General features: G+C 54.2%; 2 protein-coding genes across 2 annotated transcripts; both read left to right on the top strand.

The window, feature by feature from the left end:
* The first annotated feature begins 10,904 nt into the window (after positions 1–10,904).
* On the top strand, positions 10,905–41,671 carry LOC131562319 (diacylglycerol kinase beta-like). The gene is made up of 25 exons (XM_058811945.1): positions 10,905–11,122; positions 16,827–17,078; positions 19,367–19,443; positions 20,797–20,962; positions 22,654–22,884; positions 24,018–24,188; positions 24,900–24,949; positions 25,485–25,559; positions 25,664–25,783; positions 26,897–27,014; positions 27,289–27,377; positions 27,691–27,807; positions 27,920–28,018; positions 28,364–28,477; positions 28,562–28,635; positions 29,305–29,379; positions 29,963–30,048; positions 30,900–30,989; positions 32,073–32,233; positions 33,495–33,559; positions 35,033–35,123; positions 38,536–38,737; positions 39,255–39,375; positions 39,484–39,544; positions 40,622–41,671. The coding sequence occupies exons 2-25, from the start codon at positions 17,012–17,014 to the stop codon at positions 40,718–40,720; spliced, it is 2,619 nt and encodes an 872-aa protein (XP_058667928.1). The 5' UTR covers positions 10,905–11,122; positions 16,827–17,011; the 3' UTR covers positions 40,721–41,671.
* Positions 41,672–45,758: 4,087 nt separating this feature from the next.
* On the top strand, positions 45,759–57,361 carry ETV5 (ETS variant transcription factor 5). The gene is made up of 12 exons (XM_058812227.1): positions 45,759–45,907; positions 46,081–46,168; positions 46,277–46,324; positions 46,429–46,479; positions 51,238–51,367; positions 51,461–51,724; positions 53,150–53,409; positions 54,020–54,079; positions 54,469–54,537; positions 54,897–55,066; positions 55,693–55,794; positions 55,929–57,361. Exons 1-12 carry the CDS (start codon positions 45,863–45,865, stop codon positions 56,148–56,150), a joined length of 1,509 nt encoding a protein of 502 aa, XP_058668210.1. The 5' UTR covers positions 45,759–45,862; the 3' UTR covers positions 56,151–57,361.
* Positions 57,362–66,413: the final 9,052 nt, after the last annotated feature.

Below are 66,413 nucleotides of genomic sequence, written 5' to 3'. Positions count from 1 at the left end.
TTATTAGCCCTACCTCCCCCGTGTCACCGACCTTCCCAGCACCATTGTTTAGGAACAGGAATTTTACAGAGCCAGACTTCTTCCTCCTGGCAGCTCCTCTGCTGGAGTGGGATCCCACCTCAGCCACTTTCCTGCCTTTTTATATCAGTTCAAACCTTTTTTTTTCCTTTCGGGCAACTGATTATTTGATACTAAGACATCCTATGTTTTGTAGGGCCACCCTCATTTAAGGCCTGTCTCAAACATCTGCTTAATTTTTATCCCTATCAGCTGTTCTGGGAGCTGTGGACCTGTAAATAAATTCCTGCTTGGAATGCAAATGTATTGGGCAGCCGTTAGTGGATACTGTACAAGCCAACATGCATGTAGGGGCTTGTCTCACCTCCTTTCTGTCATCAAGACTATTAATATTTTCTCATATTATATTTTATAGATGTGTGAATGACTTACAGCTTTCTGGGAGTTTTCTCCTCCAACCCTTGAAAGAGCCTCCAGCATCCCACTGCCTCAAGCACACGTGGCCAGCTCATGAGGATGAGTTCCCTCCAGTCCTTCTCCAATGCTTTTTCCCAGCACTCCATGCTGGGTGTGAGGAGCACATCCAACACCTCCCTTCCCATTTCAGATCTTTAGGCTTTGTTGCTTTCTCTATGGGCTTTTGCAAAAGTATTTCACTTACTGCACCGGGAGCAGCTGCATCCCAAAGCCACTGAGATCCCTTGCTCCATCCTCATGCTGGACTTGGATTTTTTTGCTTCACTTGCCAGTAGTTCTGTGGCTGAGTAATCCAGCCCACATCTCCAGGAGGTGTGAGCAGCTCAGAAAATCCACACTGCCTTTTCCAAGTGCAAGCAGCATCTCCTTGCTGAGTTTTTCTCAGCTTTCCATCCCAGCAGCAGGACTGGCTCTTCTGCAGCCACCCAGCAAAGCTTCTCCTTGCTGAGCTGTGTGTGACTGAGTCTCCACAGGTGCCACCCACTTGTTGTGGCCCACATTTTTGGGCTCCCTGCAGTGTTTTTTAGGCTGTCAGACCTTTCTGGGCAGGGTGTGAGAAGAGGACAACTCTCCTGGTTCCTGCCCAAGGGTTGGAGACAGCCTGAGAGCTCAGCACCCACATCTGCTCCACCCTCAGCACCATTCAAGGATGTGCAGGAGGAAGGGTGATGTTCCCATCATCCCACCATGGCCTTGGGTTTGTAACTGTGTTTGTAAACATGCCTCTACCTGCCCCCTCAGCAGGGCACAAAAAAAAAATCCTCAACAAGCTATTTTAAGTGAACTCAAACAAAAAAAAAAAAAAAAAAAAAGGAAGAAAAAAAAAAGAAGTCAACTCTGAGGCTGTCATGTCTATATTTAGTTGGAACTTTTCTGTCCAGGATTCAGACTCTATTTGGAAACCCTGTGCCTTGGCATGCAGCCAAGCATCTCAGTTTTATACAGTAATCCCTCAGCATATGGCATTTCTGTTCTCCTGGTGACTGCGGCAGCCTGGCACGGAGGGCTTTCAGCTGAACCCAAGAGAAGCTGTCTGGCTCAGGATTCACATCACAGACCCAGAAAGTCTTTTTATAGCAACATCTTTTTGGGGAAAAATCACTCAGAGTGCCCCTACCCCAGGCCCCAGGGCCAGGAGGGCATTTTTGGGATGCAGGCCTTGGGGCATTGCTGCTGGCTGCTGCTCTGTGGTGATGGGGATGAGGATGTGGCACATGCCAGGTCACAACCCCAGGTATCCCTGGTTGGTTCAGCCATCAATCTGGGAAACAGCTTCTGGCTTATTTTGCCCCTCTCTCCACTGAAAATGTAATAAAAATTCTCATCCATTATTCTGAGATTTCACATGCCAGGACTTCTGGGATTGACACAAATATTGACCAGTGCATGATGTAGTTCCCAGTATGAGTTTTGTTCCAGATGCTACTTCAGTGTCAAAGTTTTGTCCTGACACCTGCAGGTGTCTGATGAATGTTTGTGGAAGCAGCATCCTTGTGAATCCTGCTCCTCTCCTCTCCTCTCTCCTCTCCTCTCCTCTCCTCTCCTCTCCTCTCCTCTCCTCTCCTCTCCTCTCCTCTCCTCTCCTCTCCTCTCCTCTCCTCTCCTCTCCTCTCCTCTCCTCTCCTCTCCTCTCCTCTCCTCTCCTCTCCTCTCCTCTCCTCTCCTCTCCTCTCCTCTCCTCCTCTTTAAGATTAAACAAGTCTTGTGACAGCCCCTCTCATGAAAACTCAAGAAACCTCTCATGAAGGTAGCTGAGAGTAAACTTGCAGATTCTGAGTGCCACACACACTTCCCACTCCGTGGCAGCTGTGGGATAGGGAGAGGCAGAAGCCAGATGAGGAAAGGTGATCACACAGTTATTTATACAGCCCTTCCAAATATTTGAGGCTCGTGACACGCGTGATGATGTATAACAAAAATATCTCCTTCAGAAACCTTCCAAGTTAAATCCCACATCCGTGTTTGAATCCAGGAGTTGAAGGGATTTAGGGAAGTGTAGACTTCCAGTGATTCTTATCACTGGCAGTGAGGAGCTCTCCAGCCAGTGCCCAGGGCTGGGAACAGAGCTAAAACCCTGCAACACGACTTTCCCCTCAATGGGGACAACAGGCTGGGCCACCTGTGGGAATAACACAAAGGGGAAGTGTTGGGGAAGATGAAACAGGAAAGCCTTATAAATATGATTGTCTGGCAAAAGATTTCGAGAATATGGAAACTATAAGCGAGATTGAAATGAAAGCAAGCTCTGAGATACCTCAGTTACTGAACAACAAGAAAACAATGGTGTGGCCAGCTGAAGGTAATTCTCTTTTGATGGAACAACACCCTCTGCTTGCAGACAGGCCCAAGGGTCAGAGCAGACCCTACAGCTTGGCAGAAGGGGCCCAAAGAGCAGTTTTTAGGGTTTAAAATGTAACACAGTCTGGTAATTTAATGATTCTTACAGGCTGTATTTAAATGCTATAGGATTTGTATATTGTACTAGATTGGTTAGCGAGAATCAGAATATTCAGCACAGAAGAAGATTTACTGTATTGTAATGGGAATCTTGTTCTCTTATCCCTTTACTCTCTTATGCTTTTGCTCTCTTATTTTCTCTTTACCACGCTCTTGCCTTCTCTCTCTTTCCCACTCTCTTTACTTCTCTCAGGCCTGCTCTGAGCTGTGTTTGGCAGCTCCCAGCAGGGCCCTGCACCCAGGCCCTTTGCAATAAACCCCAAATCCCAGCAGGGCCCTGCACCCAGGCCCTTTGCAATAAACCCCAAATCCCAGCAGGGCCCTGCACCCAGGCCCTTTGCAATAAACCCCAAATCCCAGCAGGGCCCTGCACCCAGGCCCTTTGCAATAAACCCCAAATCCCAGCAGGGCCCTGCACCCAGGCCCTTTGCAATGAACCCCAAATCCCAGCAGGGCCCTGCACCCAGGCCCTTTGCAATAAACCCCAAGTTCCTGACCTGGCTGCAGAGATGTCTCATCTCTGTCCATCCCAACCATCCTCCCCCCCTGGCTCCTACAGGGAAGGGTCTGTGGGGATGCTCAGGATCAATACCTTTGATCTGGGGACCCCCCTATCCCCAGCAGAGGGGAAACTCACAGTCCCCTGCAGCATGGTGCTCCACACTGCTCAACATAACAGGGTTTCTAGTGAAATTAGTTTAATTTTGCTCACTCGGGAAAGGCCAAATCATCTGAGGGAGCTCTGCAGGGCTCAGGAGCTGGAGGTGGCACCAGACCTTCCCTGGGCTGGCCAGTCATGGCAAAGCTCAGTTCACACCATGATGCCATGCTCCACCCTAAGGCACCCCTCTACAGGTCCCTTCCTGTCACCCTGATTTTTTAAGATTTTCTAAGCCTTCTGATGTTTACATTCTTGTAGCAAATTTTCTCACACACTTTCTGTAAATAACATTGTTTTGTGTAGGGGGACACAGCATGGGTAAATGAAGGTGGTATAGAATGTAATCTTATCCCCTAAAGAGTTGCAGCTGAGCCAATTACTAAAGATTAGGAGCAGGCCTGATGTTAACAGGTCACAGCTGTAGCAAATAAGAAGAGTGTTATAAAAGAGTGGATTGGTGGGACCTGGAGTCAGTTGGCTGCTGCAAGGACAAGGAAGAGTCAGTGCCCAGAGGAGCTGCCTACAAGAAACATCAAGGGGGTACAAAACTCTGGTAATATAATGACAACAGTTTTGCGTTCTTTTATGGAAGAGTAGAAATTTGATGGGCTGTTGGTTTGCCCAGTGTCATTAGAGAGGTGGCACTGTTACCCTCCAATCCACTGTCACTTTTAGAGAACTACAAATGTTAAAGTCAGAAAATAAACTTCCCTTTTTCTTCACCTCGAGAGCAGCAGTGTGCTCGTGTTTATAGTGACCCCTTCCCCTGCTTTGGGGACCCCAATGGACACTGCGGGGTTTGGCTCCCCTTGATCCCACAAGGCATCCCCAGCCCTGGTGGGAAAATCTTCAGAAGAGGCAGCAGAGCACGTTCCTGCCTGCCCAAATGTCTGCTGCAGCTGAGGCAAGCTTTCCAGAGCTTTGCACCACCCACCCGCGTGTTCGCTGCAGCCCGGTGATTCATCGATAGCCACTTGACTCAGCTCTACCCTTTCATCGTGCCTGAATGTGGCATTTCCCAAATCACATGAGCTTGTTCTGCTGCTGTTCCACACCTCCAGGCCCTCCTGCTCCAGGAGTGCCCTCTGCCCAGTGACACGTGCTGCCCTGAGATGACACAGGGCTTTGTCACTGCAGATTTTATCCCCACAGTCTCCCCACCATCCTTCTCCTCACAGACAGGGATTTCCTTCTCACAGTTATTGCTTCATGCAGCTGCCTGTGTCTCTTGGGACAAGGACAAGACAGGATGGAGATTCTGATAAAGGCTGCTGAAAACCTGTTCATTCTTTTGATTAAGGATCCATGTGCACATTCCCAGGTGAGAGGGGTGTCTGTGGCAGATAGTTACATCCTCAGAAAGTGACCCACAACTGGATCAACACATCCCAAAAGATGCCAGGAGTTTCCCAGGAGCTCTGTGCTGCAGGGAGGATTTTATTACACTCCTGATTTCCTCTCTTTCACGCTGGGGTGTTGGAGCTCGTGGTGCCAAATGCTGCCCCAGCCTGTTTATTAGTGCTGATTGTAAAACCCTGGCACCAGCACTCCCAATCAGGTCTGCAGAAATCCTGCTGGATCTGCTGCCTTCCAGACAGATGGGCCTTATTAAGAGGTGTCACAGCGCTAACAACATCTGACAGCTCCTGTGCTCCCTCCCCTGCTCTTCCCCTCACAATCTGCGAGCCAGGCAGCAGCCAGAGATGCAGGCAGGAGGCAGATCCCTCTGCTCCCACACCTGCCCCGAGGGCACAGAGCTGGGGCTCTCCTTTCCATGGATTCCTGCACTCTGAATTTGCTCCATGCTCTTCCCTTCTCCACCATGGAGGCACCCAGCTGCACCCATGGCTGTGCAGTGAGGTGTCACCCCCAGCACTGGATGCTTGAGGTTGCAGATGATACATCAAGATCTCTTACAAGAGGGAGTTTTCCATATATTTTGTGACATTTGGGATTTTTTCACTAGGTGCTCTGTGCCAATGGGTTCTGATGTCGTGATGCTGTGACATTATTGTGTTCTGAGCTGTTGCATTGTCACTGTGGCCATCTCAAGTCTAGAAGAGGCCACAAAGTTGGTTGGAGGGATGGAATCCCTGTCCTATAAGGAAATTGTGGGGATTGTTCAGTCTGAGGAAGAGAAGGCTCCAGGGGGGCCTTCTCAGTACCTAAAGGTACTCTTCCAAGAGAGCTGGAAAGGCACTTTGAACAAGGACAGGGCTAGGTGATAGGACAAGGCAGAATGGCTGTACACTGACAGAGGACAGGCTTAGACTGGATTTGGGGAGTAATTCTTCCCTGTGAGGATGGTGAGGCTTTGGCACAGATTGCCAAGAGAAGATATGGATCCTGCTCCTCCCCTCCCTGGAAGTGTTTCAGGCCAGTTTGGATGGGGCTTGGAGCAACCTGGGATAGTGCAAGGTTGTGACAGTGTTCACAGGGGTCTGAGGATGAGGGAAGAGACGAGGATCTGACTCCATGTTTCAGAAGGCTTGATTTATTATTTTATGATATATATTATATTAAAACTATACTAAAAGAATAGAAGAAAGGATTTCATCAGAAGGCTAGCTAAGAATAGAATAGAAAAGAATGATAACAAAGGCTTGTAGCTGGGACAGAGAGTCCAAACCAGCTGACTGAGATTGGCCATTAATTGGAAACAACTCTATGAGACCAATCACAGATGCACCTGTTGCATTCCACAGCAGCAGATAACCATTGTTTACATTTCATTTCTGAGGCCTCTCAGCTTCTCAGGAGGAAAAATCCTAAGGAAAGGATTTTTCATAAAAGATGTCTGTGACAGAAAGTGTCTCCACCTGTGGGGATGAGAGGTTGGAACTGGATGACCTTTTAGGTCTCTTCAAACCCAAACCATTCAGCAATTCTATAATTCTGTGGTCACCTTCTATCAGCTCTGGGTCACTCGAGGGGAAATGGGGCAGGGGTGAAACTGAAAGTACCCATGGGTGCCCTGACCACTCTCAGTCTCCCTGCTGGGTGTCCCCAGCCTGTGCTGAGCTTCTGGGCTCCGAGTTAGCCATGGCTCTTGAGGCTCCATGCTCCCAGCTCAGAGTCCTCCTCCAGCCTCAGGAAGAAGCTGCTTTGCCAAAATCCCTGACTCACACCATCTTTCCCTGACAGCAGGCTGGTTCTGCAATCGGAGCTGGGCTTGGGCACGAGCCACAGAGCCCTGGAGAGCTGCTGCTGGCACTGCTGTGGATGTTCCTTCTGGCTGTGCTGCTGCAACTCTCTCTTGCTTCCTGTCAGCCCCATGGTTTCCCAAATCAGAGTTATTTCACCCTCCAGAAAGCCATCCTGCCTAGAAGTCACCCATGCAGTTCTCCAGGTGCAGAGGCAGGGATGGAATCAGCTGGCAGGCAGGTTGTTGTTCCCTCTGTGATGCTCAGCACCCCAAGGCTTGGGAAAAGCCTGCTGGGGTGACACCAAGTGCTTTGGGAATACCCACAGTGGTGAAAGAGCAAGTGAGTGCCCTGCCCTGCCTCTGGCTCCTCTCAGTGCCTGCAGGAGCCCAGCACAGTGCCCAGGGACACCCAGATCACCATGGCTGGCTGCTGGGAAAGAGCCAATTTGGCCACGTTGGCATCTCCTGGCACTTCAGTCAGGTCCCTCTCAGGGGACATCCCATCCCTGCAGGGTTTTCTAATTTCCAACCTAATCTACCTCTCTCCAGGCTCACTGAGACTTAATATAACACTGGCAACCACCCATGAGCTCATCCTTCTCCCAGGGAGCAGATCTGTGCTGAGCCGAACAAAAAAATCATCCTGGAAATTTCTTCTGGTTTTATGGGGGTTTTATCACCTTTCCTGTGGTCACTGAGAAATAACTGGGCTGTGAAGTGCTTCCCAAGCAGCTGTTTGTCTTTGGAGCAAGAGCTGGGACTGGGGGAGCCTGGGCTCATTTTCATTTTATCTCGACTGCAATGCTCATTGCTCTGCAGTTCCCATTTGTAATCACACGTTCACTAAAATAATCAAGTTATAATTGCTTGGGATTCCTTCTCTCCTACGTCACAGAGCCCAGGAGGGGAAGCAGAGCTACAACTGAGTCAGCAGCCAGCCTTGGCATTGCCTTGGGCCAACATTTCAAGGGAAAATTAACCAGAGTTAAACCAAGAAGAGAGCTGATAAAAATCTCCCAAAATCTGCCCAGGTGACAAAAAGAGATTTTTAACCTCTCCTTTTCTTGTCATACTGAAAAAAAAGCATCTTCTTCTCTGTGAGTGCCCCCAAAATAAGGCTGGATCAGTGCCCATCCTTTGCAGGGCAATGCCCTGGGTGTGCCCAGGGTGTCAGGGAAGGTTCAGCCCCAGTCCCTGCTGGGTTTGGGCTCTGCCAGGGGCAACCAGGGAAAGAGAAGGAATCACTGAGCACAATTTCAGAGCAAGGAATCATGAGTGACTCAGGTTTAGGAAGAACAATTTTTTGCCAGGCAAAATGTAATGGCTTTTTTGGACAGGGATAGAAAACAGGGCTGCAGCTCTCATTAACCCATCAAATGCCTTAATCTGGGGAGTGAGGCTTGGACAGACCTGCCCTTGAGGCTGTTGTGCCAAGGGGCACCTGCAGACACACCTGAGGTTTGGTGGGTGGTGGGGCATCCCAATGGGATGAGCAGAGGGAATATTGGGAAACTGGCAGGGACCAGGGAGGCATCACAAATGCCCAGGGTGGCATCTCCATTCTGGCAGCTTGTCCTTCCTGCTTCTCCAAACTGGGCTTTTCCTCCTGCATGTGCAGAGACAGAGCTCAGAGGCTCCACAGCTCCTGCCAGCCCCCTGGCACATGGGTACTGCCACCCAGCAAAGGGATCCAGCAAAGGGATCCTGCTCCTCCTCATCCTCATGGGCACTGCCAGCCCAGCAAAGGGATCCAGCAAAGGGACCCATCCTGCTCATCCTCATCCTCACAGCTCCTGCCAGACCCCCTGGCCCCAGCAAAGACATCCTGCTCCTCATCCTCAGGTGTGCAGCATGGTCAGGGCTTTCAGACTCAGAGATCAGTGTAAAGCAGGTCTCCTCCTCCCAAATCTGACCCCAGAGTCCCACTAAGGGAATCAATCTTGGGGGGTGAATCTGCAGCTTCAGCCCTTTTAGGGACTGGGAGTGTGTCAGGACACAGACACATCATCACTGGGGCTTGTGCCTAACCATAATCATTTGGTTTTTCTGCCCTTTTAATTTACTAATTAATCCCTGGAAGGGATACTCACTGGGATGCAGGGAAAGAATGAAACTCTCTCATCTGGGAGTGCTGAGGATTTCACCAATAGCCCTGGCAGAGCAGTCCAGGATCTCAGTGGGCCAGCAGCTTCTCATGATTGAACTGGCCACACTGCCTGGAAAAAATATTCATTCCTCACTCCTGCAGGGCCATTCCCATGGCTGGAAAACCTGTGAGAGCTCCTGGCTGTCTGGAAAGCCCTGGGAGACTGCTGCTGGCTGGAAAGGAGGTAATAAAGCATCCTGAGCGTGTTGCTCCTGTGAGGGCTGGGATCAGCCCTGAGCTGGGAAAGGCATCATCTGCTGTGAGTTTTCTTTTGGGAAAAGGGCTCTGTGTCTACCAGCTGAGCCCTTGCAGGAGGAATTTCACCAGCCCTGGGCAGGTCTCTTCCTGCCCAGCCCAGAGACCATGAGCCCTGGCACCCTGGATGCAGACAGACACGGGTGTCTGGCCAGGAGACTGCTTCATCCTCATCCTCCTCCTCCTCCTCTCACCCGTGTGTTTGACAAACTGCTGTCTCCATGCTGTAGTTGCTAATGATAAAATTCATTTATTATTCATTTCCTACCCTGCCTCCCCCACAGGCTTTCCCTGCTTCCCACCCCAGCCCTGCACTGTGCCCTGAGGCCCCACTTCTCCACCCTCATCCTGGTCCCTAATTCCTGGCATGGAGAAATAAGCCAGAGAGGATGAGGACAGGGCTGGGACACTCAGGGGACAGGAGATGCCTCCTGCTTTAGCCCAGGGCTGACACAGGTTACAGCTCCTGAGGGACATGGCTGGCATGGATGGGAGCAGAGAGCTCAGGCTCCTTTCTCCTGCTCTGGAGTGTGACATTTCTCTGTGCTCTGGCACAGCCCACCATCAGAGACCAGTCAGCTCTTTGAAGGGATGCTCCTCTTTCCCAGGCACAGCTGACAAGTGCCACCATCAGAAGTTAAAGGTTTGACTCAGAGGTCTTTTCCCACCTAAATGATTCCAGGATCCTGTCTCCCCCAAAACTGGTGTGTCTCTGGGGACTCCATCATTCTCAGCATCCCAGCCAAGAGCCCCAACCCTTCTCTCTGGGGTCCCAGCCAGAAGAGAGGGAGGGAAGGTGGGGCTGGGGCTGGAGATATCCCCACATAGAGCAGGAACATCACCTAGGACTGGCACACAGTGAACAGCTGTGCCTGTGGAACCTGCTCCTGTTTCTCTCAAGAAAGTTCAGTCCCAGCTGTCAGTCTCCTTCTCCTGCTCTTTTTTTGAAGTTGGAGAGCTACGTGCACAGATCACGTCTCTAATTAATATAAATATAGCGAAACATAAATAATAGACATGCCTGAAATAGTGTCACTCCCAAGCAGGCAGGCAGACGCGTCATGGAAAGAAAATAAAAATGCTTTTTATCTGTTTTGGCATATTTTTTTTGTTTGTTTGTTTTCGGTGGTTTGTTCTGTTCCTGAGGAAAGAGCAACCTTTGCCATGGGTGAAACTGTCTGGAAGTGAGAGACCGAGGTGCAGGGGGAGGGAAGGCCCGCGGAGGAGTGAAATGGGGACTGCGATGGGGATGGGATGAAGATGTGGATGGGGACATAAAAGGGGATTGGGACATGAACGAGAATGAAGATGGGGACGTGTGAGGGGATGGGGACAGGCACGGGGAGCGTAAGGGCTGCGGGGCATGGGGAAGCGGGGAAAGCCCCGCCGCCGTGGGGAGGTGGGGATCCATCACCAATGAGTTTCATGGTGCAAAGCCGTCTGTCTCCCGCCGCCCCCGCACCGGCTGCTCCCGCCTCGCTGCTCCGGGCGCTGCCCCGGGCCCGCCGGGCTCTTCCCTCCAACTCCTCCTCCTCCTCCTCCTCCTCCTCGTCTTCCTCTCCCTCCCGGCCCGGCCGCCCGGTGCCGGCGGAGGCGGGCGGAGCGGAGCGGGGCGGGGCGGGCCGGGCCCGTTCGCATCCCCAGCCCCATCCCCATCCCCGCCCCGCCGCGGGAGCGCCGGGCTGAGCAGCGCTGCCAGACACCGCCAGTACCGGAACCGCGGGGCTGAGCCACCCTCCAGGCACCGCCAATCCCGGAACCACCGGGCTGAGCAGCTCTGCCTGGTACCGCCAGCTCCAGAGGCACCGGGCTGAGCGACCCTGCCCGGAACCACCGGGCTGAACAGCTCTGCCCGGCACCGTCAGCCCCGGAACCGCCGGGCTGAGCAGCTCTGCCGGTACCGCCAGCCCCGGAGCCGCCGCCGCCGCCGGTCCCGCCGATGGCACCGCGCTGCCGCCGCCAAGTAAGGGGACAGAGGCCGGGGGACGCGGGGCTGGGCGGGGGGATCCTGTGGGCTCACCCCTTTCAGTCGTGGGGAATCCCCCGGATCCGCTCGGGATTCCCCACCCCACGCGGGAGCGGCTCGGCAGCGCTCGTCGAGCCCCGTGTGCCGCCCTCGGAGCCCGCGACCCTCACCCGAGGCAGCCCCGACCCCTTCCCCGGCGTTTTGGGAGCGGGGCAGTGCTGGGGATGGGGAATTGGGATTCCCTGGTTTGTGGTTCCACTCCTGAGGAAAGCTTCCTGAAGGGTGCAGAGAGGACAGCGTAGCCTTGTCCGCAGGGAGAGGAGGATGGCAACCAGCCCCTAAACCCCCCTACACCACCCTAAACCCCCCTACACCACCCTAAACCACCGTCCCTGGTGTCTCAGCGTGTGTTGGTTCTCAGCCCGGCTATAAAACCACCACAGTGCTTTGGCTGGGCAGAAGAACAGCCCGATGCAGCTGCTCCCGTGTGTTGCCAGGCTGGAAAAGCTCGTTAGTGTCTTTCTTGTTAAGTAGGAATTGCCAGGGCTGTTGGCTTTGGGGGTTTTGGGAGGGCTGAGGCGGTGCTGGTGTGGCTGGCCCGTGGAAGTGGGATGGATGTGACTCGTTCTGCAGGTTGTGTTGGGGGATGAAAGGGGAGAATGATTTTCAAAGCCACCAGGAAGCAGCTTCATCCTGCACTAGTTGTGGTTATAACCCACGGGACTCATGACCACAGGATTTCTGCAGGGAGAGAGAGTCAGAGCTTCCATCTGACAGGTTTGGAGGGGTCCTGTAGTCCTGCGCTTACGTGTGCAAGGTGATGGAATTGGGTTCCTGGGGTGGATCCCAGTCCTTCCAAATGCTGCAGGCCCAGCATTTGCTGCCCTGTCTGGTGTAGGAAAGGGTTTTTCCATGAGACAAGATCTGTTTTGAGTGAAACCTGCAGGTCCAAGGGGAAGGATCTTGCACCAGAGATATCCTAGCTCAGATCCAGTCTGCTCTGAACTCAGCCAGCAAAATTATTCTCTAAAAATCCAGCAGTACTAAGTCAGGAAGTTGTTGGTGTCTCTGGGGGATGAGCTGAGCTGTCCTGGCCCTGGCAGTGGGTGAGTTCCAAGGAAGGCTGTGCTGCCACAGGGTTGAGCCAAGCTCTCCCAGCACCCAGCTGGGAGCTGGTGCAGCCACAGCCCAGCCCTGGGGCTGGAGGGCTGGCTGCAGACACCCACCTTTCCCTGTGTCACTGGTGCCTGGATGCTCTGGGCACCCCTGCCAGCACCTTTTATCACCCTGGTGCCATTAGGGTGTCCAAAGCAAAGCTGGCGTGAAGCACCTGGACAGCGTGCCTTGCTCTGTGTGGGTGTTGCTCAAAGGGTCAGGGCAATGTCTAGACAGCAACAGGTTTGGAGAATGGAAAAACCCCATCCTGAGTGTCCTCCTGAGCTGGCAAAATGCAGGAAAAGTGCCTTCTCCTGTGGCTGCAGAAAATAGTTTGAGCGTGACTTGGTTGGGGTTTGTTTGCTGCAGTGGGACAGGAGGGATTTATACTCCACCCACCGCCTCAGGGGCCTCTCCCCATCCAACACAAAAATAGGCTGATCTTTCCAAAAGATGGTGGGGGAGGCCTGGAAAATGCCATTCCTGCAGGGACCTGCCATGCTTGTGCCCCAGGAGATGTGGCACGTGACTGTGGCTTCTGCAAGCCCGGGCAGGGAGGCAGGGATGAGCCCAGCATCACTCCCTGCTGTATCCCACTGCTGCCAGGGAGCTCTGCATGTGTGTGTGAGCTCAGCCTCCTCCTGCCACCTCCTGCAGCTCAAGGAGCCCATGGTTTCCTTCCCAAAGGGCATCTGGAGCAGGAATCTCCTGTGGGGCAGGTGCTTCAGCCCCATCCACACGTTTCCTGTGGAGCTGATGGGAGGCTGGAGGCTCTGCCAGCACCTGGGAGCTGCCAGCCCAGCCCGTTGTCTGTGGTGCTGTGCCCTAACGTGGGCAGAGTTGGGTCCCCATTGGCAGGGAAGATGAAACAGGAAAGCCTTATAAATATGATTGATTGTCTGGCAAAATATTTTGAGAATATAGAAACTATAAGCGAGACTGAAATGAAAGCAAGCTTTGAGATCCTTTAGTTACTGAACAACTGGAAAACAATGGTGTGGCTGGCTGAAGGTAATCCCCTTTTGATGGAACAACACCCTCTGCTTGCAGACAGCTCCAAGGGTCAGAGCAGACCCTACAGCTTGGCAGAAGGGGCCCAAAGAGGAGTTTTTAGGGTTTAAAATGTAGCACAGTATGGTAATGTAGTGATTCTTATAGGCTGTATAGTATATGCTATGGGATGCTATAGGATTTATATATTGTACTAAATTAGTTAGTGAAAATCAGAATATTCAACACAAAAGATGATTTATTGTATGATAACGAGAACTTCGCTCTCTTAGCTCTTACCCTTTTTACTCTCTTATTCTTTTGCTCTCTTACCCTTTTACTCTCTTACCCCTTTACTCTCTTACCCCCTCATCCTCTCTACCCCTCTTTTCTCTCGGGCCTGCTCTGAGCTGTGTTTGGCAGCTCCCAGCAGGGCCCTGCACTCAGGCCCTTTGCAATAAACCCCAAATCCCAGCAGGGCCCTGCACCCAGGCCCTTTGCAATAAACCCCAAATCCCAGCAGGGCCCTGCACCCAGGCCCTTTGCAATAACCCCAAGTTCCTGACCTGGCTGCAGAGATCTCTGCTCTCTGTCTGTCCCGATCATGCTACCCCTGACGCTCTGACACCCATCAGTAGCTGTGGCCCTGGGGGACAGGTGGGTGGCAGTGGGACAAGGCTCCCAATGCCACGGTGATCCCAGAGCTCTGTGCTCTGCATGAGGAGCTGGATCTTCCATCCACAGAGCACCTGGAGCTGGGGAAGATGGCTTCCAGAGCTGGGAAAACAGCTCCTCTGCCATCCCACTGCTTCTGCTGCTGGGATTCCCCATCCATGAACACCAGAGGTGCCCAGGGGCAGCCCTTTCTGAGGGACATGGGCTGTGGCCTGGTCCTCTCTGGTGTCCAGGCTCCAGTCACCACTGTGGGCCGGCCATGGCTCACTCCAGCCTGGCATTTCATTTCTCTGTTGATGCATTTCAGGCCCTACATGGCTGCGCCCTGGCTCCCACAGAGCTGCACCCATCCCCGCTCCCAGCAACTCCTCTTCCATCCCTGCATCTGCCAGGATGTTCCAGCAGCTCCCCAAGTGCTCCAGCCCTGCTCATTCCCTCCCAGGAAGGTTTGGCAGGCCCCAGGGTCTCCCCTGTCCTGTCCATCCTCCCCCATTGTGAGTCAGGGCCCGCCGGTGAGCGCCTCCAGGCAGGGTAACCCGGTGTTATTTGTAACACTAGTAGGGAGCTATTTTTAGAGAGAGGCAAATTTGATTTAATAGAACATAATTTGCCGCTGACAATTCAGAGGGCGGCCAAACGAGGAGCAGCTGGATTCCTGAGGAGGCTTTTTCCTGCCCTTCCTGAAAGCCGAGGCTGACGTGCCACCAGTGGCATTTGTTATTCCAGCAATTGCTGGGGGAAAGCCCCTTGGGATGGCCCAATTAGCTCTGCTATGCTTTCCTTCTGGAGCTTTGTGCTACCCCATCACCCACCAGTAAAAGAAGCCAGGGATGTTTTTGCTGCCCTCAGTGCCCCCAGATTCCTCTGAGGAGCTGGAGCCAGCCAGGTCCCCCCCTTTGCCTTTTCTTCTGCACTCTCAGCCTCTCCTTGGATAAGTTTAGGATAAAAAAGAGGTTCTGATCAAATCAAACAGCTTGTGTGCCGGGAAAGTGGAGTCTGTGTGTGCTCCTGGGCATTTCTTACAGGCTGAGCTCTTCTGGACTAGCCTTGGAGGTGGTTTGGGACAAACACATCATCCAGCACAGGAGCTAACACCATATTCTTGCTTATGCTTTCAGCAAGATGAAACTCCCCACAAAACCAAAGACATTGGGTTGTTTTTCCCTAGCCATAGCCCTGCCGTGTCCAGCCTGTCCCCAGTTGGTGGCACGGGACAAGCTGGGGTAGTCACAGGCTGCAGGCAAGCTGCCATGGGGCTGCAGGGCCCCAGTGAGGGTGGGAAGGTAAAATTTTCCCCAGGATTTATGAATTATCCACCAGGAATAACATTCCAGTGAGGGCACTGCCCCCTGTCCTGGCACAGCCCTTCCTGGGCAGGAACAGCCCCTTGAGGGGTCCCCAGAGCCCTCCAGGCAGCTTCAGGGGCAGCCAAGAGGTGCCAGGCCATGGAGGGGTGGAACAAGAGCCCAGTGACTTTGTCCTCCAGGACTAAGGAGGATTGTGGCATTGAACTCTGGCAAACGTGTGGCCAGGCTTTGGTGGGCTCCTCTCTGTGTGCAGCTGGAAAAGCCCTTGGCAGCCACCCAGGCAGCCCTCAGGGGTCACCATCCTCCCCACAGCCCCAAAGAGGGTTTGCTCCCTCCTCTGCCAACACCAGGCTTTACCCATGGGGCCATCTCTTGCCCTGGAGCAGCTGAATGTAGAGCCACAATAGCATTAGTGCAGAAATGTGGGTAAAATCCCGAGGATGGGGACTGAAGTGACTGCTCCTGGTGCACCCCCATATGTGAATATCCCTGGGGACTCTCTGTGGGGTTGGTGTGGCTCCCCAAAATTACTTGTTCCTCTTAATCAAGGGTGTTTTTCTGTGATTGGAAAGGTGCAGCCAGCTGGGGGATGTGGGTGCTCCCCAAGCATCATCCTAAATCCTGGGATCCTTCCCACCTCATCCTTGCTCTGCTTTCTCCAGTCTGTCAGCTTAGGCTGGTGGAAACTGGGAGCCAACATTTAACAGGGAAACAGCCCTAAAATGGAGATCAAACTCCATGGAGAGCAACCACCTCCTCCAAATGCTGCCCTTTGCCTGATGACCAATTTGATTAAATGAAAAAGACTAAAAAATTTTGAAGCTTATAAATGGGTGGGCTGGAGAGAGCCCTTTGGTCAGGGTTTTTCTGTGGCACTGTAGATTTTCATTTACAATGATTCTCTGGAAGTAAACACCAGCTTCAAAGGTGCAGGAGCACGCTGTAAGTTTGTATTCCCTGCTTCCAGTTTTTGCATCTTCTTTAAATAATCGTGCCCTTCCTTCTGCTCCCCTTGCTGGGCTCCCCTGGGAAATGCTGGGGTGTCACAGGCATCTTTTATGGAAAATGCTTTCCTTAGGATTTTTCCTCCTGAGAAACAAAATGTAAAAGAAGATCTGACTCTATGTTTTAGAAGGTTTGATTTATTGTTTTATGATATATATTACATTAAAACTATACTAAAAGAACAGAAGAAAAGGTTTTATCAGAAGATCAGCTAAGAATAAAAAAGAAAGAATGATAACAAAAGTTTGTGGTTTGTGTTCTGTGTCTAAGCTAGCTGGGCTGTGATTGGCCATTAATTACAAACATCCTCATGAGACCAATCACAGATGCACCTGTTGCATTCCACAGCAGCAGATAACCATTGTTTACATTTTGTTCCTGAGGCCTCTCATCTTATCAGGAGGAAAAATCTTAAGGAAATGATTTTTTATGAAAGATGTCTGGACAGGGCAAAGCCCCCTGGCGCCCCATTTCCAAGCTCCCACCACTGAAGGTGACTGTTCCCAGGGACAGCAGGACCCTGTCTCTGCCTCCTGCTGACCCCTCCTCTCTCTCTGTGTCCCCTCCAGGCTGACCAGGTGCCCTGAAGCTCTGGGCTGGCTTCTCCCAGGCTCAGCAGGATGATTCCATCAGTGCCAGTGCCACCCCTGCCCCTCTCCCTGCCGATGTGACCGAGCTCTGCTGGCACCTGTGGCACTGAGGCTGGCACAGAGGCAGTGGCTGGTGGCCCCTGCAGTGTCCCTGCTGCCCAAAGATGAGTGATGGCACGTGGATCTCGCTCAGCCCCGCTGAGTTTGCCCAGCTCCAGCAGTACACAGACTGTGAGTACCCTGGGATGAGAGGGTTGGGTGTGCTGAAAAATCCTGCTGATCTGTGCTGCACTGGTGTCCTACCTTTCCTCAGTGTCCTCCTGGACAACTAGGTGATTCCTTAGGTTTTTATGAAGCCCCTGACCCTCACCTTGGCTGGTTGGGTTCCCCTGCCAGCCTGGCTGGGAGGATGGAGCTGAGCTCTGGGGGCTGCACACGTGAGCTGGGCTCAGTCCGTCTGAAGGCGGTGGCTCCCACGTTCTCAGCAGAGTGAAATGCCAAGCAGGAAAAGCAGCCTGGCTTTTCCCAAACACACCAGAGCTGCTCCACAGCCTGCTTTGGGCTGCCAGCTCTCTGCAGTAATTTTCCTTAGTGCTTTTGCAGAGCAACACTCTGCTGCAGCTACTGCTGAGGAGAGGAGATGTGCAGCAGCACCAAAGGGGTCCTGGAGCTGGGGGAAGCTGCAGACAGAGCCTGGGTGAGGGCCAGAGGTCCAAAACCAGGTCCTTGAGGTCCAAAACCAGGTCCTTGAGGCCCTGCCTGCCCCAGAGCTGGAGTGTGGGCGTGCTGTTTGCAGCAGAGGATGGAGAAGCAGTGCAGCTCGTGAAGGTGCTGAGAGCAGGGCAGGGTAGGGCAGGAAAACCACAGGGTGAAGGGAGAAGGGTGTGAAATTACAAGGGTGTTGCTTTGCAGAATTGTCATCACCCTGGGGTGAGCAGGCTGGCTGGGAGATGACTGAGAGCCATGGTGAGCTCTCTGAGGCTGTCTTTGGGGATGCTGTACATCAAAATGGGCTGGGGACAAGTTCCTCATGGCCATCCCACCCCAGCCCACCCTGCTGAGAGCTTTTTGGGGCATTGCCTTGCCAGGCAGAATCTGGGAAGGATTTGCTCTTCCCCTCAAAGCAAATGACCTGGCCAGCATGGGGATGGGACAGCTCTGTGCCCTCTTGCTCTCCTCCAAAGAACATTGGGATTATTTTTTCCAAGTGATGCTCCTGCCACACCAGCCAGAGACCTCAGGCAGAGCTGTGTGTGTGCAGTATCCCTCTGTGCATCTCATTCTGCCTCTCTGGAGGATGATGGGCTTTGCTTTCCTCAATCCCAGACCATGGAACACCCTCTGAAATGCTGGCCTCAGAGCACTGATGGCATCTTTCAGTTCCATTAACCAAAGTGTGGCCAGCAAGGCTGCAGCAGGGGCAGCTGCCTTCTCCCCTGTAGGATGGCTCAGCACTGGGGAATGGGATTTGGGGGCTCTGAGGATGCCAGGATCTCTCTCCTTGAGTGCCCCAGACATCCCTGGCACTGGGACCAGTGCCAGGTTCTGTCCCCAGCACAGGGCTGGGGGGGATCAGAGCCAGCACAGCCACCACGTGCAGAGAGGATTTCCCAGTAATTAACAAGGCTGGAGTGTCTGAGAACCTTTTAATTGCACATGCCCAGAGATGTGTGTGAGGTGAGGGCTGAATGTTCACTCACCTTGATTTTTTTTTTTCTGTTTTTCCCTTTTTTTCCCTATTTTGAAATGATGAATGTCCCTCCAGACACTCCAGCCTTAAGGACACTCAGCCAGGGTGTGTGGAAGTTTGCATGGACAAATCCAGTGACAGGACAAGAAGGAATGGCCACAAGCCACACTAGGGGAGGTTCACATTGGATATTCAGGAAAATTTATTCTCCAAAAGGGAAGTCAAGCACTGAACCAGTCTGTCCAGGGCAGTGGTGAAGTCACCATCCCTGGAGTTATTTCAAAGCCATGGAGATGTGGGACATTTCTATCTTAGTGCTGGTTAATGGTTGGACTTGATGACCTTAGAGGGCTTTTCCAACCTAAATGATTCCATGATTCTATGAATACAGTTCTGTTTCTCCCTCCTGGAGATACCAATGGGCATCCCAAGGCAGGCTGTGGGATGAGTGGCCCTGCCAGGGGATGATGAGTGGCCCTGCCAGCAGCCACCTGCACTGGGGCAGGGACATGCAGGGTGTGCTGAGCACGCCAGAGCAGCTGGGACTGGAGTGTGATCCACGCCTTCCTTGCTTTGTTCTGGCTCTGTGTTTATTTTCATACTGGCAAGAGGAAGTTCTCTGTGTATGTAAAGCTCCCAGACCAGCTTTCCATATCTGCCCTGCCCTCTGAAGGTGGAAGGGGAAGCAGGGCATGCCCGGCCTCTTCCCGGCACGGACGGATCCAGAAATTGTACACCCAGCACATAAACCCCTCTGCAGCACCCTGCTGGTGGATGACAGAGGCAGCCCAGCAGGGCCATGCTCAGCAAGGTGCTTTTCTCTCCCCAGACTCCAGCAAGAAGCTGAAGGATGTTCTGGAGGAGTTCCACGGGGACGGTGTCCTCTCGAGGTACAACCCCGAACAGGTACGGCCCCGTGTCCGCTGCTGTCCCCCCGTGCTGCTGGCACCTCCAGCCCCTGCAGCCCCCCCAGCCCAGCTCCCCCAGCTGGGAGCAGCCAGGGGAAGGCAGGGCTGGCTGCTGGCCCCCAGATATCCCCGTGGTTTTGCTCCCAGAACTTCATTCCCCAGCCATCCCCAGACCGTGCCCGCTGCATGGCCATCCCACCTTGCTGAGAGCTTTTTGGGGCATTGCCTTGCCAGGCAAAATCTGGGAGGGATTCACTCTCCTCCTAAAAGCAAATGACTTGGCCAGCATGGGATGGGACAGCTCTGTGCCCTCTTGCTCTCCTCCAAAGCAGGTTGGGATTATTTTTTCCAAGCGGTGCTTTCAGAGGGACCTGTAGGTGTGCCAGCAGGACAGAGCCTTGTGTGGGGCTGTAATCACTGGAATCAAGGCAAAATGAGAAAAACCAGTGGGCTGAGCATGCAAGGAGGGGCACAACGGTACCTTGTGCCCTGTGGGGCTGTAATCACTGCAATCAAGGCAAAATGAGAAAAACCAGTGGGCTGAACATGCAAGGAGGGGCACAAAGGTACCTTGTTATTCCAGGGCACCACAGGACCCTCATTCCAGCTGGGGCCACAAAAGCCATTTAGAAATCATCATCCTCCCACCATGGCACTGCCCAGCAGGGAAGGAGTGGGCACAGAGTCCTCAGGAGGAGGAGGACAGTCCCCATGGGGCTGGGCTGGAAAGTTCCACTGCTCTGCCCTTTCCTGCCACTCTGTGATGGTGTTCACAGGGGTTTTCAGATGAGGGAAGAGATCTGGATGAGGATCTGACTCCATGTTTCAGAAGGCTTGATTTATTATTTTATTATATATATTACATTAAAACTATACTAAAAGAATAGAAGAAAAGGTTTCCTCAGAAGGCTAGCTAAGCTAAGAATAGAAAGGAATGAATAACAAAGGCTTGTGGCTGTCTGAGCCAGCTGACTGTGATTGGCCATTAATTAGAAACAACCACATGAGACCAATCACAGATGCACCTGTTGCATCCCACAGCAGCAGATAACCATTGTTTACATTTTGTTCCTGAGGCCTCCCAGCTTCTCAGGAGGAAAAATCCTAAGGAAAGGATTTTTCATAAAAAGACATCTGTGACACCACTCCCCCAGCTCCTGCTGTCACCTGGCTCAGCCATACTGGCCTGGGCATTGCTGGGTCCCTTTAGGTTACCCCAGACACTGGGATTTGGGAAAGCTGCAGTTCTGGGGAGGGCTCTGCTGTGCCCAGTGAGGGGGGCCCAGGCCGTGCAGCCCCTCATGGTGACCTGGGCCACCTCCATCCTCCTCCTCCTCTCTCTGCTCCCCAGCCCATCGACTACGAGGGTTTCTGCCTCTTCATGAAGACCTACCTGGAGGCTGACGTGCCCGAGGAGCTCTGCCAGCACCTCTTCACCTCCTTCAAGCGTAAGATCTGCCCAGCCTCCCCCGAGAGCCAGCAGCAGAGCCCTGGAGTGCCCCAGCACAGCACCCTGGGTGAGCCAGCCCTGCCACCCAGCTGGGCACTGGGGCACCACGCTGCCACAGGAATGGAGCTTGGGGGTGGCACCTGAAGGGGTGGCACCTTTGTGCCAATGTTATGGTGTAATCTCAGTGCTTTTATGAAAATATATCTATTTTTTTAATGTTTGCTCTGAGATGTGACTAGAAATAGAGAAAAGTAGGCTTTGGCTTAGGAATAAAGGAAATAACTTCATTAATTTACAATATGAACACACAGAACTTAGAATGAAAACTTTCTAAAACCATTTTTTCCCTTCTAATTTTTAACATAACACAGTGAGACAAAACTTTGGATTTTTAATTTACTATATTACCTTTTAAATAATTGACTCTCAGTTCATTACTACCTTTTAGAGAGTCGATTTTTAGTTTATTAAGAAGAGAGGAGTTTTTTTACTATAGGGTCTTTCAGGAAAAGAGAGAAGTTTTTTTTTTACTATAGGCTTTTTTAGGAAACACAGTTGAAACTTTATGCTTTTATGTTACATGTTTGGAGAGCATTTGCTATTGTGACTTTTTAAATGTTTGTTTAGTGTATTTACTACTGTGCATGGACTAGGGCTGCTTTTAGCGTTTTTCTTTTAAGAATGTTTTGCTTAGTTTTAAAAAAGTAACAGTTTTTTATTTTTGGGATGCTAGGTTTTTTTTAATTTATTTTTTGGGGTTGAGGGGTTTTGAGAACAGAGATTTATTTTTTTTCCTGTGGCATATAGACATATACAGACAGCTCCATCTGTCAGATGGGTTGCCAAGGCTGCTGCAGGGAGGGGTTTCTCCAGGATGCAATGGAGAAAGTGCAGAGGAAAGGACATTCAGAGCCCAAGTCCCTCTGTCAGCATCTCTGTACAGGCTGAGGTGGCCTGTGCCTGTGTCACACGTGCCAGCAGCCACCCTGCACCCAGAGCAGGCTGTGTGTGCCAGGCACCCAGCCCTGCCCGGGTGCATTCCTGGCTGGTGGTGACATCTGCTGAAAGCACCATAAATTGCAAAGGGAAAAGGGAGCACGTCCCCAGCTCTGGCTGGTGATGGAGGAGCACATGCTGCCTGCTCTGAGCACTGTGGGGCTGTCACCCAGGGATGTGGGCACTGCTGGGCCGGGCAGGGGGGACAGGAGGGTAAGGGGGCACTTGTGGTGCCCCTCAGAGAGCCCTGGTGTGACGGTGTTCACAGGAGTTCTTGGATGAGGGAATAGATGAGGATCTGACTCCATGTTTCAGAAGGCTTGATTTATTATTTTATTATATATATTACATTAAAACTACAGTAAAAGAATAGAAGAAAAGGTTCTCATCAGAAGGCTAGCTAAGAATAGAATAGCAAAGAATCATAACAAAGGCTTGTGGCTCGGACAGAGAGCTGAGCTAGCTGACTGTGATTGGCCATTAATTAGAAACAACCACATGAGACCAATCCCAGATGCACCTGTTGCATTCCACAGCAGCAGATAATCATTGTTTACATTTTGCTCCTGAGGCCTCCCAGCTTCTCAGGAGGAAAAATCCTAAGAAAAGGATTTTTCATGAAAGATGTCTGTGGCACCTTTCTGGGGCTGGAATGCCTGGGGCTAGCAGAGAGGGCACAGGGTGAGCACCCAGCACCAGTTCCTGTAGGTAGGGACATGGACACCGTGGTGTCACACTGCCCCTGGGCATGTCTGCTTGCAGGGATCAATGGGAAAAGCCTTCGAAGTGCCCTGGGACGAAACACTCCAGAGCCCAAGGGCAACACAGCCGAGCCCCAGCCAGCATCCCTCACCCTGGCATCCATCCCCAATGCCTCCCCCAGCTGGTCCAGATCATCCTCCCAGAAATCCACCACTGGCACCACCTCTGCCCACAACTCCTCAGGCTCCTCCAAGATCTCCTCCGTCTCTCTGCTCAACCCTCAGTCACCAGGTGAGCTTTGCTGGGGCTCCACAGGGACACTGGGGCAGTGACAAGTGACAAGCCCTTCCCAGCTTCTGGGCAAGTCCCCAGCATTGTGGCAGTGACCTCCCAAACTCAGTGGGTTCTGGGCATCCTGGCAAACTCAAGTTACAGATCCCATCCCACAGAGCCCCCATAATTACCTGGCAGCACATTGTAGCGAGGGGGAAATGGGCAGTGAGTCACAGCTGCCCCTTGCCCCAGCCCCTGAGGAAAGGCTCCTTTGCCAGGAGCATCCCTCCTGCCCTTGGCACGGGCATCAGTGAGCCTGGGCTGTCCTGGCACCCTGGCAAGCTGCCTTGCTGCCCACTGAGCTTCTTCCTCCCTCTGGGTGCATGGTTGTGCCCATCAGGACACGTTTCCATGGGCTCCAGCTGCCCATCCTGCCCATGGCTGCAGTGATGGAGGTGTGGCAGTCTGCTGTATTTGAGAGGACTCCCATGGCAGGGAGGAAGGATTGATTAATCTGACTCCATGTTCTCAGAAGCCTAATTTATTATTTTATGATACTGTATTATATTAAAGAATGCTATACTATACTAGAGAATACAGAAAGGATACTTACAGAATGCTAAAAAGATAATAATGAAAGCTCGTGACTCTCTCCAGAGTCCTGACACAGCTTGGCATTGATTGGCCAAAGAATCAAAACAACTCACAGCAGAATCCAACAAAACAATCACCTGTGGATAAACAATCTCCAAACATATTCCACATGAGCAAAACAGAGGAGAAGCAAATGAGATAAAAATTGTTTTCCTTTTCTCTGAGGCTTCTAAGCTTCCCAGGAGAAAAAGGGATTATTTTAGAGAATGTGAATGCCATGGGAGTCAGCACCACAAGGACTGAGTGGCACTGGCCAGCCTTGAGCCTGTGATGGCACCAGCCCCAAATCTGCTTCATGCCCCCAGGCCTGCAGTGGCACCCGGCCCCAAGTGCCTTTTTCATCCCCATTCCTTTGTCCCCTCTGTGTCCCAGCCCTGCCCTGTGGTGACACTCAGTCCCACACTGAATGGGTCCCTCCCCCAGAGTTCCCATGTCCCCCCGGTGACAATTCCCGCTCCAGTGTCATCCCTGTGTGTGGCCTCTGTCCCTGCCCACAGGCACGAAGAACGTGGAGAAGAGGTTGCCCTTCAGCCTGAGGAAAGGCTCCAGCTCCCTGAAGGCCACCCCTCCTCCTCCTCCCACCCCTGTGGCCCAGGTGGTGCACCTGAAGGACATTGTCTGCTACCTGTCCCTGCTGGAGAGGGGACGAGCCGAGGACAAGCTGGAGTGTGAGTGTCACCCTGGCCTGGGGAGGGGACCAGGGGCTCAGGGTGTCACCTGCGGGGGGGTCTGGCTGCTCCTGTCCACTTGGGAAAAACCCTCAGCATCCCCTTCTGCTCCTGCCTGTGTCTGTACTACTTGTGTGGAAGTTTGCATGGACAAATCCAGTGATAGGACAAGAAGGAATGGCCACAAATTACACTAGGGGAGCTTCAGATAGGATATTCAGGAAAATTTCTTCTCCAAAAGGGAAGTCAAGCATTGAACCAGGCTGTCCAGGGTAGTGGTGAAATCACCATCCCTGGAGTTATTTCAAAGCCATGGAGATGTGGGACATTTTTATCTTAGTGCTGGTTAATAGTTGGGCTTGATGCTCTTAGAGGGCTTTTCCAACCTAAATGATTCCATGATTCTGTGAATACAGTTCTTTTTCTCCCTCCTGGAGATACCAATGGGCATCCCAAAGCAGGCTGTGGGATGAGTGGCCCTGGCAGGGGGTGCCAGCAGCCACTGGGGCAGGGACATGCAGGGTGTGCTGAGCACAGTGTCTGCCCAAGGGGCCTTGATTCTCCACAGCTCTGGGGTCCCATCTCAGCCTGGCTGAGCCAGCATAGTGCTGCTCCCACCCTGGAGCTCCAGCAGCCTGGAACAGGGTGTCTGGGGCAGCCTGGGTGCCCTGGGGCTGGGCTCTCATCATCATCACCGTCTCTCCTCCCCAGTTATGTTTCGCCTCTACGACACCGATGGAAATGGGCTCCTGGACAGCTCGGTGAGCCTTCCCTTGGGACACAGGGCAGGGGCTGGGAATATGGGTATCCCCTGCCCTGCTGAGGGGCTGCACAAAGGGGCAGGGGTGTGGGGAGGGAGGAGGAAAGCAGCAGCTGGGCTGCAGAGCTGGGGATGACATGGCAGCTCCGCTGCATCCAGCGCGAGCTGGGGAAAAATCCACCCACCAAGAGCTGTAGCACTACATCAGGTCATGGTGTTTGAGGGAAGAAAAAAAATCATGCACAGCTCCTTCTGCTATGATGTTTTTTTCTTTGTTCTTTGGGTATTGCCTGTGAAACCTGCTGCAAATGAATCTGGTTTTTCAGAATAGTTCTTCCCAAGGAAAACCCTTTATAGATTTTCTTGCAGGGCAGAAGGCCCTGAAAAAAAAGGAGCATCCATTGAGGACTGGGGTGTTGCTGCCCCTCCTATGTGGGCATTTTGGGATGTAGAACCTGGGGGCTTGGGGCTGGACACTCTGCTGATGCCTGGAGCCATCCCTAACCCTGAGCACTGTTTTCTGTGTGTGACTTTAGGAGCTGGATCGTATCATCAACCAGATGGTGCATGTGGCTGAGTACCTGGAGTGGGACTCCACCGAGCTGAAGCCTGTGAGTGCTGGGGCTGGGGGCACCAGGGGCAGCTCCAGGGGCTCTCAGCCAGAGCCCTGGGTGCCATCACTGTCCCACACACCACATTTTGTGTCCCCCTCCAGATCCTGAAGGCCATGATGGAGGAGATAGACTACAACCACGATGGCACTGTGACGCTGGAGGAGTGGATCCGGGGTGGCATGACCACCATCCCCCTGCTGGTCCTGCTGGGCATGGAGACAGTGAGTGTCCCTGAGGACACCTGGTCCAACCTACCCCCAGCAACCAGCCATGCACTCATAGAACACCCCACAGCCCCTGCTGACACCGCCACCCTGCCCCCTTCACCCCCAAACCTTTCCAAGTTATTTTTGAGCTGCTGTGCCCAAGCAGGCTGGGCTTGCTCCTTGCTATTGCAGTGCATTCTAGTTTGATGAACATTTAATCAAAGCCTAAAATGAGAAGGTCACAGTCACAGCTGCCCCTTGCCCCAGCCCCTGCCAGCCCCTGAGGAAGGGCCCCTCTGCCAGGAGCATCCCTTCTGCATTTTAGATACCTAAAATGGCATTTCAGATACCTAAAATGGCATCTCCTCTTGTAGAGTGAGCCTTAAAGAGCAAAGGTGGGGCTGTAGGGACCTCCTTTATTTCTGTCTTGTTTTTCCATCCTTTTGGTCTTCATTTCTTTCAAGTGCATCCCTGGCCATCAGGGAATAATTTGCAGGGAAAGAAGGTTTTGCTCATGGTTTCCCTGTAGAGGTGGGATGGTGGACAGGCTTTCTGGCAGAAAAAATCAAGAAAGCAGGGCATTTTAGCTGGCTCCTGCAAAGGACTCATGCCTGGCCCCAGTTTGTGCTTTTGTCACCCCTTGGTGGCAGTGGTGGCTTGGCCCCAAATGTGAAGTCACCTTCCTGTCAGCTGCCAAGATCTTCCCAGTGGCTGGGCTGTGCCAGGGCAGTGGTGAAGTCACCATCCCTGGAGGTATTTCAAAGCCATGGAGATGGGGGACATTTCTGTCCTTGTGCTGGTTAATGGTTGGACTTGATGATCTTAGAAGGCTTTTCCAACCTAAATGATTCTGTGATTCCATGAATACATTCCTATCTCTCCCTCCTGGAGATACCAACTCTGTGGGAGCTGGAGCTGGATGTGCCCAGGGGGATGCAATGCCAGTGATGCTCTGGGGAGCACCAAGAGAGAAGGAAATGGGGAGCCCATGATCCTGCCAGGAGCAAACTCCCAGAAACACCATGGGGGTTTTAGGGGGGAAAAAAATTATTACAATGATGGGCTGAGGGTGCTGGGACTCTTGGCAGCAGGGGAGTGACCTCCACCCTCCACTTTCTTGCCCTGCAGAACGTGAAGGATGATGGGCAGCATGCCTGGAGGCTGAAGCACTTCAAGAAACCTGCCTACTGCAACTTCTGCCGCACCATGCTGCTGGGGGTGCGCAAGCAGGGCCTCTGCTGCTCCTGTGAGTCCTGGCCAGAAGGCTGCACTCCCAGTCTGCTGGCTCCTGCCACAGCCAGTGCTGCCCTGGGGATGGAGGATTGGTCCCTGTTAGTGCTGAGCCCCATGGGTGTTGCAGGCTAAGCGGGGAGGGGGCAGTTGCCATGCTGGGGAGCGATGCCGACCATTTCCTTGGTGGCACTTGGGGTGGTGGTGCCCTGGTGGTAACAGCTGGACTGAAACTGAAATGATTTCAAACCTAAATGATTCTGTGCCTTTATGATTTTCTCTCTCACCAGTCTGCAAGTACACGGTCCATGAGAGATGTGTGTCCAAAGACATTGCTTCCTGCATCAGCACCTACGTTAAATCCAAGAAAAACACAAGTGTGAGTAGCAGCTGGTGCATTTCTGAGCCACTGGGTGTCCTGGTCTCCTGCTCTGCCTTCCCCTGGGTTTTGCTCCTCATATCCTAGGCAGCAGTTCATGGGCATTGCCAGCATCCAGAGCCTTGCAGGATGCACCCCATCCCCAGTCCCCAGGCATCCACACCACCCCCAGCTCCAAGATTTGCACAGGGGCAGGGTTGGATCAGCAGCATCCTGCAGGACAAGCTGCCAAAATCCTGATGGACACCCTTAGCAGGAGGGAGGTGCCTGTGGGTCAGTGGGTGCTGTGCCACCGTGTCCCCGTGCCTTGCAGGTGATGCAGCACACCTGGATCGAGGGCAACTCTCCTGCCAAGTGTGACAGATGTCACAAGAGCATCAAGTGCTACCAGGGCATCACTGGCCTGCACTGTGTCTGGTGCCAGATAACGGTGAGTACCCGGGGCTGGGTACACCCTCAGTGCCTGCAAGGCCAGCTCTGGGCTCCTGCTCAGGGCAGGGCAGGTGTCCTCTGCTCCATGTCCCTTCCTCCCACCCCTGCAGCTCCACAACAAGTGTGCCTCCCATGTGAAGCCAGAGTGTGATGGGGGCCCGCTGCGGGACCACATCCTGCTCCCATCCTACATCTGCCCAGTCGTCCTGGTAAGTGCACCCCTTGTCCTGGTAAAGTGTCCTGGTGAGTGCCCCCCTTGTCCTGGTAGAGTGCCCTCCTTATCTTGTAAAGTGTCCTGGTAAATTCCCCTCCTTTTCCTGGTGAATTCCCCCCCTTGTCCTGGTAAATTCACCCCCTTGTCCTGGTATATTCCCCCCTTGTCCCGGTGAGTGTCCCCTTTGTCCTGGTGAGTGTCCCCCTTGTCCCGGTGAGTGTCCCCCTCCTCCCTGCCAGTGATGGGGACCCAGCAGGTCCCTGCTGAGGCTGCTGTGCCTGCCCTGGCTGCTGGCACTGCCTCGTGGGCAGGGTGGGCACCCACTCCTTGGTTCCCAAAGGACAGGCAGTCCCACTGCCGGCGCTCCGAGAGCGACTCCCCTGCCAGCACCAGCCCCGAGGACAGCCAGGCCTTCAAGTTCAACTCCACCACCGTGGATGGCCAAGGGCTGCAGGTGGGTTCCAGGTGCTGCAGGTGAGCTGTGCCACTGAAAACTGCACAGGTTGAGGAATTCACAGGTGCCTTTTCTGCCCCCCAGATCAGCCCCCAGCCCGGGACGCACCCGCTGCTCGTGTTTGTGAACCCCAAGAGTGGAGGAAGGCAAGGGGAGCGGTAGGTGGGGTCCTGCTGGGCATCCCTCCTGGTGTGGGAATCACCTTCATGCTGTTAGAAATGAGTACTCCAATTTAATAATTAAGGAGGCTTATTAAATAATAAAAGTATTAATTTGGAAAAAGCCACAAGCAATTTCGACTCTGAGCCAGGCAGTCAGAGTTGGGGAAACCCAGGATTTGGCTTCTATTGCACCAAATCCCCGTGGGTGTCCAAATGTCATTTCTAATGTCTATTTCTAAACTAAAAATGTCATTTTTCATTTTATACAGTCTTTTGGGCTCTGGAAGGGGCTTCTCTTTAGCATATTTTTGCATATTATCATAGTTTTTCTTTTGTGCTGCTGTGTTTCCTGGTGGATAACTGCTGGAATCCTGTCAGTGAAAACTTTTTGGGATAAACTTCTGATGATGCCTATCAAATACATCCTGCTGAGGTCTTGTCAGATGAAAAAAATCCCTTGAAATATCCTTCCCTGGAGACAGTCATCCTCCTGGTGTTTGAATTTCTATCCTTATCACTTACCTCATTACTGCCTGTTGCCTGACGCTGGTTTTAGTACACAGAATGCTGTGTTTTTAAATTTCCCTTGGCAGTAATTATTTTATAACATATGTTACAGATTATTTTATAACATAAATTACATCCCTGCTGTCTCTCTCCTGCCAGGGTGCTCCGGAAGTTTCACTATCTGCTCAACCCACGCCAAGTGTACAACCTGGACCGTGGCGGGCCCACGCCAGGGTAAGGAGCTGCTGCAGGGGATCCTGTCAGGAAAATTCATCCACAAACACCACAGCTTTATGTCCAAAAAGGAGACAGAGGAGTCCTTTTGGCTTTATTCCAATAAAGGGAGAGGCCATGGGGCATTCCCCTGGGGTCTCTCAAATTTTTGGAGGATGCAGCCTCCTTTTTATCCCAATTTCCCAGCCACATTTCCCTTCTCTCTTTCCCCATTGGCTGAGGTACTTGAGAGGTTCAGATTTCCCAAAACACCTGATACCAAAGATTCCCCTCTAATGTATAAAAACCCTCCCTTTTAATTTTTAATTCTTATGGAATTTAGGGATTTCTTTCTTCCCCATTGTTTCTTTCATCTCTCAATGTCTAATTTCATTTATCAACAAACCTAAAGTTTATTTGTAAAAGTAAATATATTTTTCCATTCATCAATCAGTGGAATCCTTCCCGTTGCTTCTTTTATCTTCCAGAGTTAGTTTTATCTACCAGCAGACCCACAGCTTGTTTGTAAAGACAAATCTGCTATGTCTCTCAATCCTGTGCCCCCTCTCTCACATCACCCCTTGTCTCTCCTGGCTGTCCCCAGGCTGAATTTCTTTCGGGACACCCCAGATTTCCGTGTGCTGGCCTGTGGAGGGGATGGCACAGTGGGTTGGATCCTGGACTGCATAGGTGAGCCAGGCTCAGCTGTGTTCCTGCTGAGCATCATCCTCCTGCATCCTTGATGGTGTGCCTAAGATTCCTCAAATTCCCCCAGAGAAAGTGGGGTGGGGATTGTGAAAAACACCGATCACTTGTTTTTAAAATTTTAGAAGTTTCATAGTAATAAAATGTTATAAAAATAGTAATAAATAGTTATAAATAGTTATAAAATAGTAATATAACTACAGTAATCATAATTTGGATTAGGACAATATGAGACAATAAAAACAAAGATTTATAGACAGTCCAGGTACCTTTTTCTGGGCAGCATAAGCCCAAAAAAGGACACACATTAACAGAGGATTAACCCTTAAAAGCAATAACCTGTTGCATATTCATATACCTCATACATGATGCATAAATTCTATTCAAAGACAGGATTCTGTCAGGTCAGTGTCATCTTCTTCCTCTGAATCCTGACAGTGTCATCCTACCTGAGCGAGGTGGGAAGAAGTTCATATCTCCTGATAATGGAGCAGTAAATTCTCTTTCTCTGAAAGACTCAGGTGTCCTGTGGCTGCTATCTCAGTGCAAGTCCTTTCTTCAGACAAAAAATATCCTACATAGCACAGTTTCTATTTTAACCTTTTGTTACAACCTAAAACTATATTTAACACACTACTTATGAGAATTAATACAGCATCAGTTTCTAACACAAGACATATAACATTCATTTTAATATTTGCGAAAAGCCAATCATAAAATGCGCGTTTTTCACAGTGACCCTTAGCCAGCAGCATCATTCCAGGGACACAGGGAGGAGCAGGGAATGAGCTTTGCCAGCCCCAACCCTCTCTTTTCTCTTCTCCCTTGCCCTGCAGATAAGGCCAACCTGGTGAAGCACCCGCCGGTGGCCGTGCTGCCCCTGGGGACAGGCAATGACCTCGCTCGGTGCCTGCGCTGGGGAGGAGGTGAGCACAGCCCTTGGGAAGCCTCAGCATGGCCATCCCCAGGGCAGAGAGGGCTCCCGGGCTGCTGGGGTGCAGTTCAGAGCTGCATCTGAGCCTGGTGCCTCTAAGTCCTTCCAAAAAGAGCAGCTGCTGCTTTCTGAACCCTCCATAGCTGGGTGTGGGAGCGTCAGGGGGTAGCACGGTGGGGATGGACGGAGATGAGAGATCTCTGCAGCCAGGTCAGGAACTTGGGGTTCATTGCAAAGGGCCTGGGTGCAGGGCCCTGCTGGGATTTGGGGTTCATTGCAAAGGGCCTGGGTGCAGGGCCCTGCTGGGATTTGGGGTTCATTGCAAAGGGCCTGGGTGCAGGGCCCTGCTGGGATTTGGGGTTTATTGCAAAGGGCCTGGGTGCAGGGCCCTGCTGGGAGCTGCCAAACACAGCTCAGAGCAGGCCCGAGAGAAGAGAGGGGGAGAGAGGGTGAGAGAGTAAGAGGGTAAGGGAGTAAAAAGGGTAAGAGAGTAAAAGGGTAAGAGAGCAAGATTCCCATTATAATACAGTAAATCTTCTTCTGTGTTGAATATTCTGATTCTCACTAACCAATCTAGTACAAGATACAAATCCTACAGCATTTCCATACAGTGTATAAGAATCATTGCATTGCCATACTGTGTTACATTTTAAACCCTAAAAACTCCTCTTTGGGCCCCTTCTGCCAAGCTGGCAGGGTCTGCTCTGACCCTGGGGCCTGCCTGCAAGCAGAGGGAATTGTTCCATCAAAAGGGGATTACCTTCAGCTGGCCACACCGTTGTTTTCCAGTTATTCAGTAACTGAGGTATCTCAATCCTTGCTTTCATTTCAGTCTTGTTTTCTATATTCTCAAAATCTTTTGCCAGGCAATCATCTTTTTATAAAGATGCTTTCCTGTTTAATTTCCCCCAACAATGGGTCCTGCCCAAGCTTTTCCATTTGGAGAGCCCTGCCATGAGCCACAATCTCTGCCTCTGCTGCAAGGATGTGCCATAGCAGCATCCCCAGTGCTTGGCACCTGCCTGTGACATGGCTGTGCTCCCCTTCATCCTCCTTCATCCTCTTTCCCTCCCAGGCTATGAAGGAGGCAACCTGATGAAGGTGCTGAAGGACATAGAGCACAGCACGGAGGTGATGCTGGACCGCTGGCACATCGACATCATTCCCACTGACAGGGAGGCCAACGGGGATCCTGTCCCATCCTCCATCATCAACAACTACTTCTCCATTGGGGTGGTGAGTTCCATGGGGCAGGAGTTGGTTTCTTCCCTCCCTGTTCCTCCTTGCTCACTCTCCCAACCTCCCTCCATCTCCTGGTGTTGAATTTGTAGGCAATCCTGATATGGGAAGAGATGAGAATCTTGACTCCCTGTTTCAGAAGGCTGATATATAATATATAATATATAATATATAATATATAATATATAATATATAATATATAATATACCATAATATGTATTATTATATATATTATATTAAAAGAAAATTATATACTAAAACTCTACTAAAAGAATAAAAGAAAAGATTTCATCAGAAAAGAAAAAAATAGAATTATAATAAAAGCTTGTGGCTGCTCACAGCCTCGACACAGGTGGCTGTCATTGGTCATCAAGTAAAAACAATTTCACATGCTAGGTGAACAATTCTCCAAATCACATTCCAAAGCAGCAAAACATGGGGAAGCTGAAGCTTCTCAACTTCTCAGGAGAAAAGATCCTAATGAAAGGATTTTTCAGAAAATATGTCCATGACATCCTGGTTTTGGGTTTTTTTCTGGTTTTATTGTCATTTGTAATGGCAGCACCAAGACACATAAGCAGGCATGGGATCTCTATCTTCCCAGGAAAGTTGCAAGAATGGGTGTGAAAGGAGCTTAAACGGTGTTCAAGGAAGTTTGGGGTGCCAAAGACAAGGACACCCCACCTGCCAAGACATCAGCAAAGCCTTGCTTTGGTGTTTAGACCCATGTTCCCACATTTTACTGACCTAGGGACGTTGGGGAGCCTGGGGAGGGTGACAGCCCTGCACCATGGGGGTCAGTCTGAGAGCAGGAGTGTTTTGGGGAGAGCCCCTCTCTTCCCAGGGGCTTGCAGCATTTTTATCCTGTGCCAGGGCTGCCCCCATGGCAGGGGTCACTCACCTGCAGCACTGCAGGATGCTCCTGGGCTCACACTGGCTCCTGCTAATGCAGATGGCATTTGGTGACAGGGCTTAAACACCCCCCCTGTGCACAGGGAGAGGTTGGGCTGAGTTTCAGGAGAGCTGCCGTCCTGCCAGGGGAGCTGCCAGGTTGCAGGACCTTGGCATGTCCTCAGAGCCCCACTGGGTCCCTCCATCACCTTGGGCCACCAATGTCATCCTCAGTGACACCATGTCACTGTGCCACAGGGACCAGCATGAAGAGCTGAGCAGCCCTGCCCTGGCTCATGCCCAGGGGGCACAGGGTGTGGGTTCTGGTTCTGTTTCTGTGCCTCTGATGTCTCTGTGCTCCCCACAGGATGCCTCCATCGCCCACCGCTTCCACATCATGAGAGAAAAGCACCCCGAGAAATTCAACAGCAGGTGAGGGCTCCCCAAGGACCCCCTGAGGGCTGGGGGGGTTTGGGGGGACCCCTTGCCACCCCATGGGGGCACCCAGCACCCCATGCACCATGCCAGGAGAGTTTGGGGTTTGTACAGCCTGAGGGGACAGGCACCAGCCATGGTGGGGGTTTGGGATGCTCCTTCAAGTCCTGTGCGGTGTGTCAGGCTGCTGAAACTCAGCCACACCCCCAGTTAGGTTCATTCATGCTTTATAATTAGTGTGGAATGCCAGGACAGGCAGGAGCAGGCCAGGCAGGGAGGGCAGGGCAGGCAGCAGGTCACAGCTCGTTCTGCTGCGCTCAGGAAATGGGGTGGTGGCAGCAGGAGCTGTGACTGGTGAGCCCCATCCCAGGTTTAGAAATGCCTCAGAGGACCAAAATGTCTGGGTCTGCCCTCAAATTCAGCTCCTCCTGGATTACAGCTCTCCCAGCTCCCCCTCCAAGACTGGCCCAGCAGCTGATGCAGGGAATGAGCCACGGTCAGGGGGTGCTGAGGCTGCTGAGCTGTGGGACACCCCCTCCATAAAGTGCCCTGTGCTCTGACAGCACACCCCATGGCCAGGGAGCACCCATGTCTTGGTTTGGAAAGACAGGAGTCTGCTAAGGAAGGCAGGAGCCTCCCCTGAAATGGAGAATTTAAACCCTCCCCACCCCTCCCAATTGCTATGAATTTTAAATTAAGGGGCTCTCAGGCAAAAAATATGGCAGCAGGAAGAAAATAACAGTTCTTTAATAAGGAAGAAAATAAAAGGATAAAATGAACAATGCAGTACACTAGAACAACACTGACAGAGTCAGAGCCCAACCTGACACCCTGTGGGTCAGGGTGTTGGTGGCAGTCCCATTGGAATTGTGGCTCAGCCCTCCTGCCGTGTCAGGGGTGGTTCTGCTGGAGCAGGGATCCTGTAGAGAAGGATGGATTCTTCCTCTGAAGATCCAGTGGAAGGAGAGGCAGCTCTGGGAATCCCATGGAGAAGCCATGCTGATGTCTCAAAACCTCTGGATTATATCTGGGTAGGAATGCTTGGCTCCTCCCTCTGGGCTCACATCTCCCAATGGGATGCTGCAGTTCTTATCAGCCATGCAGGGGCATTCAATAGCTGTTATCAGCAGATGTGAGTGTGGTCACTCAAAGAGAGAGATAAGGCAAACTGCCCACTTGACAAAGGTAATCTGCCATACAGGTGGTAATGGAAAACATCTTGCATTGCAATCTTCAACAACCCAGCACCCCCATCCTCCCCCTGTGATGGGTGTCAGAGCCACCCTGTGACAGCCCCAGACACCCACACACTCCCTAGGGCCAGCCTCCCTCTCCACCATGGCTTGTGTCCTCACCCATGGCTCGTGTCCCCACCACAGCAGCTCCATTCAGTCTCTGGCAGCCCCTCCTGCTGCTGGCTGGGGTAAGATGTGCTTCCAAGGGGAGTCCTGACATGTCTCTGTGCCCCAGGATGAAGAACAAGCTGTGGTACTTCGAATTCGGGACCTCAGAGACCTTTGCAGCCACCTGCAAGAAGCTCCATGACCATGTTGAGGTTGAGGTGGGTTTCCTGGCATGGTCCCTGGCTCTAGCCATGGCACAAATTCTTTCTGGATCCCTCAGCTGTTTGAGGAGAGGGTGCCACCACTTTGACCCCTCCCTGTGGCAGAAGGACAAGGCAGGACCCCTTATTCCACCACACTGCAAAGCCAGCCAGCTGTGGGCAGAAGAATAATCTTGTATTCCCCCACTTCCAGCTGTATTTGAGAGCATGCCTGGAACATTCTCCCTGTTAATTCTGCACTGCTCCCAGCCCTCATTGGATGACATGGAAACAGCCTTTAATTAGAGCTGGGAGGAGGGCCCGTGGTTGCTAAGAGTGCTGTCACTTCTCTGTGCTGGGGATTTGGGCTGTAAACTTCCATCTCTTCTTATCTCTGGATAATCCACCCTTTTATAACTTAGGCTGGAGGGTGAGGGGAGAAAATAGCATTTGCCAAGAGGTGGTGGGTGTAGGGTGCTGCTGGTGGGCACAGAGCAGAGCTGTGCCCATGGGCAGAGGGATTTGGATGCCCCGTTCCTATACAGGGAGTTTCTTCCCAAAGCCTGGGGTGGGTAGCTGCACCCTTGGAAACTTGTGGGAAGGGGCAGGAGCAGCATCACAACCATCTCACCCCTTCCCCATCCATGCTGCACTGTCCCAGGGTGGATAAAATCCGTGTTTGTGGAGTTGGGTGCTGCTGGAGATGGGCACAAGGTGCCCCCTGTTCCTTCTCAGGGTGCTCCCCACCGAGTGTGCATGCCCAGCAGCCGAGCCCACGGGCAGGAAGGGGTTAACCCCACAGCGTTTGGAGTTGAAAGGAGCCGCCTGTCCTCCCTCCAGCTCCCAGGCAACTGTCAGCCTCGCAGAGAAATAGCAGTTTTGTTTTGGAAATTGGCACTCCTTCCCCCTACAACTCCTGGAAATGAATTTGCTTTTTCCCCCAGCTGCAAATTTCTCCTTCCAGCCTCGCTGCCGTCAGCTGCCCCAGCTCAAAGGGCCCATTGTGGCTCCCTGGCAGGAGCAGGAGCAGGAGCAGGGAGGGCTCTGCAGGGAGAATCCACAATCCAGAATCGCTCCTGCCCGCGGCTCTGGGCAGGCGTGGGCGGCTCTGGGCAGGAACAGGCTCCTGCTGCAGCATCCCAGCATCCTGCACTCCTGCCAGCCAGCTCCCACTCCATCCCATCCATCCCATCCCACCCCACTGATTCCATCCCACCCCACCCCATGCCATCTCACCCCATCCCATCCATCCCATCCCACCCCACTGATTCCATCCCACCCCACCCCATGCCATCTCACCCCATCCCATCCATCCCATCCCACCCCACTGATTCCATCCCACCCCACCCCATGCCATCTCACCCCATCCCATCCATCCCATCCCACCCCATTGATTCCACCCCACCCAGTCCCATCCCACCCCATCCATCCTATCCCATCTCATGCATCCCACCCCACCCCACCCCATCCCACTGATCCCCCTGATCCCACCCCATCCATCCCACCCCACCCCATCCCATCCCACCCTGTCCATCCCATCCCACCCTATCCATCCCATCCCATTCCATCCCATCCCATTGATCCCATCCCACTGATCCCATCCCATCCCATGCATCCCCCCCCATTCCATCCCACCCCATTCCATCCCACTCCATTCCATCCCACCCCATCCATCCATCCATCCATCCATCCATCCATCCATCCATCCATCCATCCATCCATCCACCCATCCCACCCCATCCCATCCCATCCCATTGCTATCCACTGCTCAGAGCATTGAGGTCTTTTCTCCCCCTACAAATCACAATATCATTACATTGTACTGAGAACTCGGGGATTAACATCCTTTCCAAGCCTTGGACAGACAGCTCTTCCTCCCAAACCAGAAGATTCCTGCTTTTTTTGCTTTTTTTTTGCTTTTTTTCACTTTTCTAAAAATAACCTCCTGCAGCACCAGGGGAGGCAGGAAGGATCTGGCACATGGAGGTGTGAGCACCCAGCTCCTCACACACGGGGCTGGAGTCCTCAGCAATGGCCACAGGGGTGGGAAAAATCAGCTCCAGACCTTTGTTCAAGGAAAACACCCAGACAAGGAGCAGCTCATCAGCCCATTTCGTTCCTCTCAGCACAAGAAGTGAGGGCAGGCCTGCCTTTGCATCACCAAAATGCAAGGACAAACTGTGCTGGGATTTGCTGAGGCACAGAGTGGCAGGTAAAGAGCAGATGCCTGAAGGAAAATAGGGATGTTTTAGAGAAATTCAAGCTGGATGGAAAAGTGGCTGCTTTGACCAGAGGTGTTTAGGAAGGAGGTCCATGTCTGGGGAGTGTGACAAGAGCTGAAGTTAGGAAATGCATTTCCATGGCTGGTGCTTCCAGTTCTGTGGGAAAGCTGCAGGCAATGGATATTTTAACTTGCACAGGGAATTTTCAGCCCTGCTGCATGACAGCAAAGCCTGGGATGCCAGTTCTGTGTGCTGTGCTGTGCTTTGCTCTCCAAAACCTGACATTTCTCCCTCTGACACCTTCCCCTAATTTCCTTCCAGCCTTATTTCTCTTTTCCAAATGGCGCTTGAAGACAAACTGGTTTGAGCTACATTTTGGGCAGCCAAACTTTCCAGTGCTTTGGAGTCAGTTTGGATGAGGAGAGGGGAAAGGCAGGTGCTGGAGCTCCTAGGGTGGAAGCTGCTTTAGGGTCAGAGGGGATGTGACAGTGTTCACAGGGGTCTGAGGATGAGGGAAGAGATGGGGATCTGACTCCATGTTTCAGAAGGCTTGATTTATTATTTTATTATATATATTATATTAAAAGTATACTAAAAGAATAGAAGAAAGGATTTCATCAGAAGGCTAGCTAAGAATAGAATAGAAAAGAATGATAACAAAGGCTTGTAGCTGGGACAGAGAGTCCAAACCAGCTGACTGAGATTGGCCATTAATTGGAAACAACTCTATGAGACCAATCACAGATACACCTGTTGCATTCCACAGCAGCAGATAACCATTGTTTACATTTTGTTCCTGAGGCTTCCCAGATTCTCAGGAGGAAAAATCCTAAGGAAAGGATTTTCCACAAAGATGTCTGTGACAGGGTGGTGTTGCCTCCCATTTTGGGTGACAGCACTGAGTCCAGCCAAGTTTTTATGTGCTCCTCCAGAAATTTCCTTTTTGAAACTGCCATTTTGGACCTGTGATAGAACTCCTATGGAAGCAGAGGGGAGAGCAGCACAGGGAGTGTCAAGGGCAATAACTCTAGGAAAAAGTGAGGGGGGTGTTTGGATCTCCAGCCCCACCACTCTGGAGCTGCCAGTGTCCCCTGGAGCCACCCAGTGTCACTCTGTGCCCAGGGAGCCACATTTCCATGGCAGGGAGAGGAGGGGGCTCCCTGTGGTGGGCCCAGCTCCCTCCTGACACCCCCCCTGTGCCCTGGCAGTGTGATGGGACCCTGCTGGACCTGAGCACCACATCCCTGGAGGGCATTGCTGTGCTCAACATCCCCAGCATGTACGGGGGCTCCAACCTCTGGGGAGAGACCAAGAAGCAGCGTGGCTACAACAGGCTGGGCAAGAAGGTGCCAGACAAGGTGCCAGGCACAGTGGTCACCGATGCCAAGGAGCTGAAATTCTGCGTGCAGGGTGAGTGGGGGGCACCAGGGCAGGGTGGGGGCAGCAAAGGTGGGGGCAGCAGTACCAAAGGGCTGCAGGGGACAGCAGGGGTGGTGCCCTGGGGACATCCCCACTCCTGGGTGGGTAAAGGGTGTGGGAGGCTCATAGGGGTGGGTGTGAAAGGGGACCCTGAGGCAGAGCTGTGCCATGGCCAGGTGTCCTTGCTGGTGGCCCAGAGGAGCGGGAAGAGCTGTGAGAAGAGGCCATCCCCTGGGATTTGAAGGGGTGCCATCATTTCATACACTGCAAACAGTGCAAGGCCTGGTGAGGATCTGGGCTGGCACCACGCAGACCCAGCTGCTCTTCCAGATTTTTTTCTCCAAAGATTTTGGCCGCCAGCATTGCCCAGTGCTGGGAACACCCAGCTTGGTGGTCTCAGGACACAGAACACGTCAGGATAAATCCCCTCAGAGCCACCAGCACACCATGAGGGTTCCAGTGAGGGCAGGAGGAGGGGGATTCCAGCTCAGACCCCTGTGTCCTGCAGACCTCAGCGATCATCTCCTGGAGGTGGTGGGGCTGGAGGGCGCCATGGAAATGGGGCAGATCTACACGGGGCTGAAGAGCGCGGGGAAGAGGCTGGCCCAGTGCTCCTCCGTCATCATCAGGTACTTGTCCCCTTCCTAGGAAACCTGACACCCGTGTCGCCGAAACCCGACACCCGTGTCACCGCCTGGCACCTGTGTCACCAATTTCCCCTTCTTTGCGCCTTGCAGGACGTCCAAGCTGCTGCCCATGCAGGTGGATGGGGAGCCCTGGATGCAGCCGTCCTGCACCGTGAGTGCGCAGCCAGGGGCTGGGGATGGACAGGATGGGCAGCAGGGGTGGCAGGGGGTGGGGATGGGCAGCAGCGGTGGGTATGGGTAGCAATGGATGGGTAACAGGGGTGGCAGGGTGTGGGGATGGGGAACAGAGGTGGCAGGGGGTGGGGATTGGGCAGAGGGGGTGGGGATAGATAGCAGGGGATGGAGATGGGTAGCAGGAGATGGGCAGAGGGGGTGGCAGGGTGTGGGATGGGTGGGAAGGGTTGGCAGGGTGTGGGGATTGGGGAGAGGGCTGGTAAGACATGGGGATGGACAGAGGGGCTGGCAGGGTGTGGGGATGGGCACCAGGGGCTGGCAGAGTGTGGGATGGGCAGGATGGGCTGGCAGGACGTGGGGATGGGCAGGAGGGGCAGCAGGGTGTGGGGATGGGTGGCAGGGGCTCCCAGGGGGTGGGGATGGAGCAAAGGGGGTGGCAGAGTGTAGGATGGGCAGGAGGGGTAGCAGGGTGTGGGGATGGGGGTGGCAGGACATTGAGGATGGGCAGCAGGCTGGGACAACCTTGGCTCCTCCTGGCAAAGCTGCAGGGTTTGGAGGGAAGCTGGGGCTGGGTGTGGAGGGAGCCTGGGGCTGGGTTTGCAGGGAGCCTGGGGCTGGGTTTGCAGGGAGCTTGGGGCTGGGTTTGCAGGGAGCCTGGGGCTGGGTGTGGAGGGAGCCTGGGGCTGGGTGTGGAGGGAGCCTGGGGCTGGGTGTGGAGGGAAGCTGGGGCTGGGTTTGCAGGGAGCCTGGGCTGGGTTTGGAGGGATCCTGGTGCTGCTGCTGATGGGTGCCACAGAGCTGAGCTGTGACTCCGTGCCCTGCACTCATCTCACTCCCATTCCTTGCTGGATGGGCACACAGCATTCCTCTCTGGGGAGCTGCAGGAGGATTCCCTTCCATTTCTCCTCCTCCTCTTCCCATCCCAGCAGGACCTGGATGTGATTCCAGAGCTCTTCCCCTGGTGCTGAGTTGCTCCCACCTCCATGGGGTCACTCCTGAGGGTGCCTGGGAGGGTCAGGCTCCTCTCACTGAGAGGAGAAAATTTTCTTTTTAGGTGAAAATTACCCACAAGAGCCAGGTGCCCATGCTGCTGGGGCCTCCCCAGAAGAGCAGCTTCTTCTTCCTGAAGAGGAGGAACAGAACTCGGGATTAAAGCCTTGCCAAGGATCCACAGCCTGGAGCATCCCAGCATCCCACCTGGGGATTGTTTATCCTGGGAAGGTCTTGCAGGCTCCTTCCTGACCACCAGAAGCATCCTCTCCAGCTGGGATGGAAGAAGGGGGAGAAGGCAGGCTGGAGCAGTGAGCACATTTGCTGGAGCAGCACTAGGACTGGGATTTTTTTTTTTTCTCCCTTTATTTAAATTCCCTCCAGCCAAGCTGCCAGTGAATGTGCCCCTGAGGCAGCACTGAGCTCCATTTATTTATTTATCCTCCTCCTGAAGGCCACTTGATGTCTCAGTGGAGTGGCTTTGTCCCCCAGTCCTTGCAACGGGAGGAATTATTTATTTCTTTAGCCCAGAGGAGCCAGCTCAGGCCCTCACCTCTGTGCTGTGGGGTTTGAGGGAGATGCAAGAACCATTGCTGCCAGCCCAGTGGGACAGGCTGGGGACAGCCAGTGCACAGGGACAAGCCTGGGGTGCATGGCAGGAGATTGTGTTTTTACAGGGAAATGGCAAAAAAGGGAATTTTGGGGGAAGCAGCCCCAGCTCTGGGCTTTGTGTTCATATTTATGTATTTATTTAGCAAACTTTGGACAAAAAAGGGACTCTGGTGGTCACCTTTATAGGAGCCCAGATTGGACACAGACACCACCTCCCTTCTCTGCTGGACTTTTCCTCTCTCCTAAATCCTGCCAGCCTCTCCTGGGGGCTGGAGACCAGAAACTCTTCTCACTTTAAGGTGTCCCCAGCACCTTTTACACACCTGCCAGTGTGCTCTGCCAGGCTGGTGCTGCCCCTGTGCTGCAGGGAGTGGGGCAGGGTGCTTGCACCTCCCTTTCTCTAGGGCCAGCTCTCCCCACAGCCCTCTGCAGCCCCAAGAAGCCTCACAGGTGATGGCAGCTGGGATGCACAGGCAGGTGTCGGTGGCATCACCCCTGGAAGGACAGAGCAGGGGGTGCAGCTTCTCTCCAGGGACCAAGAAGCAGATGGATGCAAGGAGTTTGTGGTGGTCTGGATGCACTCCCAGGGGCAGGAGCTGGCAAGGCTGGCCATGGCAAGGGGCCAGCAGTCACCCAGTGCCTCCAGCAGTGAGCCTGCACGCAGGATGCAGCCACATCCTGAGTTAAACCTGCTCCCTTGGGCTGCTGGAGGCTCCTGTGCTGCTGGGAGCAGCAAAACTCCTGCTTGTCCCCACTGTGTCCCTGCCACAGGGCTGGGACAAGTCACAGTGCCCACCCAGTCCCTGCTGATGCTGCAGGTCCCTGTTCAGCAGCATTCCCTGGCAGAGGGTGCTGCCAGCTCTGCTCCAGAGGGGCTGGGAGGGACCTGCTGGTGAGCTGTGTGCCCAGGCAGTGTCACTGCAGGGCATCAATCCACTGCTGTTCTTTTCCTCCTTCTCCTTCTCCTCCTTCTTCTTCCCCTCCTTCTCCTTCTCCTTCTTCCCCTTCTTTTTCTTCCCCTTCCCCTTCTTCTTCTTCTTCCCCTTCTTCTCCTCCTCCTCCTCCATTGCCAAGGGCAGCAGTGCCTCGCAGCCCCACACCTGGGGAGGGTGACAAATCCACCTCAGCCACCTCCAGACCTGGAGGTGACAATCTGGGGGATGGCAGCACACCAGGCCAGCAGGTTTGGTTCTGTTTCCCTGCCCTCAGGGCAGTGTTTTGTCCCAGTTGGGGATCAGCAGTGCTTGGGCAATGAGCTGTGGTTTTCCTGCCCCTTGTTCCTGTCACAGTTTGCTGGGCTCTGGGCAAAGAGCAGCCCTGGGGGCTCTGCTGGGCTGTGCTGGCAGAGCTGGGAGGGCACTGAGCCTGCCCCTGCTGCCTTGGGCTGGAATCAGGGCTGAGCACTCAGCACGCCCTGCAGGGCACAGCGAGCCCAGGGCCGCACTCGGGGCCATGGGACAGTGACACACCAGCAGCACTGCCAGGCTCCAGCCAGACACCCCTCTGGTGGCCAGGGAGGCGATCCCTGCCCCAGGGGCTCCATCTGCTCCCACACTGCCAAAGGCCTGGGCCAGCAGGCCTGCCAGCCCCCACCTCCTCCTTTCCCTGATGGTGCAAAGCTCCTGAGCCCAGGAGGAGCCCACATGGGCTGGGATTGCAGCTCCCCCTCCTCAGCCTGGTGGTGCAAAGCTCCTGAGCCCAGGAGGGCTGGGATTGCTGCTCCCACCTCCTTTCCCTGAAGGTCCTGAGCCCAGCAGGGACCCACAGGGGCTGGGACTCCACTCCCACCTCCTCACCCTGATGATCCTGAGCCCAGCAGGACCCCCAGGGGCTGGGCTCCATGCCAGCTGTCCCTGGTGCAGGGAGGATGAAGCCATTGCAGCTGGGGGGCACCTGAAGCCTTTATGCCCCCATTCCCCAGTGCCTCGCAGTCCAGCCCAGCTCCCAAGGGCACGGGGTGGAACCGAGCCCCCAAACGAGCCCCTGGGCACTGGGGAGCCCCAGCTGGAGCTCCAGGGGCTCAGCCAGTCCCTGTGTGTGTCCGTGTGTCCCGTGGTGGTGCATGGAGTGGTGTCCGTCGCGTGTGCTGCCGTGTGCGCCCGGCTGCTGTGGCCTTGCCTCCAATAAAGATGGTCATGAACTCCTCAGCTGCTCCTGGCCTGCCCGGGGGTCATTCCTGGCCAGCTGTGTCCCTCTGGGGACACAAAGGGACAATGCCACTCCATGCTGCCGGGGCTGAAGGGGTGCGGGCAGCGATGGAGTGGTGCTCAGTGCGAGCTGCATCCGGCTAAATTTGGAGCCTGCAAAAAAAATTTTTTTTTTTTTTTTTCATCAGTGGGGGCTAAATTTAGCAGGCACCGGTCACCATCCCCCCCTGGCAGCCCTGGCTCTCCAGGGGTTTCAGCTCTTCCTGTGAGCTCCCACCCATCTGTCCCATGGCTGTCACCTCTGCGTGTCCCTGGGGTGCTGAGCAGCTCCAACCCCAGATCTGCAGCTGCCCTGTTGTACCCCCAGCTCTCCCTCATCCCCACTGCCCCCCGTGCTCCCCAGGCTGGGTTTTGCCACCTGCCCTCCCATGTGTCATCTGCTAATTTTACCTGCAGTGATTTCATCTGTGCAGAGGGGAAGTGAGAGCCTGCAGAGCCCCCAGGAACGGGCTCAGAGCAGCAAGGACACCCCGTGCCCTCTGTGCTTCCTGCCCCCATCATTCCAGCTGGCACATGAGCTACCTGCCACGATCCCTGGGGGACTCTGGGAGCTCACCAGTGACCCAGCAGCCACAGAGCAGCAGCCCAAAGGCAGCTGGGCAGCTCGCCCAGGACACTGACAAGCCCATGGGCTGAGCATTTCAAGCTGGCCAGGACATCTCTGTGCTGACAGGCTTCTCAATCCCTGGGCAGCTTCCCAGGATCCGAGCAGAAGGTTCCTCTCCTTCCCAAGCTGGGATGTGCAGACTGTAACCAAACACCTTGGTTTTGCCTTCTCCAGCAATAACTTCCTAGTCTGCCTCCACAGCAATGTGAGGCCTCCCCACAGCCCATTTATCCTGTCCCTGAGCAGCCACTGCCAGCTCCCCACGGCAGGTCTCACCCCCTTCTTACAGGTGGGGAAACTGAGGCACTTAGCAGGGAAATGCTGCAGTGAGGGGCCTGGCAGGCACCCAGCAGCCCCATTGTGTGCTAAATTCATTCCAAAACCTCTGGGACGTTCAAGAGCGTGTATCCATGAATCTGCTTGGAGGGATCCATGGCTCCAAAGCCTTTGCAGGTGGGAACTATTTTTCCCATGCCCCATTTTAAAGGCAACTGTGGCTGCAGGGCAAGGCTGCCAAAATCAGTACTCAGGCTTGGCTTAGCCCTGAGCTCGCACGGACACTGCCTTGTTTGTGTGAAACCACAACCCAAGAAAGCAGAGGGGACCCCAGGGCCTGTGAGGCCCGAGCTCTGTGCCATCTGCGTGCCTTGCTGTGTGCCAGCTTCTGGGCCACGTTGTGCACGGACCCGCTCCTTCTCTCCTCGCCACGCTAAACGCGGACCCGAAGGTTGTAGCCCCAATTCTCCCTCCCCCAGGCCGCCCGTTGAAGCCCCATCCCCGCTGCTGCAAAGGGCCGCGGCCCCTTTAAATCCTGCGCGGCCTCGGCCCCACCCGTCAGTCTTTTCCCCCTTCTATTTTTTTATGAATGAAAAACGTTCGGGGCGGAGCCAGGCAAATCCCCGCGCGCCCATTGGCCGCCTCCGCCCCCGCCCACTCAGCCGTTCTCAATGGTGCTCGGCGGAGCGGCGCGCGGGCGGGCGCGGGGCAGCTCAGCAGCCAATCAGATGGCTCGGGCGGCGGAGCGGCGGCACGCCATTGGCCGGCGCGGAGGGTAAACAAGCAGCGCGGGGCGGGGCGCGGTGGAGGCCGCTGGCTCGGGGGCTGCGGGCCGGCGCAGAGCGGCAGCGCGGTGCCCGGGCTCCGAGAGGCGCCGCTCCATCCCCGGCCCCGCTCCCGCCTCGTCCCGCCGCCGCTGAGGCTGCGGCGCCCCGGCCGGGTAGGTGTGGGCCTGGCGGCGGGGCGCAGCGCGGCCGGGGCGCGGGCCCGGGGCGGGGGCGGTGTTTATGAATGGCGCGGGCCGCGCGGTGTGAATGGCGGGGGGCGCGCGCCAGCGGGCGCTCGAGCGCGCGCCCGGGGGAGAAGCGCGGGGAGGGGAAGGGGGGGGCGGAGTTTATGAATGGGGCGCGCGGGGTGGCGTGGGAACGAGCCCGGCTGCGGTGAGGGGCGGGGGAAGGGAAGGGAAGGGAAGGGAAGGGAAGGGAAGGGAAGGGAAGGGAAGGGAAGGGAAGGGAAGGGAAGGGAAGGGAAGGGAAGGGAAGGGAAGGGAAGGGAAGGGAAGGGAAGGGAAGCCAAGCGCGGCCCTCCCCGCTGCCTCCCCCCACTCCCACGGCGCGTGATGTCACGGCCGTTTCTATAGAAATTAGGTGACATCACGAGCCGGGGGGCTGCGACCCGCCACGACAGGAGCGGGCCGGCTCCCCGGGGAGGCGTGGCGGCACCGAGCCAGCCCCGGGGGTGGCAGGGGCCACGGTGTGACCCCTCCCCGTCCCCGTCCCCTCCGCCCCCAGGCGCGCACCTGCCGGAGCCCGGGCGGGACCCCCCTTCCCGGGCCGGCGTCGATGCTGAGCGGGCCGGGGGCACTGCCCGCTTCCCCCGCACCATGGACGGCTTCTACGACCAGCAGGTTCCCTTCATGGGCCCCGGGGTAAGTTTGCCCACCCTGATCCCCACGTTGACAAGTTCTTGCCCGAGCTTGGGGACACCCCGTCATCGGGTCACCCACTCCTCATCCTTGAGAGTGCCCCCCTCGTCCTTGGGGGCACCCCCAGCCCTGGGGGCTGCCACGCTCACGGGCAGCTGTCACCCTGTCCCTTGCAGAAGTCCTGCACAGAGGAGGGCCGAGGCCGGCCGGGGTCCGATAGAAAAAGGAAATTTTTGGAGACCGACCTGGCCCACGACTCGGAAGGTAGGCAGGGCTGGCCCCGTGAGAGCGTTGTTTTACAAATAATCCTGCAAATAATGGCAGCTTTATTTATTTTTCTGTGGAGCACATAAGTCTTTCACTCTGTTGCAGAGCTCTTCCAGGATCTCAGCCAGCTCCAAGAGGCCTGGCTAGCTGAAGGCAAGTCTTCACCTCCTCCTATTGCCGTGTAAAACCTCTCTGTGAGCATCTTTTTGAGAACTGAAAAAGCTATAAACCCACTTTTTTTGTTTTTTTTTTTTTAGCTCAGGTCCCCGATGACGAACAGTTTGTCCCAGATTTCCAGTCTGACAACTGTGAGTGATCGTTCCTGGGTTTTGTTCTCCGGGGGGAGACGTTTGGGTGCCTGTGCAAACATTTGCACTGGGTTTGGAGCTGCTTCCTTGGGAAAGCAGTTGTTCCTGGGGCTCAAACGTGAAATCATGGGCTTTTGGGAGAAAGCACGTGTGCTTTGGGTTCATCGAGATGCAGCGTGCGGCCTCCTGCCTTTTGTTAACGGGGAAAAACCATGGCCAGATGCATGGAAACGGCTCTGAGCTGCTCTCTGGGCTCCTCTGAGGTGTGATGCTTGTTCCCAGCGAGGTGCATTCCCTCCTAAACCCTCCTTTTCCTTTTCAAGTGCCAGAGATAACTCGTGCTGGGCTGCTTGGTTAGCCACAATCTCTGCAGTTTTCTAGAGCTTTTCCGAGCCCCGGCCCGGCGCTGTTGGCAGGAGCGAGCGCGAGCGGTGAAACTTGAGCCGCTTTAAGCAGCATTAATCACTGGCAAGGCAGCCTCTCTAAAAGGAGGCCAGTGAAAATGCAGTCCCTGGTGAATTGCATAAGAGCCAGAGTGGGTTCTGAGCCGGGCTGTGTTGCCAGAGAGGGTTGGTGGCGAGGGCAGGGGCCGGGGATGGCGCGTGGGGCTCCTCACACGGCGCCCGGGGGAGAACGGGGGCGGATTCAGGATGTTTGGAGCTGTTACCTGGCAAACACAAGTAGTGGCTTGGTGTCGGTGGCTGGGCTTTGCTGCCGAGCCAGGCAGCCAGGGAACTCGAAGGAAATCAAATTTAGCCTGCAGTCGAACAGATTTTCTCATTCCAGCTCTGTCACAGCATGCAGCGGGGTATCTCCTCCTGTTAATTATTGCTCTTTGGTTACTCTGGAGTGGGCAGCTTGCCATTGAGCCCGTCCAGACAGCCCGAGTTTCAGATGTGTTTTTTCCCCCCTGTCTCCCCTGAGATAAAAGGCGAGCCCGGAGTCAGAAGCACAAGGGTCTGTTGACATCCCCAGCACAGCCCAGCAGCTCTTGCTCGGAGCAGCAGAAACTGCAGTGTGCGTGGGAGGGTGGCTCTTGAAGCTGAAGCTGTTTCCAGTGCCTTTTGGCAGTCTCTTTTTCCTTGTAACCTGAAGAGCTCAGAGAGGAGAGGCAAACTTTTCTGGGTGATGCAGGAAAAAAAAGAGGAGAAGGAGAAAAAGGCGTTTATTTGGTCAGGACTCTTAAAATGTTCTGATTTGCTCAGCCTGTGGAGCTGGTGTTGAAACGATTTTGTCACTTGAAAGATCTGCCTGCGTGGCTCCCTGCAGCAATAACCTTCTTTATCTTGCCTGGGGAGAGAAAGCAAAGGTCTCTCTTGCTGCTGCAGGGTGTCAGGCTGAGGCAGAGGGGAATGGGAAGCCCAGCTCTTGCATCCCTGCACTATTGAGAGTTTTCAGAGCAGAGAAACTCCAGTTTTGAACCGTGTGCCATGTAGAAAGGGAGAGAAGGATGGCTGAGGTCTGCACCTAGCTTTCACTAGCAGGGACATGCTGCCTTCCTGGGCTGGCAGCCACAGTGGAGTTCAGCACCCCTTGGCTTCTGGGGAAAGGTAGATCCCTCCTCAGTCCCTGTGGATGTTTGTGGGCTCTGTTTCTGCAGCTCTGTGGCTCCATGCCTTTTCCCTGCTGCTCTCTTATCCTGAGCAAACCTCAGCCTTGTGCCCCATCTTGCATTCCCAGGGCCAAGCTTCCCAAAAGGGACGAACCAGGCTCAGTTTGGACCCTGCTGCAGTGGGGAATGTGCCACGTGGAGTCTTGGAGGTGCTCAGAATCCTTCTTGCCTTGCTGAAACCCCCTCATAGCTGCCTGCAGCTCTGCTAATGCCCACTCTCTGTTCCCAATTCCATAGCCAAGGTCCCAGCAGACAGGGTATTAAAGCTGGGGCCTGGTAGCACAGTAACATGGAGGGCAGTGGGTCGCTGTGCTGGGGAGGAAATCCCACTGCAAGGAAAGCAAGGCTGCTCGACATGAGGGATGCATTGTTCTTAGTGCCCTGGACTGGTGGCAAGAAGCCAGATTCAGAGCTTTTCAGTTGCCCAGGGAAGTGGTGGATGCTTCCATGGGAGGCAGGAGGCTGTGGTGACCCCACAGAGCTGAGCATGCTGCACCCCTGGCTGGGCATGGTGTGAGTTCACCAGCAACGTGTTCCTGTGGCTGAGGGTGTTGTGTCTCCACTGATTGTTTAAGTACCTGGGAGGTGATGGCATCATGCTGAGGAGATCAAGCAGCACCAGAAGGGATTTTTTAATCCCAGGGTACCTGTGTCCTCCCCTGCCCAGGCAGCACGTGGCAATAACCACGGGCAGGGCACGGAGTTTCTTCCACACCAGAATGAGAGAGGGAGGTTTGTTTGTGAGGAAGAGCTGTTCAAACAAAGGAAAGCAGGATCCTGGCTTCTATTTCTGACTCCTCTCCTGGTGTGACCTTGGGTGTGCTGGGGGATGGAGGGGCAGGCAGAGCTCAGCTCCAGGTGACAGCTTGAGTGGGTGCCAGTGTCCCTGGCCTGGAAGTGTGGTTTTGTTGCCTTCCCTTGGCTCATTCAGAGGAAACCAGTGCTCTCTGAGCTTAATCTCATGGAGGTCCAGTCTTGCTGCTGGGTGGGAATAACCTGCCCTGTCCTCCAAAAAGGGTTTCACTGGGAATTCAAGTCCTCGAGCGGCTCTGTGGTGTCACCCTTTTCCGTGGGATGGTTGGCATTAGGGGCATTTCCAGTTCCACTGCTTGCATGGCACTGGGAGGGTTTGTGTGAGCCTGCCCTAGCTCCCCTCCTGGCTGGGCACAGCTGTGGCACATGTGGCTGGTGTCCCCAGGGTCCCTCCACCTCCGGAGGGGCTGCCAGGCACCGTCGTGTGTCCTCACTGCTGCCGTGGCTCAGCCTTGCTGTGGATCTGCTGACACATCTGCTCCAGCCCTCTCTAGAGCCGAGCTGCTCCCTCTGAGTATTTTTCTGTATTTTTTTTAGCTTTTAATTACAGTGCCCAGGGCAGGACCGGAAAGGGTAAAAGCGCTTTGTGCGCCCGCCGTTCCTTTGAGGTGTTGGGTGCTGGGTGCTGCTCCTCCCACCTGGCTGCCAAACCCAGCGTTTTCCCCCCAAAATCTGCCCCTGAGAGCCCCCCAGGCTCCTCCAGAGCCCGGCTGGCCGTGAGCTTGGCACTGGAGCCGTCGTGCTGAGCAGCGCCGGCCGTGTTTGTGTAAGGAATCCAAACGTTGCACAGAGCCCCGGCTTGGACAGCTGGTCTCTGTTAGGATCTTAAGGCTCATTTCCCTTTTTTTTTGAATGGCAGTGCTAAGCTCTGGGGAAATTTTTCCTTTCTTTTTTTTTTTTTTTTTTCTTTTTTTTTTTCCCCCTCCCTCAGCCACATGAATGGAGCGTGCTGCGAAGTGTTTGTGAATGGAGGGTGGTGCCTGCTCGGGGACTGGAGGCTTTTTTTTTTTTTTTTTTTTTTTTTTTTTTTTTCTTTCAATGAATAACCAGACCCCATTGTACGGCTGGCGGAAAAACAACTCTGCTCCAACAACACGGAGCCTGTTTGGGAGAGCCATGCCCGCGATAGGCAGCTGGAGCCCTTCCAAAGCCAGTTCCCCTTGGCTTTCCCATGGCTCAGGGGGTGCCTGTGCTTTGCTGCCGCCATTCTGCCCCCCCTTTTTTAGGGCTGGAAGTGCTGAGAGTGGCAAAAGCTGGCTGGGGAGGGGGGAAGGAGGAGTGGGATAAATCCAGGGTGTGGGGGGCTGTGCTGGCTCAGCGCTGGGCTTTGTGTTTCAAATCCTTCTCGGCTGCAGGGGGGGGTTTATGCCCTTGGTACCAGCTGTATGGAGGCCTTTCCAGGGGGGATGGGTAGGAAAGGGGAGTCAGCAGCTCTTTAAAGGTTTTGACAAATTAGGGGGGCAGCTAATTACCTGGCAAGCTGTGAACAGTTGTCCTGGAGCTATTTGCTCCTCTCCAGTGTAGCTGGGCTGTGTTTAGGCTTCACATGAAGCTAATACTCCACTTCCGATTAGTCTTGGCTCTCCTCTGAGGCACTATTTAGGTACAGAGCTCTGAGGCGCTTTCCCTTTCCTAGGGCGCCTGCTTTTAGAAATTAATTAGCTTAAGCGTATATTACTCAGTTTATAATTATATATATAGCAAGCGAGCTTGGGAGTGGGTGGAGAGGATTTGGGTTTAATGGGATGTTTGTCACTCGAGCTCATACAATTGTGGGACCCCAGGACCAGATCCCATTGGACCACCTGGGCTGTGGGGTGGTGGATCTGTGAGTGGGAATGGCCCTCTGAGGGCAGGTTTGTGGCGTGGGAATGCCCCTGTGAGGGCGAGTGGGTTGGTGTTTGTGAGGCCCTGGAGCTGCAGTCTGTCACCCCCTGCTCTGTGTCACAGCCACTGCCTGTGGTGCCTGGGCTCTGCTCCGCTCACTGAGGGGCTGGTGATAGCAAATGTCTGATCTAAAGCTGTTGTGGAGCTGCCTCACAGCCCTTGGAGCCCTCCTGGGAGCAATATCCTGGGCTGCTGTCACTGTCCCAGCTCTGCCATCCTACTTCTCAGCCAGTGCTGGGGTCTGGCAGGGCACCCATCACCCTGGTTCAGCTGCTGATGCTCCCAGGGCATAAAAACTCAGCCCCTCACCCCCAAGCACAGAGCTGGTGCTTGCAGGGCATAACTCAGCCCCTCACCCCAAGCACAGAGCTGGTGCTTGCAGGGGCGGTGCTCCCACGGCCCTGTCCCCCGTGGGTGAGCCTGTGTCCCCCTCGCTGTCCCCGCAGTGGTCCTGCACGCCCCACCTCCGGCCAAGATCAAGCGGGAGCTGCCCAGCCCGTCGTCGGAGCTGTCCTCCTGCAGCCACGAGCAGGCTCTGTGTGCCGGCTATGGGGACAAGTGCCTCTACAACTGCTGGTAGGTAGCCGGGGCACTCCGCTGCCCACAGAGCCCTCGGGGGGTGCTGTCCCTCGGTGCCACCGCCATCCCCCGGTCCTTTTCCCCTGGCAGTGCCTACGACAGGAAACCCCCCGCCGGGTTCAAGCCATTAACGCCGCCCGCCACGCCGGTGTCCCCCGCGCAGCCCGGGCCGGCGCTGCCCCCGCCGCCACCGCCGGGCCCCGCCGGGCCGGGCGCCGCTCACGGGGCCACCCCGGGCCCGCAGGCGCTGCAGGAGCAGCGGCAGCAGCCGCCCTTCGCCGTGCCCAGGCCGCCGCACCCGCCCATCCACATGCCAAAGATGATGTCTGAGAACCAATTCCCCGCAGAGCACAGGTAAGGCAGCCCCCGGCGGCCACAGGGGTGCCCCGGGGCTCTGTGGGCACTCTTGGGTGGGTTGGTGGTCCCAAATTGTGGGGGAGAAAGAGCCACAAGGTCCCGGTAAGGAAGTGGCAAGTTTTGCCACATGGCACCACAGCCGACAACGTTTCTCCCACCAAGTGCAACCACAGCACGGGGACAAAGGCACAAGCATTTCTCTTTCTCATGCTCCTTCCAGTCCCTGAACGCTGCAGAGCCTTTGCCTCCCTCTTGGGAAGGGCAGGGGAGGCAGAGTCTGACTCCTGCATCCTCCCCCGTTCCAGCAGGTGCTGGTCCTGAGTCAGGGCTCTGCTCTCCTCATTCCCACCCACTGCAGCTCTGCCTCCCGAGCCCTGTTGGGCTGTGGAGCTGTGCCCATCTCTGTCCTGCCCGTGTGCACCCTGGGCTGGGGGTGGCCCAGAGCTCCCCATGGCATCACCATGATTTAATGGGCTGTGGTGGGAGACCCCTGTTCCCTCCTTCCTCTCCAGGCTGTGGCTTCACTCCCCATCACTCCCACGTCCCTGGAGGCTCTGCCAGTGCCTTCCCTCACCCTGGGTTTCCTCCTGTGGGCATGGGACAAGATGTGGCAGCCTGGCAAAGGCCGTGCAGTGGGGCCAGGGAAGCCCTTGGAATGGGAATGTGCCCATCCAAGCAGGCAAGCATCCCTGCCCAGCAGAGCTCCGTGTGACCTTCAGGCTGTGCAGGGGGCTGGCTGCGACCCCTTGGGAAGCATGGTGCCAGCACAGGGCTTGGGTTTCATTCAGGAAGGGCAGAGGGACACGGCTCGGAAATGGAGTAATCCCAGCCCGGCAGCTGGGAGGGCTCGGGTTACAAAGGCAAATGGCGCAGGGCCCGGCGGAGAGGAGCCGCACGGAGATCCAAGATCACTTTTCAAGGTGCCGGAGGAGGACGAGGGGATGTGGCAGCACCCCCTCGGGATGGTCCCTCACCCTTTGCCACCTCTCAGAGCCGTGGTGGCAGCACCGCGGAGCCCAAAATAGTGCTCCCTGCTGCCGGGTTCAAGGTTTAATCCCAGCTGCGCGGGCGGATTAGCAGCGGCTGGAGCTGCGCCGTGGATTTGGCTTTGCGTAAGCGCCCACCCCTGCTCAGCATCCCTGGCCCCTGCCCCCCTCGGTGGGCACTGATTTTACTGAGTTACAGAGATACCAGCTCTGAGGGGTGTTTTTTGGTCCTTTTCTCATTCCTTTCCAGAAGGCCAGAGTGCTTTACTGTGTTATCTGCTGTTCCATCTTGGGGTCCTCAGTGCTTAGAGGGGCACAGGCTTCTCAGCACCCCATGGTGGCTATGCTTCTGAGGAGCCACCCCAGCTGTCAGCAGCTCTGGTTTGGGGTGGGAGCTGCCCCCCACTCCTCAGTAACGCCCTGTCCTTGTCCCCAGGTTTCAGAGGCAGCTGTCAGAGCCCTGCCACTCCTTCCCGCCGCAGGCCGGGGTCCCTGGGGACGGCCGCCCCCTGTACCACCGGCAGCTGTCGGAGCCCCTGGGCCCTGCTGCCCCCCGCCCCCCTCAGGGATTCAAGCAGGAGTACCACGACCCTCTCTACGAGCACGGCGGCCCTGGCCTGCCCGGTCCTCCTGGGCACAGCTTCCAGCCCCCCATGGGCATCAAGCAGGAGCCCCGGGACTACTGCATTGACTCAGGTGGGTGTGGGCCAGGGGACAGCCAGGGGGGCTTCAGTGACGCTCCAGGAGCAGAGCATCTCTGCCATCAGCGTGGCAGGGGCAGGGTTGAGCCTCAGGCTTTGCTGTTTTCTTTCCTCCTTTCCCAAAGCCAGGGCATACAGCAGGAGTTCACCTGATGCCAGTGGTGTGGTTGGGGCTGTAGTCCCAGGCTGGGGTGCCCCACAGAGCCTGGTGGATCCCCCCCATGGCTCTGGCCTAGGGCCAGCTGTGATTGCTGGCTGCTGGACCCTAGCAGCATCACGGAAAAATCCTCTAATCGCCTTAGGACCTAAAAATACCCCAACCTCGGGATGGAGGGTGGCGCAGCCAAGCAGATGATAGGGGAGGTGCAGCAGTGCCTCCCTTCATGTGGGGCCTGTGAAAACTCAAGCTGCTCCAGTCTAAATTCCAGTGCCACCCCAAATCATACTGGGTTTCTTTTTCCCAGTGTTGAGGGTGGGTGTAGTAGACCAGGGAGCGTGGGGAAGGGGAAAGATTCCCAGACTTCACTGCAGGACATGCTTGGGGTAAAGAAAATGTGCCAAATCCATGGGTTTACTGCCCTAATGTAATTTCATTTCCCCCTCAGAAGTGCCTAACTGCCAGTCCTCGTACCTACGGGGGAATGTCTTCCCCAACAGCCATGACGGTGAGTGACTCCCCCACTGTCCCCTGTTGTGACCCCATCCCTCCCCTGTTCCAGGCAGCACTCCCTGGGCACCCAGGAAACACCCATGAGAGCACTGTGGGGCCTGTAAGAGCCACACGTGCTGGCACCAGCCCCAAAAGCAGCCAGCAGCCCCTGTGAGGGCACAGCAGTGCCATGGAATCTGGGATCATGCAGAGCTGCCAGTAGGGTTTGGGAGCAGTGAGGGGGGCAGAGATGCACAGCACTCAGCCACTGAAGGAAATGGGAATTGGTCTGCTCCCTGAGCTGTGGATGGGGTCCTGAGCCGGATTCAGCCAAGGCAGGGTTTTCTGGGGTCCAGCCAGGGTGGTGGAGGGACCTTATGCTCACAAAGGGTTTTTTCCCCACAGGATTTTCATATGAAAAGGACACACGATTGTATTTTGATGACACGTGCGTGGTACCTGAGAGGCTGGAGGGTAAGTCTGGCCCCAGGGGAGCCTGCAGGGGAACTGGGGCTCATGGAGGAAGATGTGGGGGCGCTGGGATCTGCAGTGCCTGGCTTGTAAAGCCAAGCAGTGTTGGCACGGTGCTCTGAGAGCTGCTGAGCATCATCCCACGTGGCAGCTTGGCATCACTGCCATGCTCCATCTCTGTCACTGACACCTCCCTGCCTGCACCACCATCCCCAGCACCTCTCCCACCCCATGGCCTGATGCCGCTCAGGTGTCTCAGCACAGGGATGACCTGTGTTGCTGTACATATCTCCTGCTGGTGGCACAGCCTGGGAGAGGGGCAGAGCCAGGCTGTTTACCCAGGTGTCTCTTTGTGTGAGCAGGTAAAGTGAAGCAGGAGCCCACCCTGTACCGCGAGGGCCCTCCCTACCAGCGGCGTGGCTCCCTGCAGCTCTGGCAGTTCCTGGTCACCCTCCTGGATGACCCTGCCAACGCCCACTTCATCGCCTGGACCGGCCGGGGCATGGAGTTCAAGCTGATCGAGCCTGAGGAGGTATGAGAGTCCTGCCCTGGAGCTGGGGATGCCTGGGGGGTGCAGGAGTGGATCCTTCCTTCAACCTTTCACTGCCCCTTGGCGTGGCACGTGCTGGCTCCCAAAGCTGGCAGTGCTCACCAGCCATGGTGGTGTTGCCTCTCTGCTGTGCCTTGCTGAGTTCTGCTGCTCTGCCCTCCTTCCCAAGCTGCTCCCATCCTTTGCCCTGGGTTTCCAGCAGCAGCTCCGTGCTGGAAGCACACGGCTCCACGGGAGGGTGACACAGAGGAAGGAGCAGTTTGGGGAGTAATTGAGAGCAGCTGTAGGCAGCCCCGAGCTGCACATTGTGGGTGATTACCCGTAATGTCTCTTGCGCCATGCATGGAAATTGCGGTATTTTGAAGCAGCTTTTTTGGCAGGCTCTGCCTAATGAAATGACTTTTGATTTGGCCCCTGATCTGGCGGTGGCTGTGTGGTCACAGCCTGAGCATTTATCATGGCAGGCAAGGAACCACTCCCAGACCACGGTGACACCTTCACTCCAGCTGCCCCAGCCCCCTCATGCCAGCCTCTAGCCACATTTCAGTTGTGATTCCCCCTGAGGATCCCTGTCCCAGCCCTGATGGCTGCCCCCTCTCTCCCTGTAGGTAGCACGGCGCTGGGGCATCCAGAAGAACCGACCAGCCATGAACTACGACAAGCTCAGCCGCTCCCTGCGCTACTACTACGAGAAGGGCATCATGCAGAAGGTGAGGCCACAGCAGGGTGTGACCATCCCCTGTTGTCCCAGGGTGCAGCAGCACGGGGATTAGGTCTGATGTGAGGTGTATGCTGCTCCCCTAGGGCAGGGAGATGTTCCCTCACCCCCTTGTCCTCCCTGCAGGTTGCCGGCGAGCGGTATGTCTATAAATTCGTCTGTGACCCCGATGCCCTCTTCTCCATGGCCTATCCCGACAACCAGCGCCCTTTCCTGAAGACAGAGCCGGACTGCCCAGTGCCCGAGGAGGAGACGGTGCCCCTGACACACTTTGAGGACAGCCCTGCCTTCCTGCTGGAGATGGATCCCTGCGGCAGCCTTCCCTACGCGGAGGGCTTTGCCTACTGACTCGGCCGGCTGGCAGAGCCATTGGCACTAGCGCACGCACCTGGGGCAAACGCGGTTTTCTAAAGAATATTTTTGGCTGTCCATAAGAGGGGGAAAAAAACAAACAAACAAACCAAACCACGAAACCAAACCCCAGCGACAAAACAGCATGGGTGCACACGCAAATTCGAGGAATTTAAAACGCCCCACGTGTGTCGCCGCCGAATTCCCACCCTTCCTTTCCAAGGGCTAGTGCACAGGACTGCCCGTGGCTGGCACCTCCTGCCATGCATCAGTGCGATGTCTTGGGGCGCCGGGAGCCTGAAGGCGCGGTCTCTTGCCCAGGCCCTGGCTGTGGCCGTGCCCCAGGGCTGGGCTGCTGCGTGGCTGCCGAGCCAATTGTCACGACAATCCGCTTTGCATCGAGCACAATCCGCGTAGCTGCCTTGTGTGGTGGAAAGGGCTTTGATTTGCACAGAGAGAGAGGAGGGATGTGGGGGGGCCGCCCGGGCCAGCGCCCCGGGGCTGATGTGCGCAGCATCCTACCCCAACCCTGAGGAGCCTTCTGCCTTCTTCCTGAGCCCCCTCCCCATGTAACCTCCTGTTGTTCCCATAGAACCTCCTGCATCCTCTCCGTGCCCTCCATCCTCCCCAGCTCTGGCTCTGGGCCATGGGTTGCATTTTGGGGGAGGAGACCCTGACACTAACTTCCTCTTCGGTTGTTTTTTTTTTTTTTTTCGGGATGTTTTAGGAAAATACTAAAGGTTTCTAAACTGATTTTTGTAGATTTTTTGTATTTTAAGGCAAAGCTATTTTTTGCAGCTCGGCTGCTGTCCCTGGAGCCCCTGGGGACGCCCCAGTGGCTTTCCTGGTGGCAGGGGGAGCCCTCGATGCCCGTGGCTTCCTGGGATGGCTGCCGAAGGACCTGGTCCACTCCATTTCACTGCTCCAGTCTTCTTTCCCAGGGGAGCCAGGCCTGAATCCCAATAGTGGCCCAGCTATGCTCCCCCTGCTCGGCATGGCCTCGGAGCTGGGCTGCAAGGCTGAGGTGGGCAGGGATGGGGGATCCCCCCCTTCCTCAATCCCCACCTCTCTCCAGCTCCCCCCACCCCTCGCTGCACCTCTTAACACTCCTCCACCACTCATATATCCATACCTGCCTCCCCTGCACCAGGCTACATGTTTTGTTGTAAATGCTGTATAGGAATTTTTTTCTCTTCTTTAGTTAGCTTTGGTTGGAATTTTTGTTTGGTTTTGTTTTTTTTTTTTTTTTTTTTTTTTTGGTTGGTTTTTTTTTTTTTGTCTGATTCTTTCTTTTTTTTTTTTTTTGGGAAGTATGAAGATTAACTCTACAATGACTTGGTTGCTCTCCCCAGGGTGGCTGCAGTAGCCTGTACCCATGGGGGAGCATTTGGTTTTGGGAACCCCACCCTTGGGGGACAGGTTTTTAACCATTTGCTCGGTGTGGCAGGTCTGCAGTGCAGAAGGAGTTAATCTGAGGACTGATTTGAAATATCTTTATTCAAGCAGGGCTATGTATCTCCTGCAAAGCTGCATTACATTCTGTACTGTGTACAATAAAGGATCTTGCTTCCTGTTCCTCCCTGACTGCCTGGGCTCCTGCTTGGCCTGTGTCTGGGATGCTGCCTGTGCTGTGAGGAGCCCTGGATGTGCTTGTGGGGTCTGTAGTGGTCAGGATCCAGCCCAGCACTTGGGGCCTGCAGCATGGTGTGGCTGGAGCTGGGACCAAGGCACCAGGGCTGCTCTCTCCCCAGCTCTGGATTTGTTGTTCCTGGGTGTGGATGATGCCGTGGCTTTCACAGCCACATCCTATGAGAGGATACCTTTGGAATGGGGGTGGCTTCTGCCCAGTCAGTGCAATTTAATATTTCCTCTTGCCAGGGATTCTCTGTGAGTCCTCCACTCCCCTGGAAACCCGAGTACCTGTCATCAAGCAGGGCTAAAGCTGGTGGGAACCTCTCAGGACAGCCCCTCCACAAGCCACTGGCAGTGGTCCCCCATTGCTAGGCTATGAAAAATTCGGGGAAAAATTTGCAGAAAGATGGAGGTGGGTGGAGGGCAAGGGCTGTTCTGTGTGGACTTTATTCAGCTGGAGGGTCTGTGTTTTGCCTGACAGGCTGGAAAAGAACTCAAGCCCCCCAGAACTCCCAGTGCCATTGGCCTCAATTCTAACTGGGCTGAGCCAGGGTCTCCATGGACATCCTGTGCAGGGTGCTGGTGTGATGCTGCTGGAGCTGCCCTGACACGTTTCCTCTTCCAGTTTATTTTCAGAGCCCAGCCAAACCCCTCCCTGGATGTGGCAGGGGAGGGATGAAAGGTGCTTGTGTGCCATGATGGTTTTTACACCCCCACCCCAGCTCCCCTGCATCCCCTGCTGGCTCCCAGCCACCTTTCTAATGGCTCCTTAAGCTGCTCTTCCATCATGCCTGAAGTATTAAGCTGCATGGGGAAGTGTGGCTGTCTCCCAGCCCAGGCAGGGCAAAACAGGCTCTAAAACATCCAGCAAAACCAATCCCTCTGGCATGGAGCCTTCAAGGAGCTAAATCAGCTGTTTAGCCTCAGGAGACATCTTACACTCCCAACCCATCCCGTCTTTATTTTCCACAAAGTTCTATCCTCTGCCCAAGGGTGCAAACCCAGGTGATCTGAGCTCCAGACAGTGCCTGGTAATCCCAGCCCAGTGGGGATTTCAGCAGGCTGAGTGCTGGGGCTCAGGATGGGCCGGGGGAACTGGGGGCACCGGCAGCGCGGCCGGCGGGCAGATGGCCCAGGGGGCAGAGCTGGGACCAATTATGGAGGGTGAGGATGAGGATGAGCAGATAAAGCAAAGCCTTCCAAAGCCTTCATCAGGCATCTTGGCACACCACAACCCTGACCCTGGCCCTGCAAATCTTGCTGTGGGCAGGGCTGGGGCCCCAAGGGTGTCTCTCACTGCTCTTACCAAAGGGAGAGGTTGGGAAGAGGGGTTTTTCTGTTCCAGTTTGTCAGTGTGACAAAAAGGGTTCAGGCCACAAAGGGTTTGATACCTCACTGGCTTTTATTACTTAGGACACCAAGAATTTGATCCTGCTGTGTGTCACCCCTCCCTGTCGTCACGCTCCATCCAGAGGGGATGGAGCTGCCCTGGGTGCCTGGTCCCACTCATCCCCACCCCGAGGCTGAGGGACAAGGCAGAGCTGCTCAGTGTCCTGCCTGCAGCCTCCCAGGGATGGGGGCAGGAGCTCCCAGCAGAGCAGGGGCTGGACCAGCCCTTGCCAGGAGCTGGGGAGATGGAGGGGATGCAGATGGAGAAGCCTGTGCACTCCCTTATCACCTCCTGCCCTATCAGGTGCTGCTTCCAGACACAGGGATGTGCATTCTTAGGACGTGCTCCAACATTCCATGGGATGGGGAGCACTGCTGTAGCTGCCACCACTGTGCGCCCAGGGCCAGGAATGGCTCAGGCTATCACTGCTCCCTCCTCAGGACTCACCACCCTGGTTGCCTCCACCCATATTCCCATTTGCCTCCTGCCTTCCTCCCACTCCTCCCAACCCCAGGGGAGGATGAAGAGGAGCAAAAAGAGATGGTGAACAATGAGGAACCATTCTTGGGAGGATTCATCTATCCAGGCTGGGGAAAACCTTGGTGTTGATGTCCAATCCTCCAGCTCACAGCTTCCACCTCTGTGTGGTCGTTGTGGTAAAGAGCCCATCACAATCTGTGACACTGGGTAAGCAAACAATAAAATGACAGCTGGTATTGAATGGTTAAACAAAACAAAACAAAACAAAAAAAAAAAACCAAAAACAAAAAAATGGAAAACAAAAAAAAAAAACCCCAAAAATGGAAACCAAACAAAAAATGTGGTTTTTCCTATTTTCTTCTTTTCATGGTCTCTCTAATGTGCCCCAAGCTCCCCCCTCCCTGGAACAAGAGTTTGGAGTTAGCAGATGGTCCAAGAGGCACAGGTTAAAAATCATTTGGAAAAGAGGAGCCTGTAAAAGGGAGAGGATCATTACAAACCTTTACACATCCATAATTCATGGAGCACATTTCTGCTCTCCCTGTCTTGGAAGCATATAGCAGGACTGGAAAATGTTCAAAAAGCAACAGAGACAGCCAAGGGTCTGCTCTGGCTCTTCCATGGGAGTGTATAAATAGTCTGGCACTTCCGACTGGGGCAGGATTTGTGGCTCAGGGGCTTCATATTTAATAGCCCATGACAGAGTTTTCCATTGCTGCCTGCAAGAGCATTTTGGGGAAGAATTACTGCCCACGCAGCTCCTGGCAGGGCTGACAGGGCCAGAAGTTGAGGCTGGAGGTGCTGCAGGGCCCACCAGGGGCAGGGAGGCACAGCTGCCCCCTGGCCCACGTCCCTGTGCCCACGGTGGTGGCCTTGTGCCTGTGCTGGGCAGCTGGCTCTGCCAGGGAGGCAGGTCACATCACAGCGGCTCCTCTGCTGCCCAGCTCCTCAAACACTCCATGTTTTCAATAAGTGGGTGATTTGGCTCTTGATTTGGCTCTTAAACACCTGGAGCAACACCAGCGGCTCCATGTGTGGTGCCAACTTCAATATGAGTCAACCCCAGAGGGAAAAAATACCCAAAAACAAGCACACCAAAAACAAAACAAAGAAAACAACAACCAAAAAAGATCAGGCAAGCAAGATCTGGGCTGGTGAGTGAGGGAAAGTGAGGAGCTTCCACCTGGGGGTGTGCAGGACACCCAGCTCCCCTCACACTGGTCTGGCACCACCTCGTGGGTGTCCAGCTGCTGCTCCTGGCCACCACGGGGTTTGGTGGCAGCACATCTGCAGAGCTTTTGGTGTCCATATGTGGTTCATACTCTGTGGCAGGCAGGGCTTCAGGCACAGCTTGTTTCCCGGGGCTTCTCCCTGCTTGGTGCTGGCTTTCCTGGGAGATGTGGGTCTGTGTTGGTGACTCCAAGCCTCTCACTCCTGGCAGGCTGCAGGAACAGGGAGACCGCTGAGACCACCCTGTCACAGACATCATTTATGGAAAATCCTTTCTTTAGGATTTTTCCTCCTGAGAAGCTGAGAGACCTCAGGAACAAAATGTAAACATTGATTATCTGCCGCTGTGGAATGCAACAGGTAGAACTTTGATTAACCCATCTTAGATGTTTGTAATTAATGGCCAGTCACAGTCAGCTGGCTCGGACAGAGAGCCTGAGCCACAAACCTTTGTTATCATTCTTTCTTATTCTATTCTTAGCCAGCCTTCTGAGGAAATCCTTTCTTCTATTCTTTTAGTATAGTTTTAATGTAATATATATCATAAAATAATAAATCAAGCCTTCTGAAACATGGAGTCAGATCCTCATCTCTTCCCCAGTCCAAGAACCCCTGCGAACACGGTCACACAACTCCTCCTGTGCTCCACTGAGCAGGGGCCCAGGGCTCCACCAACACCCCAGAACCCCAGAACCCTCCAACACTGAGCTCCCAGCCTCTCACAAGGCACTAACGCTGCAATAAGCCTTTAAGTAGCTCCTGAAACCATGAGCCAATTGCTGAATTAAAGGCTCTCAGAGCTGCAGGGGAGGCTCCTATTATCATCCTCTTATCATTAACTGTGGCAGTTACTGTCTGTTATTCCTGTGTTCTGTAGGTGCCCATGGACTACTCCCTGCCATGGGGCACCTACACAGGATTTTCTGTCTGGAGAACCTGAGGAACCTGCAATCCTGAGGCAGCCATCCCACCTGGAGGAAGGTGTCCCTGTCCACAGCAGGAGGGTGGAACTAGGTGGTCTTTGAGGTCTCTTCCAGCCCAAATCATTGTAGCTTTCTTTGATTTCTTGGCCACTTTTTAGAGAGGCAATCAGCAGGACCCCAGGGGCTCAGATTTTGGAAGGAGGGTGCCCCCACTTGGCTGCAGAAGCAGGAGATCCCCCCACCCTGCATTGAAGGGCTGGGTGCTCACCTGGCTGGTGCCTCCCTCTGGCCAGGAGAGGGTCCTGGGCAGGGTCAGCCTGGCTAAGACAGAGCAAAAGGTGCAAGATGAGGTTTAATTCCAGCTGGGAGTGGAGCCAAGGTGAGGGGCAGAGCTGGGACCTTGTCTGCAGCACAAGGAATAAGCCATTCCTCTTATTTAGAAGTCTTTTTAGTTTAATATAAATAAAACCATCCCGGACAGAACAGGCAGCAGATGAGGTGAGAAACCCTGAGCTCCCACAGCACTGGGTCAGCACAGCTGCACCCCTGCACTCCCAGCTGATCATCCATTGCCCTGCCATAAATTCTGCTGGGATTCCTGGAGGGATCTGATAACAAATCAAATGGCACAGCCAGGCCAGCCCCTGTGCCATCCCTGGGCCTGGCACCCTCCAGGGCTGCTCCCTGCAAGGATGAAACAGCATCTGCCAAGGGTGACATGAACCCAGGCTTGCAGGGATCTCTTTAAAAAAAATCATCTCTCGGTTTCTTGGCCACCTTGGACCCAGGAGAGGGCAGCAGCAGCCCAGGCTGCAGCCTCAGCTACCCTTTCCAAAGCTCCTTTTCATGCTCAGAGACAGCAGAGAAAGAAAAGCAGTGTATAGAGGGAGCAGCGAAGAGCAGAAAGCCGGTGGGTGGGCTAGTGGTGCTCTCCTGGGCTTCAAAATTTTTTGCTTTCTAGATGGAAGTGGAAAGAAAACAATCTTTCTTTGAAAACAAATTAGGGTGCCAGGGCTTTCCATGGCAGTCTCTCATTCTTTTGGTGTCAGTGATCCCTGTGGATGCTTGTCACAGCACCAAAAAGTGAGGTGGTGATACTGGGAATGTTCCCAATGGAGGTGGGAGGAAAATATGTGCAGAGTGTGCCCATTGTGCTGCCGCAGAGATGCTGAAAGCCCATGAGATCCCCACTGTGGAGCTCTTACGGCTTCACTCAGAGCCCTCCAGGGGGATAAAACGAGATTACCAGTGCTGCACAGGCACGCTGGCTGCCTTGGTTGTGCCTGAAGGAACAGGAAAGACAAGGCTGGAAATAGGGACATTTTCCACTCCTCCACCCTGGCACCCCACACAAGGGCTCCCCCCAGCTCAGTGCACTGCTGAGCACTGTGAAACTCAGGCTCCCACTCCCAAGGCAGCATCAGAGGTGTGGGTCAGCACCTCCTGGGGCAGCTGTGGCATTTCCACCCATTTCCATCCTGCTTCCAGGATGAGCTCAATGGGTGACTCACAGAGCAGGTGAGGGGGAGGAGACACCCTCAGCCCCAATTCCTGCCCTGCATTCCCAGCCACCTGCTCTGACAACAGCCAGCCTGGTGTGCAGCCAGCCTGGGTTTGCTGAGACACTTCCATTTCTGCCTGGCTTGGCATGCCCCGAGGCACAGGGGCAGCAGTGCCCCACTCCTGGCTCAGTGCACACAGCTAAACCCTCAGCCCTCTGTTCCCTCATGGGGTTTTTTTGTGTTTGGTTTGTTTTGGGGTTTTTTTTTTGTGTTTTATTGTGGGTTTTTTTTGTTTTTTGTTTTTTTTTGTTTTGGTTTGTTTTGTTTTTTTTTTTAGTTTACACCCTCTGAAATCACAGAAGTGCAAAATTATTGCTTACCAAAGCTGTTCTCCTGAAATGAGTCATGAAACAAGGAGTTTTGTCACTCTGCCAGACAGTCTGGCTGCTTTTCTAAACTGAATGGCACCAGGGAACAGCTTGCTCCTCCCTTTGGGTTTCAACCCACCTGCACCTGGTGGTACCAGCCTCCCCCCAGAGCCTGCAGAGAGAATTATTCCCACCTGCATTATTCTCCTGCATTGTTCCCCTGCATTATTCCAACCTCTTCAGACCACCAGTCCTTTGTACCCCATTTTTGGGTGAAGCTCTGCAAGGTGTGCTAACATTTTGGTGATGGTGTGCTTTGTACAATGCAGCAGCTTGTTTGGGGAGCCACCACTGTGTGCACAACTCCTGCAAAATAAATCTCTTATTCAGATCAGCCAGTCAGGGTAGCCTTGTCCGTCCATCCATCCATCCATCCATCCATCCATCCATCCATCCATCCATCCATCCATCCATCCCAACAACCCAACATCCCAATATGCCAACATCCCAACCTCCCAGCATCCCAATATCTCAATATCACAGTATCCTAGCATCCCAACATCCCAAAATCCCAACCTCCCAGTATCTTAACATCTCAATATCCCAACATCCCAGGATACTAATATCTCAACATCCCAGTATCCCAATATCCCAACATCTCAATATCCCAACATCTCAATATCCCAGCGTCCCAACATCCCAGCATCCCAATATCCCAACATCCCAACATACCAGCATACCAATATCCCAAATCCCAACATCCCAGTATCCCAGCATCCCAGCATCCCAACATCTCAATATCCCAAATCCCAACATCCCAACATATCGATATCCCAACATCCCAGCATCCCAGAGGGCAGAGCTGGAGGATCAGCAGCAGCTCTTGAGGCTGTGCTGGCTGAGTGGTAGCAGAGAAAAGCAGGAAGCTAAAGTGGGAATTATCAGAAATGGACACAAGCATGTTCTTGCATCCACTTTGCTTTCTGGAGCATGGTGTTGGCTGGGAAAGCAGTGTGGCTGCCATCCAAAGGGCACAAACACCAGATTTCATTTAGAGTTTGTGTGGATAACTCCACTCCGTGGCTTCAGCTGCATTCACAAATCCATGTTTGTACCTGCAGAAGCAGCATCCCAGGCCTGGGAAGGCAGTCCAAACTCTGCTTCCTTCTAAAATGCTTTTTTTTTTTTTTTCTGGTTTGTTTCGTTTTTCAGGAGTTGCAACAGTCTCCTTTATTTAATGGCTTTATTTTTAGTACTTTATAGGACACACATCAGCAGGGAGCCAGAGTTTTTAATTACAAACATTTCAGCAAAAATGGGCCATCTCACTGTGTGGTGGGTCTCCTCAGCATCATGCTGCTGCCTTGGAGGCCTTCCTGCCTGTGGGCATTAGAGCTGGCTGGGAGAGGCTGGAGCTACAGGGATGAGGGTAATGTTTAAATTCCCAGACTGTTTTTGAGTCAAATAATGTATTTTCAGCAGGTTGAGCTGTTCCTAAAGGAGAAGATGAAGGTGTCAGGTTTTTTTTCTAAACCTACTCCTTATGTTCTTCCAGGAGTACATTTGCAAATGTTTTTCCCCTTTTAGAGCTGTTTTTCTCAGTCTTCTCTGTGCACTCTTGACACTCCTGCTGCTGGAAAGCCAGGCCAGGAAGCTGGTGCCTGTAAATCCCATTTGTCTGTGCTGTGTATACACACCTCTGTCTGGGACCCAGGGGCCCCTTGAGATGGTGACGTGCATGAGAGCTCTGCAGGGACACAGCCCTGGGATTTTCCCCACCTCCTGGAGCTCCAGACTGTGGGAATCAGCACTGGAGCCTCCCCAGGAGAGGCCACTGCTCTCCATCACACCAGGCTCTCACAGCTGCCCACTTAACTGCACATTTTAAGGGACCAGCTTAACCCTGCTCTGCTCGTGACCTGGCAATGGCCACTTCCAGGAGCTGTCAGCCATGCAAAATGGGATTAATCACGGAATCATGGAATGATGAAGGTTGGAAAAGCCCCCTGAGATCATTGAGTCCAAGGCCAGCACTAACCCACATCTCCAAGGAGCCCCTGTCCCAGTGCCAGCCTGTCCCAAAGCCACCACTGCGGTCACCAAGCCTCTGGGGAAGGAAGAGCCTCCCTCTGCAGAGTCACCCTGAGAGTGACAGACACTCCCTGCAAATGCAGAGGCCAACTGTGCTGTCCTAGGCTGGGTCTAGGGTGCCAAATCACCCTGGCCAGTCCTTTGGTAGCTCTACTCTTCCTTCTTCCCTTGGTTTCTGGACGTGGGATGGGAATGTTCAGCTCTACACCCATCCATCCATCCATCCATCCATCCATCCATCCATCCATCCATGGATGGGAATGTTCAGTTCTACACCCATCCATCCATCCATCCATCCATCCATCCATCCATCCATCCATCCATCCATCCATCCATTCATCCATGGATGGGAATGTTCAGTTCTACACCCATCCATCCATCCATCCATCCATCCATCCATCCATCCATCCATCCATCCATCCATCGTTGGGAATGTTCAGCTCTACAATGGCAGCAGGGTAGGAGGGCCATGCCCCTTCTTTCCTCCCAGTATTTCACTCCCTCACAGCCTCAGGACATCACTCCGAGAAGTCTCTGGAGTTAAATTGGAGACACTTTGCTAAATCTTCCAAGTGAAAGATGGCAGGATTAAATTCCACTTTTGATATAATCCTCAACTCTCTCTTCAAGGCAAACGCAGCTTT

Source organism: Ammospiza caudacuta, chromosome 11 (assembly GCF_027887145.1).
Source record: "Ammospiza caudacuta isolate bAmmCau1 chromosome 11, bAmmCau1.pri, whole genome shotgun sequence".
Classification (NCBI taxonomy): domain Eukaryota; kingdom Metazoa; phylum Chordata; class Aves; order Passeriformes; family Passerellidae; genus Ammospiza; species Ammospiza caudacuta.
Note: the sequence above shows the minus strand (reverse complement) of the source record. Positions and strands in the feature narration are given on the sequence as shown.

Coding starts and splice junctions, on each gene's coding strand:
- LOC131562319 (XM_058811945.1), top strand. CDS start 17,012: ATGAGTGATGGCACGTGGATCTCGCTCAGCCCCGCTGAGTTTGCCCAG. Junction 20,963..22,653: donor GCCCCAGCACAGCACCCTGG/GTGAGCCAGCCC, acceptor GTCTGCTTGCAG/GGATCAATGGGAAAAGCCTT. Junction 27,378..27,690: donor AATCCAAGAAAAACACAAGT/GTGAGTAGCAGC, acceptor CGTGCCTTGCAG/GTGATGCAGCACACCTGGAT.
- ETV5 (XM_058812227.1), top strand. CDS start 45,863: ATGGACGGCTTCTACGACCAGCAGGTTCCCTTCATGGGCCCCGGG. Junction 46,169..46,276: donor CCTGGCCCACGACTCGGAAG/GTAGGCAGGGCT, acceptor ACTCTGTTGCAG/AGCTCTTCCAGGATCTCAGC. Junction 51,368..51,460: donor AAGTGCCTCTACAACTGCTG/GTAGGTAGCCGG, acceptor TTCCCCTGGCAG/TGCCTACGACAGGAAACCCC.